This window comes from Semicossyphus pulcher, unplaced genomic scaffold (genome assembly GCF_022749685.1).
Source record: "Semicossyphus pulcher isolate SPU_LCO1_2020_fin unplaced genomic scaffold, fSemPul1.0.p SCAF_9, whole genome shotgun sequence".
Taxonomy (NCBI): Eukaryota; Metazoa; Chordata; class Actinopteri; order Labriformes; family Labridae; genus Semicossyphus; species Semicossyphus pulcher.
This window is the reverse complement of record NW_027211770.1, coordinates 10,311,210-10,383,298: the sequence shown is the minus strand read 5'-3', so window position 1 is coordinate 10,383,298 and position 72,089 is coordinate 10,311,210. Positions and strand designations below refer to the sequence as shown.

The following is a 72,089-nucleotide window of genomic DNA, read 5'->3' as shown; positions in this document are numbered from 1 at the left end:
GGTTATTTTGGGGAAAGCAATCTTGGATCCTGTCGGCTATAGTCTGAGACGATATAGCCTCTGGGGACACCGGTGAACGTGCCGGGCGGTAAGCTACAATCGACTTCCCGTCAGCTCCCTTTCCGCGTGCTGCATTGTTTCTGAAAGAGAAACAGTTTTCTCGTGATTTACAGGTCTTACCTTTGCCAAAATTTCAACATCATGATGCATATTAGTTAAAAGTCAACATTCAAGCTTTGTCAGGTCTGTCCTCAAGAGGAGAAGAAAACTTAAAATGCTCGTTTGTTGAACAGAGGTCGGATCGATCTGATGCATTCGAGGAACTTTTGAAATCTGAATGCTGAACGGCTTTCGTGACACAGCGTCATCTCAATTAAAATTTTCGATCTAGAACAGATTGTTCGCTGAACTTGCAGATGTCTGTTTATAGAGATTAATAAGAAGCTAAATCATCGTCAGATGATGCTGATGGGAGCCGGGGTGTCATTAAGGCATATTATGTTCCGCCTGCTTTTGCTCTCCTCATGGACTGTTTTTCCTGCATATGCTGCAGCCTGCTGATACGTGATTGGTCAATATTACTCAGATTACAAGCGTAGTTCAAACAGAAAATTTGCCTTAATGGAAATCCACGTCCCTGCGTGCAGATTCTACATTTCTATGTTGAATCTGTAAAAAGAGATTATGGGGAAAGTAACTCAAAAGTAGTGTAATAAGTAACACATTATTCTACACAGACAGTAACATTGTAAAGTAATGTATTACTTCACAATGAAAGAAACGTGTAATCTGTAACATATTATTTCTTGAAAGTAACTTGCCCAACACTGTTACATGTTCATCCCTTCATCCCTCAACCGATATTTTGATCCTGCCATTCATCTTATGAAATATATTTTTCAAATGCAGACCAGAGTGGTCTATATTAGTGAATAAGCTATTTAAAATAAATCTATCTGCAGCAGAGCAAAGGTTTTAAACATTGTTTAATAAAGAGCGCATAAGCAAGCTATTTGAAGATTAATGACGCTCCTTTCCAACGATGGCATCATATGGATGAGCAGCCGATTAAGTCATTCATTTTCATAATTTGCACAGCAATTAATCATCAACTAAAATGTCATGACTGTAATGGCCATTCTGATTTCCAGTAGACGTTTGCTTTTGTTCACATTAAGTCGAGATCTGCTGAGTCATCTGCAGCTCCTGCACACAGGAGTGTCGTGTTCTTCCCCCAGTAGAGTCAGAGTTATCTGTCTCTCTTTAGGGGTCCAGTTGTGGTGATGACACATGGTCACACTGTCAGAACTCACAGTAAGAGGCAGTCCTCAAACCTCAGCACTCTGTACAATACTTCTGTGTTTACAGTGTGTTATGTGTTTGTGCCTTAAACATTTTCTTTCGGTCGTATGTTTTCCCTTTTTCTTTTACATACTCACAATGTGGACCAAGTACACAACTTTAAAGTGCAATATTTCTTAACTTAATTAACTAACGTCATTCAGAAACACGTGCAGTACATCATCTCTGATTCTTAAAACAACTGCTCTGCTGCTTGTATGAATCAGCTCCAATCATAAGCACAACCTCTCAGTGTTAAACTGCTGCTCCTGATGAACAATTATCCTCTCACTCAATTTCTCCTCCCCACCTGCACGCTGCAGATTTAACTCCCTCAGTCTCCCCAGCCACCTCTTGTGTGAGATGTTTATAAATGATGAGTTGTTTCCCCCGTGCATGCTCATCATATTGCGCCTGCATAAAACATGCTTCATATGAGATGAGCCGTGCACTCTGACATGTATGTTGTCGGAATTAATGTGTATAACTTTAATTTGCATGTCCTGATTCAACTATAAATCAATAAAAGAGAAATATGATTCTTGTTGGAGCATAAAGGGAATTAAAGGCTTACAGTTACATTTCTAACAAGTGCAGTAATAACGTCGCTCTGATTGTTCTCCAGGCTCTTTGTAATATGACATGCATCTCTTTCTCTCTCCCCTCGGCTGCTCTCTCGTGTGTCGCTTCTTCATTTCCCCTTTTCAGTCCAATCTCTGAATGGTGTGTCTCTGTCACCTCTTTATTGTTGCCATGCTGCCTCGAGGAACACACACACACACACACACACACGGATATCCAGACAGAGCCACACACAGTGACTCCTCACACACCTCGTGGGAGGTGAACAATACAGACGGTCCATGCTGGTTGCTGACAGGACGGGGGGGTGGTCCTCCTGAGTCTCCCTCCGCTGCAGCTCTTGGTGGGTGTTGGGACTCGTATTGATTTCAGCAGTGAGGACAGATGCACGCTGTGAGAAACAGAGCGTGTGTGTGAGTCAGTGATCTTTCCTGGCTGTTATTTCATTACCCATGTGATGATGGATCACATACAGACCGGCCTACAGAGACCAATCCATTCTGAAGTGCTGAAACCAGGAGCCCCCTGAAGTAATGATTTTACCAAACCAAGTAACCTTTTTACTGTTTGCTAACAGTGCAGACAGACACTACAACAAATACAGCATGTTTGATATGAACCTATTTGACTACACACGCAGGCTTATGACAGGAGTACAGAGAATTGGGCTCTCTGACAAACACTCTCTTCATGCTGATTAGCAGAATTATTCAGGCATTGCTGGAGAATGTTATTATATTTGTACAGACCCTGAACGATTCAGAATCTGCTTTACGGGAAAGCAAGTAAACGTCACAAATGTCCTGTGGCTCAATGGCAGAGAAGGTCGTCTCTCACTCACTGGTTGGGGGTTCGAAGTGTCGAAGTGTCCTTGGGAAAGACACTGAACCCAAAATTGTTCCTGGTGGCAGAGCCATCAGGTATGAACGCATAGATCCTGATTGGAAATTGTCACTTCGGTCATTGCCATGTAGTGTGTAGTGATCGGAAGACTAGAAAATCGCTATATAAGTACCATTTACCATTTAAATAAAGTCAGCATAAATATATATAACACAAAGATGATGTGGTAATGAATCATAGTCAGAAGTCTTTGGCGCTTGGACTCTACAGGGAGAGGGTGTGCAGGGTGCACTTAGGCCCAATCCCAATCTCCACCCTAAAGCCTGAGCACTGAACACTCAGAGACTTTCATGGCGTCAGGCGTGCAGTGCTTGAGTCTGTGAGGGTTTGAGAACTGCATTAAAATGTGGAATGGGACGCACGATCATGGCATCACACGTTGCCTGGAAACCATGTGGGCCATTAAATCTAATAAGTAAAAAAGCTGACCTGCAGCATGTATTTGTGTGTCTTACAGTGTTTACATATTTTAAAATAAGATAAGCTTCATTTAACAAACTATCCCGTCACCGTCCATGCTCACATTGTTTACATTTTTTTTCCGTCAAATTATATTCAATACGACTTCAATTTACGAATATTTGTTTACATTTAGTGGGGGGCTGGACGATCACGTTTGTATACGTCACCAAGTTCGCTGTGAACCCTGGGTAGGTCCCACAGGAAAGTCTGCGGGAAGTCTGCAGACATGTGGGCTCACAGAAAGTCCATAATTTGGCGTTGTAAAGTCCGCATCATAGCCCTCACATACTGATCTGACAGTGGGACAGCGCCAAGCACTCACGCACTTATCGGGAACACGCCTCAAAGTCTGTGAATCCGTGAGCGTGGAGATTGAGACTGGGCCCTGGAGGTACAACCTGGTGCAGACGTTGGCCGATGATGTCATCTGAGGCTCATGAGATGAAGAAGACTGGGCGGTGATGGGGAGGAGAAGGTTCGCACATAAGGACGTCGTGAAGGAGCTGGAACTTAAAAAGACAACAACAATCTGATGGGCTAACAATGAGGGTGTGCTGCGGTGCTATTGGACAGGTGTGAACAGGTGACCAAGTATGAGTGAGCATGCATGAGAGGAGTGAGAACAGAATGGTATGACAAATAGACACAGTTACAAGATAGAATTAAAGTAACACAGGGAAAGACCTACGCATAGACAAAAGGACAATAATGTTAAACGATATGTAAACATTAAATTAGAGCTTTTATTATTATTAGAAGTGAGTGAAAAAAGATGAAAAACAAGTATCAATATTATACACACATGGTTGTTTGGGGGATATTGAGGTCAGTATTACCTTTTATAACCTTCATAGCCCTCTGCTCTAGGACCACAATCTATCTAACCATACCTGCAGTGGAGCGAGAACTGATTGTTGGTTCACACGACATAGGGTTGGAGACATGTGATTATGGTTAAAATTAATATAAATCCTTTAAAACACAAAAAAGATTTTACGTCAATTGGTGAGATTTTATGGTGATTTGCATATTTTTCTACAGTCACATAAGAGGAACTCTTGATGTAAAAGGGCATGGGTGGGGGTTATGTTTTATTTAAAGGGCAGTCAGTAAAGAATCAAAAAGTACCTAAAACATAAACGTGAGTTACAATTTTGAATAAGTTAATTTTCTGGAGGTGTAAACGTGCTGGGGTCAGATTGACCCCATGGATAAACACTGTAAGTCAATTTGAGGATTACAGGAGAGATAAACGTATAAATGGTTAAAGCTCCTGTGAGGAGGTGTTAGCTTGTTATGAAACAGACTGAAATTAATTCTGATGACTCTATATGACCTCCAAAAGGCTGACTGTGCTGTAAGCTGTTAAAAAACATGATTTTAATGCTGTTTGATAAATGACTGCCTCATTGAGCTGTCTAATACCACAGAGAGGCTGAAGCACGGTGATCTCCCAGCAAAGACCACCACTGCAGTTCTGCTATACCAGATGGAAAATCTTGTGAGGGGAAGAACATTTGAATCACCTAATCAGCTCACCATCACCAATAACTTTCTGTTATTTATATTTTTAATTGAGAAAGCTGATGAAAATGAATGTGGATGTTCTGTCATTGATTTTCATTCAATCCAGTGACTTCAAACACCTGTCACTCAAGCGCTTCATTCCAGGCAGGTCACCAGTCTTTCACTGCACAGCTGACCTTTTGTAGTTAATTTCATGCCTTTTTCCCAAAGCATGCTGGGATATGACCCAGCCCACCTACTATATGACCCTGAAAAACAATAAGGAGGTATAGAAAAAGGATCTATGCCATGAAGGTGCAGAAGATTGTCTGGCCGAGGAAAATGTCAACGCGGCGTGATTGTTTTTCCGACTTCCATCAAACTCACCATCAGCAGCTAAAGAACATGTTTCACAGGTGTAATAGACATGTACATGTTTACTATGTCTGTGCATTATAAAGTATTTTCTATCCTTACTGTTTGTCGTGTTCTGAGTCTTTTGTCTCTCAGTGTGTAATTAGTTGTGTGTGTGTGTGTGTGTGTGTGTGTGTGTGTGTGTGTGTGTGCAGCCTCACAAAACTGTTTCCAACACATTCTCTTCAATACACCCGCAGAACTCCTCTATTTCCAGCCGGTGACAGACCGCCTCAGGCCGGCAATATAACTGTCCAAACTAACCATCAACTAAAGCAGAAAATTGGGGGGAGGGGCGGCGAGGAGAGTCTCCTCTCTCTATCTCAATCTCTGGTATCTCTACGATTGTGAGATACAGAAAACATATTCACTCTATTTGCTTAGTCAGGATAAACACAGTAACAGAAAGAGAAGTAAGTCATAAACGGTGAACTAGATCCACTGGCATCGATCACCATTATGCTCAGAATGGTTTGAGGTTGACTTCCCCTTGGTGACTTAATTTAACATGTTGGATTAACTCACTGCACCCAGGTGCCTATAAAAGGTTTATTTGCTTATATTATCTTTACATTGAGGTCAGTAACATATCCAAAATCAAATCCCTTAATTAGGGTCCATTTACCTTTGATGACTTAATCACTAAATCACAGCATCATCTGCATCGTGCTGAAGAATCTGAAATGTGTTTTGTGAGCCTGTCTGAGGGTCTCTCTGCGATCAGAAACACCTGTGTTACCAAGGCCGGAGCAGTTACAGGCAACCCCCGAGCCTTCGTCCCTCCTAAGTGCAGACTGATCGAAGGATCAGGGGTTTGATTCCTGGCGTTTGACGTCCACATGTGGAAATGTTTTTGGGCAAGACTCTATAAGGGCAGGCAATTTACTATTTAACATTATTTAAAATTTGTGTTTTGGAGGGATTGTGTAGTGTTTTCTTATTTGTTGTCGTGTTTTCACCTTTGGATACTGAAACAGAGAGAGTACTAAGTGTAATTTAGGAACAGTGCTAAACTCTGGCAAAAGTGTCTTAAACCAAGGTGACTTCCAGTGGTGCCAATGGCCAGGGCTGCCTCCCTGTCCTCATTAATACGGGCATATTTCCATTCATTGAGTAGACACATAAGGTTATACGTATGTCTCCTCATGTAGTTCAACTGAAAATAATAGGTCTTTTCGGTCCATGGTTAGCCAGTTTATTCAGTCAGGTTTGGGTTTTATTCACAAAGGGAAACATCCACTCAAGGAGCAATGGTTGACGGTTTGATGAAAAATGCACATAAACGGGAAGATGGTACCTTTGTCCCAATCTTCGGGGGCTGCATCCTTGGGAGGACCTATTTCAAGGTCGCGTCACAGCGCTGCGTCGATGCTGTTCCATTCTGAAGGCTCCTTCAGATGCGTCCTCTTTATCCCAGGCCACAGAGGATCCATTGGGTGCTTCCTTCGTGGCCCAAAGTATCCCAAGATTCATTGCATGCCAATTCAACTCAATCGGATAGCTAGAGACACATGTTACAAAAATGAAAGGGCCCTCGAAAACTTTGGAACAATAGGTTAAGTTACGTGATATTAGTTATGATAGCTAGTTAGCCAGCTAGCTACCTGTTGTTATGTGACAGGAGCAGCGCTTGTGATACGATGGTAAGGGTTACCAGAAGATCAAGGGTTTGATCCCTGCCTGCTGAAGTCCACAAGTGGAAGTGTGACGACCCCTCCACCTCCCAGATCTGTCTCTCTCTCTTTCTCTCTTTCGCAGGATGACAATGTGTTTCGTCTGCTGGAGTTCTGTTTCTTCTGTTTTGCTTATCTACATTGACACGCATCCACACACGCTCTACATTACTGATGCCATGTTATGTTGAGTTTCCTTATATTTTTGTAAATAAATCTACTTTTCATACTTGCCAGATCGTGTTGTCTCCATACATTTTTGCAGTCTCTGAGCTGTGACAAAGTGTTTTTGGACAAGGGTAGGAAAAGTATCATGTAACATTATTTAAGATTTGTGTTTTGTTAAATGTTGTCGTGTTTTGACCGTTGGACACTGAAACAGAGAGAGTACTAAGTGTTGTTTAGTTACAGAGCGTTAAAGTTCACAACGCAAAAAGATCCCAATTCTAACTGCGTTCACACCGAACGCGAAGCGAATATTTGCCTCGTATTACTCTCGCGAGTTTGACCGCCAGATCAAAATTCGCGTTTAAATAACAGGCGAATATTCGCCTTCGCTTCCGGAATGGAGGAGAGCAAGCAGGGCTTATCGCCATATTTACCAACGGCATCGGGAGAAACTCAATGTTGATAGGCTTCTGTTACACCACGTGTTTGTTTTTCATCTCACGCAAATTTGCGTCATTCGCGCTGCCTGATGTGAATTCCTGTCTACTCTCTACATTACATTGACTTTATATGGAATCTCGCCGCAGATTCGTGTCTATTTCGCGATCGGTGTGAACACACAGTAACTCCTCTGGTAGAGAAAGAACACTTACATGCAGAGAGCGATAAAGTGAAACCAATAAATCTATTGATCTATCTGTCAGCATATGTAAATCTACTGACTGCACAGACTGCGTCCTTTGAAGGATGCAGCCCCTGAATTGAGACACAGCTGAAGACTAGATACACTGGGGAGGTGAGGGTAATCAGGCACAGGTGTGACCAATCAAGGCACAGGTGAGAACAATAAGGACGGAGCTCATAATCAAACAAGCGGGAAAAGACAGGAAAGAAATCAATGACAGGTTTCAGGTGAAGATGAATTGTTTTAGATGTAAGGTGTACTGAGTGAAGTTTTAACTCAGAGTCAGCCATAGTCTTAATGATTAATGTCGTACATGCACTTCATGCGCTTCAAGTCTTGATGTGTTGCTTTTTCCCGTTTAATTGAACGTTACGCAAGACAAATCAGTGGACCCCGACAGCGTTTAGCAGTTCCCGTCTAAAAATTGAGAACAGTCGATGATATTTAGACAATCAGTAACATTTAATAACATTTCAGACTGAATATTTTATTACAGCTCAGTCCTCCCCTGGCTCAACAATCGTCTCTCACACACACACACGGACAAAGACGCAGATGCATCTGATACAACGGAGGTTTTTATGGCCCACAGAGAAGCATAAGTGCTGATATGAGAGGATCTATTACAGGAAGCAGTTGAATGTAGTTTTGCTTTATTTCCCCCGAGAAACTCAAGCATGCTTCAATCAGGGCTCGCTGTTCTGCACAGCAAACTCACAGATTGTTTAATTCATGTAGCCTAAAGGTTTTTTAATCTACTCAAAAGAATGTACAAGCTGTCAAGTTGTTTTGCAGATAATTGTCACATGACGTGTAAGATTTAGTGGTTGGTGTCGACATATCATTGAAAACTATAAAGTCAGAGAGCAGCAAAGTTCATAAACATTATTTCCTCGGAGAAAGGCGACGTCAAGTGATATTGCACTGCAACTCCTGTGGACAATAACTGTGAGCAAGACGTCATGTCACGGGGAACAGATGTGGTTAATTTACTATTTTTAATTGTCTAATTTATTTGTAGCTTCTTTTTATAGACAGACATACATTTCTGAAAAAATGGATGAAACAATCACTTGGTTTTATTAGAAACGTTAGATCATCCTAATAACAAACAAAACAATCATCTGCTCCAGTTAAGTGGAAATTCCACAGCATGCTAACGTCTTCGCTGCAAATCATAAATGAATTACTCACTCATTGGATTCTTCTTCTTCATGTGATTCAGGGAGCTTTCCTTTCCTGTAGGCAGAAGAACATGGAGTGTGCAGTTAATGTAAATGAATGATTTCCAAGCTGTATTATTAGGTTAATATTTTTACTTTGATTAAATATTCTCAATTGGTTCTGTCTCCCTTCAAAGAGATTCACTTACAAAGGTGTAATCATGCTTGTATGTCTCTGTGGAAGCAGTCTGTCTATTACTCTGGTGCACACTGAAACACCTGTAGTCCATTCGTATTGTAAATTATCTGCTGATTATTTTAATGAAACAATTAAACATTTGGTCCTTTAAATGTAGAAGCAAAGATACTATGACGACCTGTCTGTGTCCAAGATAACATCAAATGTCTTGTAATTAAAAAGTCATTTTTGACTTAAAGTAATAATCCGAAGATATTCAGGTAAATAAATGTCTGTTATGTCACTATCTATCGCTGAATGAGGTAACACAATGGTGATTGAGCCTACGGCCCACTGATGAAAGCCTTTGCATTTGCAGTATATAGTATTATTACAGACTGGGTGTCTGTGGCGACATCACAAGGGTTGCCCAGTTATTGACGCGTTTTCCATCAGCCAGCAGTGGTTGGTCTGTCAGAGAGGGTAGGTGGAGCTAAGTGGCTGCTTTTCCGGTCTCTGCAAGTGTTGTGAGTAAACAGTAATCTACTATGGCTGAACAAACAAAGAAAAGATCGATGACTACAGATACAACTTCAAAAACAAGTGAAAATCCCAAAAAACAAATTCCACGCTCCCGTGAAGGGTCAGGTGCCGCCAAAGAGAATGAAAACTCGGATCTTACAGATTATAACTTTAAAGGGCAAGAGTTCCAATTTATGACGTCTATGCCGGGCTGCATGGTGGTACAGTGGTTAGCACTGTCGCCTCACAGCTAGAAGGTTCCTGGTCTCTGGCCATGGGGGCCTTTCTGTGTGGAGTTTGCATGTTCTCTCCGTGCATGCGTGGGTTCCCTCCGGGTACTCCGGCTTCCTTCCACAGTCCAAAGACATGCTGGTTAGGTTACCTGGTGACTCTAAATTGCCTGTAGGTGTGAATGTGAGTGTGAAAGGTTGTCTGTGTCAGCCCTGTGATTGACAGGCAATCAGTCTAGGGCATACCCCGCCTCTTGCCCAATGAGAGCTGGGATAGCCTCAAGCCCCCGTGACCCTAAACAGGATAAGAGGTTTCTGACAGGGCTGACTCAGCACAACACTTTCATTTATCCGTCCTCTCTGTGGAGTGGCTCCACCACGAACAGAAATTAAATACTACAAGACATAAACGTTAAAAAAAGTCAGACGCAATGAAAAAAGTAGATTATGTTATCACATTGTTGTAAACACGTTTCCCATAAATGTGGAAGAAAGAAGCTTGTTGACCACAAAAGTAAACATGTCACTCAACATGTGTTGAATTTTGTGAATGAAATGTCCTTTGTCCACATCGTGTCCACATCGTGTCCGGTCTAATGGTTTCACTTTACTGTCAGGGACTCGCCTCGAATCCTAGAGAGAATGATTCATGATGCACACACACACACACACACACACACACACACACACACACACACACACACACACAGTCCTAGAGAGTAGGGCTGCGTGGCACACCGATTATATAAACATTATGTGGGAATGCAAACAAACTCCCCGGCGAGGACCCTCTCTCTCTTTCAGCAGACCTCTCCTCAGAAGGTCGTTTTCTCGGAGCTCATTTCTTAAAGTTCTCCATTTCAAAGTTACCAGACTGAACAAAAACATCTTAGCCAGTCAGCACTCCTCTCAAACAAGCAAACTACTGATGAATTAGATTATAATTAAAATCATTTATGATGAAGAATTAAAACTGTCAGCCCTCTGGGTACAAACGCAGACTGTGGCTTTAACAAAGCTTGAAATGAGCCATGGAGCTTTTATGCACGCCTGCAGCAGGTCTGTGAGGGCGCTGTGTTTCACTTCTTAGTTCATATAAATGTCATATGTTTTGCACTTTATTATTGGATCTTTATTTGTGGTATTTTTAACCTTTTTATACGATGAACATCAACACATTTCCATCAGTGTTACTGTACAGGACACCGTGCAGGAACTACTTCCTGTCAAAAGTTGTCTTGTCTTTAGAAACTCAGAGTTCAACTGTGATCATTTCCAACACATTAAATAATAACTGACTGCATTTTATAATGATAGATTTGAGCATTTTAAAACACAACAATCGTATGTAATTATAAAAGATGATTTATTTATAACATCCTTCACAAAAAACTTGTCACTTATTGTGCTGTGATCTCAGAATGAACATAACAGTAACCTCCTCAAGTGTCTACTTGTCTGTTGTTTACATCCCGCACATGCGGTAGTTGCATACGGCCTGAGCTCTCTGGTCTGCCCTCTAGAGGTATCCTCCAGTAACACACATAGTTCAAAGAGTATGTAGTATGTGAACAATTATGTTGATGATGCAGCCGGTTGTGTACACGAAAAGCAAGTACTGTATATGTATCTCTGGCTTTACAGTAAATGTTGGCAGCAAAATAATTTTACTGTTTGTTTGAACCCCAAATTGCTCCCGGTGGCATAGCCATCGGGTATGAATGCATAGATCTGACTGGAGATTGGCACTTGGCCTTTGCCATCAGTGTAAGAATGAGTGTGTGAATGTGTGAAGCACTTTGAGTGGTCGGAGGACTAGAGGAGTGCTATTTCAGTAGGCTACAGTCCGTTTACCATTTACACATACACGGAGTGAACACGCAAACTGCACACAGAAAGGCCCCCAGAGACCAGGAACCTTCTAGCTGTGAGGCTAACCACTGCACCACCGTGCAGCACTACCACTTTCTTTCACACAGAGATAGTAGAGTACAATTTTAACATTTTTAGGACCAAAAATACTCACTATAATATTTCAGTCCTCAGAAATGACACACATATGTGCTCTTTTCATAATAACAAATGTTTTCATTCATAACTTGATCATAACAGTGCAAGAAATATCAAGATAAGTGAGTGCACCTTAATGTGACTATATGTGTCCTGGTATCTGTGTTGCTACATTAACATAACTAACAGCCGTCTCCTTCCTGTCATACTGTGATACATGTTATCTGATAGATAAGAAAGCTGAAGAGGTCATCTTTTACTCTACACAAACTAAATCTTTAAAAGCCTAACGACAAAACCAGCGCAAAAAACGCCCTCGGCATCAGCTGTTTTTTATCGCTGTGCTCGCAGCACTCTCATTTCAAAATAGTTTAACACCGCCACACTCGCCAATGTCACTCCTCCCTCGCCGATCAATCAGAATCAAGAAGGGGTGGGACTTCAGATATCAACTTTGTCAACAACAATCGCAGAGGAGAAGCTAATCTTTTGTTTTTTTGGGAGGTAAAATTTCCCGGCGTAGAGCTGCGGCTAACGCCAGGACACGATTCCTTATCATGTTTTTTGTTTTCATCGTAACATTTCCTTGAATGAAGGCAAATATTAAACACGCAGTAACCTAGCAACAGTAAGCGCCAGTAAGGCCCGCTCTGAAATTAAGGTCGTGGTCAGATTACTCACATTCCTGGGCACAGGCCCTTACACATTAACTTCATCATTGTGAGCATGTTAGCATGTTGGTAGTGGTAATTAGCCCAAAGCACTGCTGTGAGAGCCTCACAGAGCAGCTGGCATAGCCACAGCTTATTTATACCTGAAGAGATAGATGGTGCAGAAAAATCGTATTAAACTACACAAAGGGTGTTTAGGATTATTCACAGATAAAAAGTCCTCGTGAGTGCAAATCTTGTTGTCTTTTAAAGCATAGAAAAACTTATTTTAAACTTTTATGTTGAATAATGTATTTTTTCACTGTTAGCCTTGAACCAAAGTCCTCGTTGCAATTTTTTATAAAACACAGCAGTGAGGCAGGTTCCTCTTGAGGCTTTAGTTAATCAGATTCTCGACACGCTGAGAGCCATTAAACTGCAAACAATACATCAAGAGCATGATATTAAGAACTATGCTTAAAGGTATTATGTAATTGCAAGCTAAATACATTTACCGTGTGCTTTGAAGTGTGACCTTATGGTCAATAAACAAGGCTGCTTAAATTTCTCTTCAATAATTTAAAATCCTCTTTCCTTCCTCAAGTTCCCAATTTTTGGTCTCCACTAGCAGATATTGAAGAGTGAAAAACATGTCTTTAGAATTATAAGATGGATGTTTTTATCATGCACATTATTTCTGCCCCTGCCCACCTTCCCCCCCTCTCATCTTCATCTCTGCCCTCGACCTTCCCTTCATGTCTAACAAAACAGAGCGAGGCAGCTGATTAGAGCCGAAGAGAGGGTCCATCTACTGAAGAGGTTTGTGACCCACACAGCGCAACGCTGCAATTAACTCAAGTACCATGAGTCACCACGGGGGGACGGGGGGACAAATGGAATAAACATGAACACATTCCTTAATGTGTGTTTGCATGCATGATGAACAGCGACGTCGTTATGTAACACGCCTGTGGGTAATATGTTTTGTTGTTGTTTGGATGTATTCCAATAAAAAGACTGATCGGTCAGTCCAGGAGGAGATCTGCTTTATGTTGTCAGTTAAAGTGTTAACCTATTAAAGAGCCACATATGCAGGTCTGAAGGATTGCACTCACCTGTTCCCTTGTTGTTCGACTTTGATGAAAAGAGGTGGTTAGCCTGGGTGTGAATATTTTCTGTTGATAAATTGTCCAAAGTATATCTTTGAAAAGGAAGTGCGTTATTCGAAACAACGTCAGAGCGTATTTCTCCCATGTTTAGTCCCTTAGGCCAGTTCTGACAGTCTATACAGACAGACTCTATAACATATTCAATTCTTAACTTACATAACCATGAGATGGACGACATGACAGCTCCTTAAAAGTGAAGCCAAAACCTCTCTATCGCCCCTTGCTGACTGGCTGCAGTATAGGTCATAAAGCCCGCCTCCTCCATGTTATCAGATGGGACATGAGTCAAACTATAAAATCAAAATACACGACAATTTTCTCAAACATGGTTTCTGTCATTATAGTCAGTTCTTTTCATGCTGATTTATGTCCATGTGTTCATTTTGTGAGAAGTTTAGTTTTAATTTGTTATGATTGATGGATGTTATAAAAAGAGGGTCCAACGTAATGATTGACAGCTCTGTTGACGAATACGGCTCCTGCAGCCGATCTGTTTCCGAGTGGAGGAGTGGAGGAGGAACGACGAGAGGAAACTACACTAAAACAATCACTACTGTCGTTTAAGTTTCCTTATCAGTTAATATCTGCTTCAGACCAACACAAGAAGCTGCCCTGCTGTTAAATGTGGGGGTATTTTGACTTCATTTTCACACAGCCAGAAGAGGTAGAGACGCGTCGAATATACAGTCATTGCTTGTAACCAGTCTCTTTCTTTAAAATGGAAAGCACATTGATTTTGAACCAGTGGTGATCATACATTGCAATAGTTATTTGCGTTATTTTTTGTCTTTGAAAAGCACTTCACATCATTGGGTCAAACTTCCCACACTGAACGGATTATTTCAGAATGCAGAACGTGTACAGACATTAGTATTGGCGTCTGGATTTTGCCCTTGTCTTCCCCTTAACCACACAAAGACTCCAAACTGCATTAAACTTGTACGAAGGGCTAACTGTCAGGTTTGCAGCAGAATCATTTAAAGATTAAGATCACACATTTGCGTATTCTCCAGCTATGAACTTATAAATAGAGTCATGAACAGACAGCCAAAACAAGCATAGACTGAAAATGAACGAGTGTACTATGCATAAACCAGATTAAACTGTGATAAGAAGTGTCAAGCCATGCAAACAAAGAGTGAAGCAGTGTCTAATCCAAAAGGCTCTAATATTTGCACGAGGTGTATATGGAAAGTGTTAATATGACTATGTATCTTTGTGTGACAACGCCACACAGAGCTCCAAAGAAGCCAACATAATGGTCCAATCATCCTCCATCAGAAGACAGCAAACTACTCAGGGGAAATATGTAAAGCATTTCAGCCCCAACACGCCATCATGAGAGTTCATATTTCAACACCACATAAGGCTACATAAAAGTACGATATGTCAACCCTGTCTCCAACAACTGATGTTTGTACAAAACTAAACTGTGGTTTGGGAAAGAGGTTATTTAGTTAATAAAAAGCCTCAAGTCTCAAATAATTGCTTACTTTTTCTGTAGTATGAAAAAATGTAAAAAATGCTGTAGTAACCACAATCAGAGAGTGAACACAAAATTTCATGTTCTGGTGGAAAACAAAATAATTCAGTCATCGATCTCTGTGTATCTTTTTGAATGTGGCTGAAACCTAAATTACATCGTTCAGTATGAGAAGAGAGAAGGCTTACTGGAGGAGCTATAAGCAAGGATGTAAAGGTGTCTTGTGTGACACACAGTTGAAATACTGTGGATGAACCATTGTTTCCAGCTTTCCGAGCCCAAACTGTATTTTGGAGCTCACTGACTCCTTTAGATTTGGCTCATTTCTGTAGCTCCAGATCATTGGTGATCATCAGCAGCTAACATAAACCTTGGCCCTCTTAACGACTCGATCCCACAGGATCCGTGTCCGGCACGTTCCGTCTCTGCCGCCGTTCTGGTACATCAGACGGCGCGAGCCCTTGCCCGCAGGAGGCGTGTCTGATTCGCAGCACAGCGGAGCGCTGGCCCAAGCGACTGGATTTGCGAGATCACAAGACCGTGGGAGAACTACATTATTGCGCGAGAATTGCTAAATCACGCAATAACATCAATGTTAAACAGAGCAACACACAAACTACAGTTCAGTTTGCACCTCCGAGGTTGATTATCTGCTCATTTGGAGATCATTCCGTGATTTTTGTGCTTCTAACATGGCTGAGTACACTACTTAATTAAAAGCTGTCTTTTTTCAAGATTTCAGTGTGTTGTTTTGAAAATGGAAAAAAAAAACGGGAGTCTGTACCGGTCTGTACATGGCATTTTCATTTTGAACTGACTGGATACTGTATGCTGTTTTTGTGTGTGACTTCCTGTTTGGAACGATCTGCTCCGTCAAAAATGGACCCGGGCGTATCTTTAGCGGAGCAGAGCAGAGAGATGCTTCTGGGAGGCGCCGGAGACGGGCCGCGGCATTTGCTGTGGTATCACGAGCATTGACTTGAATGAGCGCGAGGTTGGACTTGGTAACAAAGAGGCGCACGCTCAACTGTCGTTTAACTGCTTCACGCTGCAGCCATCTCCCACCTGTCCCTAGCCTAGCCATAGAGGACAACTAATAGGTGGATAGTGTTCCTTGAAACTTGACTGCAGTTAACCCCATTTTACAATTTTACAATTTAATAAACCCACCTAAAGTCAGAGGACAATACCCCCAAAGGTTTGTTCTATTCTTTTAGACCTTAACCATGAGTCAGTTACTCAACTCTTCTCATTCTGACTCTTACGCCACTCTCCTCTACCTGTACCTGTATATGAAATAAGCCACAACATTATTCTTGCCTTCAATAGTCTTGATCTCAAAGTTATAGGGCAGCAGAACCAGGCTCCAACAAAACACAGGTAACCACATCATCAATATAGGTGACTGTTTCTCAACCCCTTTGGTGATGGAATTCATTAAGTGCTGATATGTGGCTTGCACATTGTTCATACAAAAAGGTAACACCTTAAACCTGTATCCACCTAGGTTACATACTTGGCCTGACCAACCTGATCAACACAGTCTTCAAGACGAGGAATAGGGACAGCATCTGCTCTGGTCATACTGTCGTGGTTTCACGACACCTGTCTGCCTTTCCTTCCTGGGCCGCTAACACCACCGGTGAACTCAAAGCACTTTCATTTGGCTCAATAAGTGCAGCATATGGTCCATCTCCTCATGGACTTTTATCTTTTTATGAGGTGGGTACTGATAAGGTTGCAGTTTTATTGGGATTGCATTGTCATGATCAGCACGGAGCTATGGTGTTACAAAACCTGGCACTAACAATGTCTGGTGAGGAGAGGGCATCTCTAGATGACAAGAACCTTTTCAACAAACCCTGGCATTGCACAGCAAACTGCTACCTCCTGGCCTGCAATGCATTGATATGGCATAATCTGGTTTTAGACCTCCTGTCAGGAGTGCCAATTATATAATTCATATCCCCATCCCGTCTCAACACTGCTTAATGCTGCAAAACCTGGTCCCAACTGGTCACACATTCCTTGGACCAACACTAATAACAGTTTACCTGTTTCAAAAGCGCACCTTACTCCCTTCTTGTCATACTGGACCTCATACGGCCCCAACCAGGTTCTTCCCTGCAACCTCACAGGCTGAGAGCAGCCTGGCTCTAAAAAAGAAACATACTGTAAGACATCTCCCAGGGATGTTTGTTCAACTACCTGTTCTTTGTATAGTTGCAACGGGCCCCTCACCTCATGACAACCTTGTTCGATGAGTTCGAACGGACTTCATTCTAGAGATTCAGTTGGAGCATCAGGAACAGCAATCAACAAAAACCGAAATGGCCCCAATCTGCATCTGCATGGTGCGTAGCAGACCTGCCCAGCAGAAGAACAAGATGATCTATTGTCTTCGCCCTAATGCTTCCCAGGGGTATAGCTTGTGGATACCTTGTGGCTAAATCCAACAGGTAAGTAGGTATTCATTACCTCACTTGGATTTAGGCCAACACAGTCAATCAAGATGTCAGCAAAAGATTCCTGTTCAACAGGCAATGGCTGCAGTGGCACAATAGGTGGGGCGCCTCCAGGTTATCCCACCACTTGAAATGCATGCACCACCAAAAGATGAATCGTGGGCAAATGGCGTATCCTCTTGACTGCAACCCTGGGGCAGTAACGACTGTTTATAGTCGAATCATCACAGGCAAGCCACACAGCAGGCCTCCACTACCAAAAGGCAAAAGAGACTATTGTAAAACAGTCTGTGGGCAAATCCTAGGGCTTTGAAACACAGGTTGCCATTTTCACAGGGTAGTACAGTGAGAGATCTGTCTGCTGCTCTTCCATCAAGCTCTGACAGTTAGGAGGTAGTGACCTGGGTCCCCGGGGAGAAGCTGTCATAGAACGGTTTCAGCTCCTCCAACCTGTTCTTGGTCAGCTCCAGTATTTTAACCACAACAACCATGTTCTCCTTGGGTTCTACCACTGGCTTGACTAGCGAGCTAAATGCCACAAAAAAAATGCAAAACTGTCATTAATGTGTTCACAACCACTATATGTCATGGCAAATATAACCCAGGGAAAATATATACCAGTGCTCGTCTAGGGCTTCCAGGGCTCTGTCGCCCCTGCATACGAATCCTTGGTGTTAAGAGTTCGGCTGCCAGGTTAAAGGTTAGATGAATGGGCCTTCCTGTTGTTGAGTCCCTGCCCGGCACCTCTCCACTGCTGGTCACCCTCGCTGTCTGTGCTTATACATTTTTGCCAGGGCTTAAAGTTTGACATTTGAAACATGAAACATGCAGACAATAACTTTGAACCAAACTTTGTAGCAAAGTGGGGGAAACTCTTCAATCCATTTAACATTTCTTCATGCTGTTAGCTTCGCACATCTGTTTCAAAGTCTTCCTAATCACTTCGGCAACCCATCATTTAATCAAACACTGGCTGTGCGACTAGTAAGGCCCACTGAGTTATGCACTGAGATATACATTATTTAATCACTGTCTCTGGTACACTGGTAGCTTTGCCTTAAAGGGCCAGTGCGCCGATTTTCAACCTCAGTCCTATCATGCTATTACGGGGAGCTAATGTCATTATGGTAGAAAAAAATGCAATTTGGCTCTGTGCCTTTTGAGGACGCTATCCGCTTCTCCAGTGGGCCCCGGAAAACCTCCGCCAGATGACGCATTTTACGTAGTCTGGCAGAGGTTTTCCACGCCAGGGAGCTTGCTAAACCAGACTTCCTCAATCTAGGACACCCGCCTCCGATGTCATGTCTTGTTCAAAATCATCATGTTTGAAATGTAGACTGCAGACAGCAAGATTTTTTTGACGATCCACCGGAATATTCTCGTTGTTTTTCTGATTCTGTACCGCTCTGAGCCATTGTCTGCAGCGAAACGGTAGCATTTCACTCCAGCGTCTCTCGCTGGGCCGTTCCTTTGAGAGGGAGGGGCGCAATGCATGCTGGGTGTTGTAGGAATGTAGAATGGGCGAAACCACGAGCTGTTTGTACAACTTTCTCCGCAGTTATGGCGCCAATTTCAAATATTATTGCTTCTATCGATTACAGAGAACACCAGCTTTGACTGACAGTGGCTTTTCCAGGAGCGAATTACTCATTCAACTGTTTCTCAGTTTGTAGGTTTGGCCACCCTGACCATGAATGGAAGTGCTGGACAGGTATGGGAACAAAAGTTTGTACAAAGGCATGTCAATATATGTGCAATGTGAAGAAATAATGAAGTTGGTGGAGGCTGAGGAGGAATGGAGTTAGAAAATAGGTAATGAGAAAAGTATGTTAAACCTGAAATGTAGCTTCATCACACCTGTTCCCCCCCCAAACAGCAGACAGAAGCTGTCTGATGATGAAGTTCACAGCTGCTCGACTGTAATGAAATCCTGTGGGGATGAGTGTCATTTGTTCAGATGTCTATTTGTCCAAAAGCACTCTCAATATCTCAGACAGCACGGATTAGATTTTGAAACATGGTGAACCAGGTTAAAGGGATAGTTCAGTTTGTTTGAAGGTGGGTTGTATGAGATACTTATCAGTAGTAAGTGTGCTGTATACAGTGGATGCCGGTCAGCACGGCCCCGGTGTTTAGGAACCGGCCAGAGTGCCCGCAGGGACGCCAGGCTACATGCCGCTGCAGATAGGGTCAATTTGTCCACTCATAAGGACGTCTCACCGAAAAATCAATAGTGATATCAACTGTATGCTATATTTGAATAATTCACTGTGTTTCACTTTTCAGTAAGAACGCCTCTTTATCAGGCACTACTTTGTGTGGACCGCAACACATATGTGTTACTACGCCTGCACCGTACGGTGTCGGATCAGCTGTTTGTGTCAGCAGTTTGAAGAAGAGACAACAAATAAAAGGTAATACAATATTATGGAAACAACAAAGTGGCATTCACAGTGGGGACCAGAGGACATTGTTGTCCTAAATGCTGTATATCCTATCGTGTCCTCTAGACACCGTGAAGAGCGAGCAACAGCCCATCTGGATCACTCCACGTTGGGTTTGTATAAATCCTCTTCAGAAAAATGAACGTTGCAGGCGTATAACTGTCTCAGTGTTGCACCTGGAGTGTTGGTGTCCAACAGTATGAAACACTTAACGACATGAAGGACAACAATGTCTTCTGGTCCCCACCGTAAATGGCACTTTGTCATTTCCACAATATTGTATTTTCTTTTGTTTGTCGTCTCTTCTACAAACTGCTGACACAAACAGCTGAACCGACACTGTACGCTGCAGGCGTAGTAACACGTATGTGTTGCGGTCCACACAAAGTAGTGCCACATAAAGAGGCGTTCTTACTGAAAAGTGAAACACAGTGAATTATTCAAATATAGCATACAGTTGATATCACTACTGATTTTTCGGTGAGACGTCCTTGTAAGTTGACCCTATCAGCAGCAGCATGTAGCCTAGCATCCGTGCCGCACCGCGTCAGTTTCTTAACACAGGGGCCGTGCTGACCGGCATCCACTGTATGTAGCAAACTTACTATTGATAAGTATCTCATACAACCCACCTTCAACCAATCCGCTATCCCTTTAACAGTAGGTGTTTTCCACAAGAGTTGGAGTGAGAAGTTTAGCATCAAACAGGGAACGCTTTACTTTATATTTAATCGTGCAAAACAGGGACAAGCAGGCGTCAATCAGCTGAAACTATTCATGAATTAATGACAATAAAATGTTGCAGTGCACCTCAGTGGCCAATCAGAGTGTTGGAGATGGTGAACAATTTCAAAATGCTGTTTGTGCACGTGTTCACTGGAAGTTAGACAGGTGCCAATGACAATAAACGGCTGCTAATGACAGGAAACAAGATAATGTTAGCCTCATTTACATACTGGAGTGGAGCTAAGAATACACCAGGGACTCATTCTCACACACACACACACACACACACACACAGGCACTGTAACAGGGGACACATCTCATCAGAACTTGTGGTTAATTCTTGAGTTAATACCAATAAGTGTTCACGGTTCTCAGTGTAATTGGCGGACAGAAACCCTTTCAAAGTAAACACTCAGACTGCCACATCTGAGGCTACAAACAGTCTCCTTTTATGTTCATTTTTTTAATATCAACGCCAGAACAGACTTGTTAGCTGCATCCATTCAGAATAAATATTTGGCAGCATGTAGCTCAAGTAATAAACAGTTTAATGTCCTCCTTGGGTCAGTTATTACCACATTTCTGAGATGCATTATTCCGTTAGCTTTGTGACACCAGTATTGTTTATTACGGGCTGCTGACGCACTTTCAGTTCCATACTCTCTAAACTCACTTTGCTGTTTGTTTTCTACATCAAGGACATCAGTCAATAATGACGAATCGACCCACGTAATAGAACTTTATTCTTTTAAGTCCCGGCCTCAGTAAGGATCCCCAGGGAAGTCAAAGTTTCAGGTCCTGAGCTACACAAAACTGAAAAGTGAAAATATTTTTCAGAAATGCTTTAGTGTCATCTTGTGACCTCGCTCGCAGCTCAATAAGTGGAAATTTTGAACGATCACAAAAGCACTGTGAGCGAATCAGCATTTGAAAAAGCATAAAAGACATGATAACTGAATCAAGTGAAGGCAGCACCATTATCTCTCTCCACCCGACAAGATCGCTGCAATCCTTAAAGCTCTTTCATATTTATTTTCTCTGTAAAGACTCGACAGAAGTCGTGCTTAATGTCAAGAATAAAGAAGTCATTCACAGATCACTCGATGCTTTACCTTGAACAATGTGTGAAGAACAGCGGCAAGGTTCATTACAGCGGCTGCAACGAAACTACAAAACAATGATATCACGGCAGTGTGAAGCTTATACAATGTCACGTGTGAATGTTATTCTGCCTCCACAAAGCACTTCTTTCCCCCGACACCACTTGTCCTTTCTGAGTGAGAGACATCTTTTATCTGTTTTCAGATTTCTTGAAGCTTACTTTGTCCTTGAAGCTCACGGTGCATTTCAACATTTGATTCAGTTTGTTGAAATGAGAAGAAGACGATGCACTTTATTAATCCTTGAGGGGAAATTCTATTTTTTCCCTCTAATAATAATAATAATACATTTTATTTATAGGTGCCTTTTAAAGCAATCAAGGTCACCTTACACAGCAGAGTTATTAAACTAAAAACAATAAAACAACAAAATTAACAAGACAAATTTACAGTGAATAAAATCATGTGCAGAGGTTTAGTGTGAGAGATCAGGCTGAATAAGCTGAAAAAGTTATGTTTTGAGCTGGGATTTGAAAACTGAGAGAGAGTCAGTGTTACGGATGTCGGGTGGGAGGGAGCTCCAGAGGTGGGGGGCAGAGCAACTGAAGGCTCTCGACCCCATGGTGGTCAGGCGGGCGAGTGGTGCAGTGAGGTGAGTGGAAGAAGGAGACCTGAGAGCCAGTGGGTGTGTTGATGTGCAGGAGTTCAGAGAGATACAGAGGAGCCAGGTTATGGATGGCCTTAAAAGTGAGGAGCAGAATCTTGAAATTGATGCGATGTTCGACCGGGAGCCAGTGAAGCTGCTGAAGGACAGGAGTGATGTGATTAACGGAGGGGGTTCTGGTGATGACGCGAGCGGCAGAGTTCATGGAGGGACTTGAGAGGGAGTCTGAAGAGAAGGGAATCGCAGTAATCAATGCGGGACGTAACCAGGGTGTGAACGAGAATGGAGGTGCTGTTGGGTGTGAGGGATGAGCGGAGGAGATTATTGTTACATAGATGGAAGTATGCGGACCAAACATGCTACACAAACAAAGGCCCGCCACCGCGACCCGGCCCCGGATGGACATCAGAGTGAGGGGGCTGCACATGGGCATGCGCCCCGAGCAGTTGGGGGACTTGACAGTGCCCATAGGGTACTGGCACCTCTCCAGCTACCAGCCCTAATTTACATGCGAGGTCCAAACAGGACTTGAATCAGTCACCCTCTGGTTTCCTAGCCACGTCCTTACAGACTGAGCTGCCGCCGCATTCCGTGTGCCCTGCAACCTCCAGAGTTAATCGCGCCCTCTCTATTCAATGCTAGTGTTTCCACAACACGCACCGCTTACCATCTCCGACGCCTCCCAGAAGCATATAAAAATATGCTTCTATTTTGACGGAGGGCGCTTCAAGCATGCGTCAAGCTCAATCGAGCAGATCGTTCCAAACAGGACACAAAAACAGCATTGAGCATCGGCCATTTCAATATAGAACAGCATGTACAGACCTACGATTTTAAGTAGTTATTAATAGTAGAGTACTCACCAATGGTAGAAGCCCGAAAATCACAGAATGATATCCAAATAATCAACCTCGGAGGTGCAAACTGAACTGTTGTTTGTGTTGCTCTGTTTTAACATTGATGTTATCGCATGATCACGCAATTCTCCCGCGATCTTGTGATCTCGCGAACCAGCTGCGTGGGCCAGCGCTCCGCTGTGCTGCGGTCCAGAAACGCCTCCTGTGGGGCAGGGCACTCGCCGTCTCACGGACCAGAAGGCAGCACGCTCAGCAAGTGGTGGACACAGATCCTGTGGGGTCAGCAGGTTAGTCTTCATACGATGTTGCTTACATTTAGTCACGTTAGTGACATTTTAGTCATGTTTACCTTTTATAGTTCTTGATTTAGTCGACAATAACTCTTTTAGTCAGTAAAAAGTCAACTTTTAGTCAAAACGTTTTCTCTCTTGAGGAAATAAGATTACCAACTATCTATTTGTATCTCGTCAACGTCCCTTCTTTGTCAAAGATAAAAGATTGTTGACGAACATTTTTCACCATTAGTTTTGTTTACAAAATGAACTCTGGGTCACTGTGTTACAGACCAGGACATGCTGCCATTGCCCACAAGTTAAGCCTGTTTCTATGATCGTTTTGTGCTTTTGCAACTCTGGGGAGTTACGATCATCTGACGGCAGGATTGGGAGCGTTACTTTAAACATGTATTCTGATACAGTTACTAATTACCTGTTAAAAAAATGTAATCATAAACCTAATCCAAATATCACAATTTTAAAGTAACGTAACTGATTACTCTCAGTGACTTTTGTTACTAAATCTGCAAATAAAGACAAGAGAAAAGACATTTCAACACCTTTGTGACGCGCGATTAATAGCGGTAATTATGCTCATTTAAATGTACTTTGCTCAGTCTGCTATTCACATGTAAACTGAGGCTTGTGTTTTTACCCACACCATCCCGGCCGCGGCATCACAAGAGTCACAAACTATTTTTCAGTAGTAGTGGTAGAAGACGACAGGTTAGCTAACATTTTTAACTGGAATTCTGTGCGTTAGCGGTAGGTCTTACCTGTAAATGACAGGCGGAAGGCAGAACTTGCACTGTACTGCGATGTTGTAACGCCGTTACTCCCCAAGCCTGTCTGATGTCATGGTGGTCGAGATCTCTTGAAACCAAATGGAAATGACTCAAAACAGAGTGAATGACATGTATGGATTCATGTCCCCTTAAGGCTTCCGTACATTTCAGTCATGAATGCACTTAATATCAGACATTATTACCGATGATATTTTTAATGAAACAAACATTCATATAGATCATGAAGAGCATTTTCTCTTCAAACACTTTCAGCAGCATTTTTCCTTGTTACCCGCTGTCAGCTGCTCCATCAGACGCAACAAAGGTTTACTTAAAGCTTCAGCATAACATTGTGACCCACTTCAGCCTCACTTTGTCAGAACTCATCAGCGATCATTGGTGGTATTAGTGAAAGAAAGCAGCAGAGAGAAACGTATTTCCCTCAGTGACCTGTCAGAGCTGAACAATGCCCGAGTCGCTTTGCCCTCGCTGGAAATGGACGGACTCTGAACCGCATGTTGCTCCTGCTCTGTTAGAAAGACTCAATCACAGAGAGATGTGTTGTCAGCCTCCAGCGGCACAGCGGGACTTATTCTGTTGTTCTTTTCATATTCTACAGTCTGTTCCCATCTACATACATGAATACATGAATACACAACACAGACTCACTGCAGATAGTCGGTCTCTTTACGTTTTTACCCTTTGCACCTCAACACCCTGTCTCTGTTTATACCAGTCCATCTATCTGTTTCTGTGTGTGTGTGTGTGTGTGTGTGTGTGTGTGTGCCACTTAAACACTCAGACACACAGCAGTGTATTGTAGTTCACTTTAAAGAGCCTTTCAGCTTCTCTTTACTGATTCAAACTGTGTGTGTGTGTGTGTGTGTGTGTGTGTGTGTGTGTGTGTGTGTGTGTGTGTGTGTGTGTGTGTGTGTGTGTGTTAAGATGTGTGGGCACGTGTTTCTCCCCTTGTTTCTCACACAGGTGAGTGCGGCACAATTAAAGCTATCACCTTTGTCTCCATGTCTCGACCCTCTCTTCGTTTGGCTCGGTGTGAGAGCGTGTTTGCGCCCGTGTGCGTGTGCGAACGAGTTTGTGCGTTGGCAGTATGCGTCCACAGTTGCGTCAGCGCTGTCAGTTTCTGTGCCACCAGTAGGCCCCTCCCACCTGCCCTGGCCCCCCTCCCACTTCCTGTGTGTGAGTATAAGACATGGTCCCCCCCTCTGTCACACACTCTCTCACAGCCTGAACGCTGAAGGAGCAAAAGCTTAACGTCTTCAGACTCGTCATCTCCTGGTCCACAACAACTGCAGGTAGGACTGACACTTTGTGGGTTTTCTTTGTCACTCTGTTGCAGAAGGGCGATTTAAAATGTATCACAATGAGTGTTTAGAGAAAGTTGTTGGTCAAATCTATAGAATCAAACTATAGTGCAATTTTTTTTTTACTTTAATAATTTTTTAATATTTGTTTTTTTAAAGATTTTTTTGAGTTGTTGCTTTAAGGGATGAAACGCTCTTGAACATGAAATGTCAAATATAAGAGACACAACTGACAGATGTCAAAGTGTGTAAAGTACTGTATTTATAAAATATGAAATAGGCCTAAGGAGTGATTGATTAATGAAAGTTGGCTGATTCACGACTGTTACAGGATGAATGAAAGTGCTTTAAGGACATCGACAGTCTGAGTGTGAAAATAATTCAGTCTCAACGGGGGGACTTTTTTTGTTCCTTCGCTAATTTTTTCGTGGAGAGAAAAGAAAATGTGTGTACATTATTTATCTGCATATTGTATTTAAAGTAGTTTTTATTGCAGGCAGGTTTGTGCTCATGAATACTGAGAGGAAAAAATGCAAATGAGTTTGTAAAAAAAGCCATAATATGTATCTTAATGCAAATATACGAGCATCAAGGTTTATGACTGACACAAATCTCCCTGTAAGTTCTTCATACTTTGTTTTCTGCAGAGAGGAGACCAGAGGAGGAGTGGTTATAGAAAACAAGCAAGGAATAGATAGGAACGGAGAAAGGAGAGAAGGAGAGAAGGAGAGGAAAGGTTTGGTTTTATCAAAAGAGGAGAAACCAGATGACTCTCATCATCACTTTAGAGAAAAACAAAAATTTGAAATTCCTCAAAGGCAAACAAAAACTGTTGACAACAAAGACACATTCAGCTCTCTGTCCCCTCCTACAGAGCACGTAAGAGAAGAGAGGGTACGAGGTTAGAGGAGAGGAGAGGAGAGAAGGAAAGAAGAGAGAGGAGAGAAGAGAAATGAAGGTAGGAGAAAAGGAAAAGAGAATAGGAGAGGAGAAAATAGCAGGGAGGAGAGGAGGAAAAGAGAGAGGACAGGATAGCAGGGAGGAGAGGATTAAATAGCGGGAGGAGCTGAGAAAATAGTGGGGAGGAGAGGAGAGAAGGAAAGGAGAGGAGAGAAAAGAATGCAGGAGAGGAGAAAATAGCAGAGAGGAGAGGAGAGGGCTTTCACACATATTTCAGTACCACATCATTACCAGCCCGTTGAATAATGAATTAGAGACAATGACCAGCTGCTAACAGGAATTATATTAGCATGAAGAGAATGACTGTTTATACCAGCAGCGCGTCAAATTAAACAGGATTATTCACATTCACTGTAATGAGTCACAGGGATGAAATTACACTGAAATATAATATTAATAATTCAGACATGATTTAGTGTAAATCAGAGTTTTATCTGAGGATGCTTCACTGTACTGTATGAGCACGTTGATGAAGAGTCCATCATGTGATCTGTGACAATATTTTCCACCATGTTGCCTGGAGTTTACTTGTGGAAGTATTTACTTCAACAGAAAAGTCTCTTAAAGGAAGTTATGGCATGTAACAGTCGATGCTCTGACCTTCACGTGTTTGAGGTTTCCTTTATACCCTCCTGTGTTTGTATCGTGCAGAAGAAGGACCGCTGATGGACTTTTCAGAGCAATTAAAAAGAAGATGACAAAAAGAAACGGATGCTCTCGAGTAAAGAGACTTACAGCAACAAATGCGTCCTCGGCATCCTCCGTACATTCAGAGAGTCAGAGAGAGAGAGAGCTGGTGTTGAATGAGCGCAGACTGAGAGCCTCGGAGCGTCTCGTGTTGCTGGTTTGATTGGGTGATTTGCTCTGGCACAAAGCGTCATTCATCACAACTAATAAGCTGCTTTGTCAGCCCCCAAGGTAAACAGTTACGGTGTTAGCAATTCAGTCTGACAAATTTAATATTATATTTAGTTTTTTTCCCTTTGCACAGCATATACTTTATCACTGCTGAATTCTGTAGTAGAAGATTTAGCAGAAAATCTACATTTTATTTTGAAAGTCAGACGATGAGAGGTGCAAAACAAGACTTAGATTAAGTTTCCTCTTTATTTAATTCTTCAGGATATTTATGTTGTAATCCTGCTTGAGCTCGAGACAATAAAAAAGGTTTATAACCATGTAATTATTCTCTCTGTGCTATCATGTTAGTGTTAGAAAACAGCACAAAGAGCAAAGAGCAGATTTAGAGATAATTGGAATGCGTCCTTTGGGATTGAGACGCTGACAGAGTGCATTCATCACACCAACTCTCTCTGCAAATGTGTGTGCGTGTGAGTTTAAATATTGTCCTCCACCCTGTGACAAAGCGAGGCAGACAAAATGATGCTCGCCTCGGGGTCCAGCTGAATCATCACAGGTTCATCTCCTTAGCGCTCGGCCTCGACAAAGTGGAATGATTTATGGCTGCGTTCTGCAAAACCGTCACTGTGTGTGATTATTTCTTCTCACAGAGACACACTGTGTTTAACGAGGAGGGTGGCAATAAAGGGAGAGTGGAGGTGGCAGTAAACAGCGAGGGGCCTAATAAGAAAGTTATCGCTTTAGGTGTGGTGGATATTTTTTCTTTCAACTTTATTTTATATTTATGTCCCTCTTTCTTTCTCTCCACAGCCATGAATGTAGGAATCTGTGTGTGTTTCCTTCTGGCTGCTCTGTCCAGCGGCTCCCTGAGTCTGCCCTCACACTTAATGGTAAGACACACACACACACACACACACACACACACAAAAGTTATATTCTTTAAATATTTTCTTTAACCCTTGTCAAGCTAAAGCAGACTGTGAGCTTTTATTTTGAAATCCTTTTAAATTTACAGTAAGCTGTTTAAATTCCATGTTTTGATTTGAGATCTGTTTGTGTTTTCTAGCCACAGAGAGGTGAGGGTGAAGCTCTCGCGTCAGACAGCCCGCCTCCCCCCTCACCCATCCACACACGCCACACCCGCTCGGCTCCAGCGCCCCCGTCAGGCCTGCTCACCAACTACAACCAACCCCAGGAGGAGGCAGACATTCGGAGCGGCCTGAGCCAGCTCCTGGCCAAGCTCATCTCCAGGAAAGGTGAGCGGAGCGAGGACAGACAGTCACTTCACTGGAGCGAGAGCCCCTTCCCGTCATTCCCCTCGTCCGTGTCGCTCCTGGTCTTGTTATTTCTCCCCTCCTGAGATCCATCCTGCTGTAAATGTGCCGTCAGTCATGCTGCGTCTTCGTGCCACCATCTGGCATTTCCCGCCTCCCTCTGTCTTCCTCTTTCTCTTCCCTCCATGTTTCCGTACCTCCTCATGGTTCCCTCCCTCTGACTTTTCCATTTCTGCTTCTACCAGCCTGTGCCTTCTATCCTTACCTCCTTCACTTGTCTCCTTTACCTCCTGACCTGGTTCTCTCTGTCACCGTGTATCTCTATTCCCCTTCAAGTCAACACTGTGTGACTGAGGAGCTGCTGAGCTCACAGGGACGGGAATAGAAACAAAGCAATCAGAGTTATAGGTTTAATTTTCCACTCATTAAAAGTAGGAAAACGTGATTATGTTTTGACTAATCAGAAGTCTCTGTCTCCAGCCTCCCCCTACCACAGCAGGACCTCCGTCACCAGCAGAGCCAGCGGCCTGGCCCCCGGCCACAGGATAAAGGACAGAGATTACCTCGGATGGATGGACTTTGGACGACGCAGCGCAGAGGAGTACGAGTACTCCTCCTAAAGGCACGGCTCGCTTTCACTGAAAGTTACATCCCCTAACAACGCCAATAAAAGCCCCCCCCCCCCCCCCCAAGAATAATGAGCCCTTTTCACACTGCACTTACTGGATCCAAGGGCTGAATTGACTGAATCCTAGAAAGAGTTTAGCATCATGAGAAATGAGCAGAGCGATCTGCGGTCCCTGAATCTCCACGCCGATGTTAAGAGCACTTTCCACAGAATGTCTGAAATATATTAAAGCACAAAATGTTCGGACAAGGCTGAAAAGAGATTGTTCTTATTCCCATTGAAGACATAACTCTTTCAAAACACCTCACAGTTATACAAGTCTCATTTGTTAAGTTGCAGCCGGGCACTGCGGTAAGAAAATGCTACAGGAGGAAATACGGTTGTGCATTTGTTGGGAACTATTTTCAGCAGCGTATTAATACACATTGGTGGGTTTACAGAAGCAGGATGGAGGGATGAGCCCTTCTTGATTTTGGGTGTTTTTATGGGACTTGTTGACACAGTATCACCAGACCTATACCATAAGACCATAAGGTAAAGTTAGCTTTAAGTGCTGTTTACAGCAAAACAACAAAAGATCCACCAATATCATGTTTTTTTAATGGATATAATTTCAATTGACTAAAAGCATTTGCAACAGAAAATAAACATTAAACTATCTGCTCTTTTGAGAAATACATTTTAGCCACTTTCCAGTGAGAAACACGTCTGTTGGCAATCAAATTTATTCCACTCAGCGTATCGTTAAAGTGTCTGATTTTACTGATGATTCAGAAAATATCAAAGGCCTTCTACTGAACCTTAATGAGCCTCTTAGGGGTCTTCAGAAAATTGGACCAAAAGAAGGATTAAGGTCTTTGAGTGGCTCCTTAACGCACTCGGGAAGCTGCAGCCCAGATACACACGTCACTTTCATTTGACAGAACAAAGCCTCTGCAAGTAAAAGACAACAGAATAATGCAACGTTAATACGTCCGTAGGAGGGGAGGGACTCTAACAGCACCAACTTCTCACCTCCAACACAGCAGGCATGCAGGTGGAAAGCCTGGGCTAAAAATGAGCAGTGTGAAAAGCATGTGATGTGTTTAAGGAAGCACATGGTGTTCACTTCTTTAAGTGAGATGCCTGGGAGTCTCTCTATCACTGCAAAATGGGCCTGGGTGGCAGATGCTTTAAAATCAGACTAAAGATATTTTAAAAAAGAGATCATTATTATAAACAGGTTTGCAATCATGAAGGCTCTCTGCAATACATATTATGTTTTTAAATACTTTGAGATTACTAAATTTAAAGTAAAGCTCAATTATCCTCTGATGTCAGCAAAAAAAAGCAGATTAACTTGTTTGGGATGTTATTTTGCTTAAAGAGGAGCAGGTGGTGGTCCGATCCTGAACATTTCATGTCCAGAGAAAAACTACAAGTCTGTCCTTCCACATGGACATTTGGTGGATTGAGCAGAGTTTCCTAGATTACATAAGAGCCAGGACTTTATCATCAGTGTCTATCAGGCTTTCCCCGGATTACAAGATGAGAAAATGAGCCAGTTTACTGAATTAACTAGATTTGACTAATTCAAATCCCGTTTCAGACGCGGCTCTGAGACACATCTTAACTTCAGAGCCATCTGTGTTGGTCCTCATTAGTGAGAGTTGGTGCTGCTGCAAGAACGTTAATCTGTCCTCCTGTGAAGTGAAACTGAACTCTGATACACAACAGGAAGTGAGGGAGTACATGCCATACAGTCGACTCATATATAGATGGAATGCCTCCAAGTGAATCAAATCAAACCCTAATGAGGAGCAGCGACAGAAAGCATGGATATAACTGAAAGATTATCTGCCACAAAAAGCTAAACATTAACCATTACTCACTTTGATGATAAAATGTCCTAAAATCAAGCTTTTACTTGGAAAGACAACTTACTGAGTTGATCATGTTTCCAAAGTAAATGTGTAAAAGAGATATGAAGCAATATACATGTGTGTAAATGATTTTTGATGAGGAGAAAGTGTTTCCTAAAATACGACTGTGACTTATGAATAAAGCTCAGCTGCCTTTACACACACATCCTGCTGCATACCGTCCACACTGCACACACACAGACACACCTTTAAGCTTCATAGTCCTTACATCCACAGAGTGTACAATCGGACAGATGCTGTGTTCTCGCAAGGTCTATAACACAAAGTGAGCAAGAGAGACTGATTGCTGCACAAATACACAGAAACTCAAGCGCACACATTTATCTCAACAAAACCCCCGAGAGCCACAAGAAGAATGTAGAAAGGCAGCATGAAACATGCAAACCAAGGTCACCTCTGTCACTCAGGCAAACAAACCTGAGCATAATAGTCGTGTTTACGGTCCGTCTGTAAGTGAAGCTCTTGTACAGGAGCTCCATTTCGCAGCTCGTATGCACTCTGCTGCTTCTCAAACAAAGAGGGTGAGATGAGTCAGGCCATGCTCTTATTTCACTGGTCGATGATAAATTAAAACAAAGATAATTGTACGTCAAACAAAGCAGCTGATCTGTGGTAACCTGTAGACACAGAGTGCAGGAGGATGTTTGGGTTGCTAGGCAACAAAAGTCAAGTTTCAGTTGAGTTGGTGGAGCAAAAAGTAATCGGTTGTTGATTATTACTGTTACTACTATTTTCCGCTTGTGTAACTGTTGCATAAAAGCAATATCACACTCTATGTTGTGATGTTGTTCTGAATATCATCACTGCTTTAATTATCAGCAGCCTCGTGCCTACGACCGAATCACAGTGATGATATTCAGTACAACATCACTCCCCCTCATGTGATACCACTTAAGTTTACATTTCTAACCCGTACATCAACTAGTTCACTGTTTTTATTTTCATGTGTGTTGTGGTTGCTGGTACATGAACACGCTCCAGGAGGTTTTAGACCAGGGGTCCCCAACAGGTAGCTCCCGGCCTGGATTTTAGTAGCCTGCCAAGAGGTTCACAGACACTGTACATAAAATCTGACTACAATAAGTGCACCTTGAAAGCCTCTTCCGCTGCCAACCACAGCAATGTTGCAGCAACCTCCATCGACAGGTCGGGTCAGTTAGCTGTACGCTAGTTGAGCTAAAGTGAGGAGTTCGGTGCTATTAGCCTGTTTATCCAGATTTATGATGGACGATGAAGGTGGCCACGCCAAGAAAAAGCAGAAAACATACTATTTCCACGGTGAGTGGGAAAGCAAGTTTTTATTCACTAATGTGAAGGACAAGTGTGTGTGTGTGTGTCTCATCTGTGGTACAGATGTTTCAGTCAATAAAAGAATCAACACCGGGCGCCACCAGCAATTACAGCGATGTAATACAAGTAGCTCTTTGCCACTTTCATTTTTTCAAAGTAGCTCTCAGATGAGAAAAGGTTGAAGACCTCTGTTTTCGACACATGTATGACATGGGTTAAAGAGTGTTGTAGTCGTACCTATAAACATGGCCGCCCCTGCTCGGACCTCATACCAGTTGCTCTTGAAGAACTGGATGACTGAGATGGGATAGAAGTTCAGCATGCCTGGAAAGTCCTGAATCTATAAACCACAAAGCAACACTGATCATCAAACAAGAGACCATTACAAAACTGCAGATAGCCATACCGCTTATCCTGTTTAGGGTTGCGAGGGGGCTGGAGCCTGTCCCAGCAGTCATTGTGCAAGAGGTGGGGTACACTCTGGACTGATCGACAGTCAATCCAAGGGCTGACACAGAGACAGACAATCATTTACACTCACATTAACGCCTACGGGCAATTTTAGACTCACCAACTAACCTGACAAGCATATTTTTTGGACTGTGGGAGGAAGCCAGAGTACCCAGAGGGAAACCACGTTCGCATCGGGATTTGAACTAGGAACCTTCTAGAACCTAGCTAACCACTGCACCACTGTGCAGCCCTGCAGACAGACAACTCCATGAATATGATCAAGGACGGAAGTATGTTGCAATCAGGCTAAACTGCATGTGAGGTATAACACTCTTCTTGGTCGGACAACATCAAGAGGTTGAATCTGCATGATCACAGTATATTGCACTTTGCTGCCCCCATGTGGACACAGAGAGAACTACACCCAATTCTACACATACAATATTAAACACAAAGAAATACAACTCACCAGTCTTGATTTGATGGATCTTTATTTCTTTATTTTAAATACATTGATTGCCATCATCCTCTCTCTTCTGGTCCAGTTACACATAAAAAGTGACATGCAAACATTCACATATGGAGACTTCATGTGTCGTTCACACAGAGACATTCATAAGAAAAATTCAACATGTTAAAAAACAAGAGGATGACAAATCATATCAGTGGTATAAAGTTCATAACTAAAAACGGAGACGAAGGACTATTAATGATTCACCCGAAACCAAGCCGCAGTGTCAGAAAGTGCAGGAAGCCCCTGATGCAACTAACACAGATCCAGGAGCGGCCTTAAGATGTATGGTCTGAATGTTTGATTATTTTATACCAACAAAGAATTGATCACATCAGGGAAACATTTGCCTCCTGTTTCCTGAAATAACCAAAAAACAACGTGTGAGTGATCTCAGCTCCTTCAGCTCCTAGCTTGTTTACTTGTTACATCAGGGACTGCATGACAGAGCTTAAAAGTGCAACAGCAACATAAAATCATTTACTCTACAACAATCTATTGCTTTCTTTCACCTGACTCTCTATTGGACGTTTTGTCACCGAATGAAGACACATAACTGATCATTGAGTTTCCCTCCTTGTGGAAACATTTCAGTGACTTCCTCTGGAAACATAAGCTAATGTGCATTCATCCTTACATAAAACACCACTCATACACATATTTACATAGGCCTGTGACCTCACAGCCGTACCCTAAAACTGTACAACCACATAACGGAATAATTACATGGAGACAACATTAAGTGCATTCGAAGTGAGAGAGAGATAATCGTTAAGAGCGTCTTATACAGCGACTATTAGATAATGAAGATTTGGCACTGACTGTTTTCAGCACGGCTACACCGCCTGTTCTGTCTAAACACACTGGAAAGGAATGATTATGAACTGGTCATGTGACTGGCGTGGTGTGTTTATCACGGCTGCCACAGGATGGACGGCATTTTTCAGGCTGGCTCTAGTGGTCTGTAATGTGAAATTGAATCATAAACTATGTGCAGATGAAACAGACAGCAGTCAAAGCTGCAGTCTGAGGTGGACCAAAGAAGATATGGTTACACCAGGAAGCGTCCTGAGTGGCCATGTAGTTGTGGGGACGGCAGTTATTTAGAAACAGGGCTGTGGTGGCTGAGAAATGGAGGTAGAGCGGATATGTCTGAACTCAGCTCTGAACAGCTGACATAAGTAACTGGTCATTACAGTATGTAATGAGGAAGTAAGCTAGCTGATCTGGGCTACTGGACACCGCAATGAGACTGTAACAATCAAGTAATTACTTCCTTCACACACCGCAAACCCTAAAGCAACATTAAGTCTGCTGTAGTTTCTATGCATTCAATAGGTTATATATTATAAGACTTCACTTGTATTTAAGACTTAATCATTGTGCCGCATATTTAACAGGCCGATACTGTTTCATTGGATCTTCATGGAGGGCTAAAGTTAGAGCTAGCTGAAAAAATACCATGTTATTCAGAGGGAAGGTACTGCACTGTATTTAAACTCTCTGTAAAACAGATGGTGTGAAAATTAAAAAAGACCATCAGAAAAATGCTGGTATGACTCGACACACACACACACACACACACACACACACACACACACACACACACACGTCATGTACTTTGAATGTGCATCATTATTATTATTATTACTGTTATATTTAAAGAAACTATATTTATTCTAAAAAACCTTTAACTTGCATTCAATCCGTTTTTTACATGTTGCATCATCAACCGTATATCTCTTTTGTACAACACAGTTTATCGCAGGTACTGTAACACTGAAAGGACGCTAAGTGCTACAGACGATGTCTCTCTTTATAGAACAAGACAGTCTTTGGTCACTAAAATATAGCTAACACTACCTTCAAGTACCATAGTTAAAAGAAGCTACACAAAACTGTAATGGCTGAATATATGTGCGTTTCTGTGTGTGAATGTGTTATAGTGTTTATTTTGTATGAGCTCATATAGTGATTCTGTAGGTTTGGCTTCAGGCTCGACGTTGGTTCTGTTTCAGGTCTGGTTTTGGTTTTTAAAATGACTGCTCGTTAAATGTTTTTTTTATAAATGCCAAAATCACCTTTTCTTGCATGTAGTGGCGATCTACTTCCTGTGACTAAAGGAAATACACAGGTGTGTTTGTAGGTCTGTGTGTGTCAGTGGAAATGTCCCATGGCCTCAGCAGCCTTCGCTCTCACCACAGGGTCGGGATCCTGGAGCAGCATCACTAAACCTGAGGATGAACACACACAGGTACACAAACACACACAAAAAAATCAGTCAATACCAGATGACAAACTGATCTAATTTAAAACGTTTAAGGAAATAAGGTTATGCAGGGCGTTACCTTTAGTGATGGTCCCCATGTTGAGGTGGGAGAGATGCTCCTCTGGAAGATTCCCCAGCAGAAACCCTGATAACACACGCACAGGTACACACACCTTATGGCTATGTTGCATCATATCGTACATCATACAACAGTTAGTTCCCACCAAGTAATCTGATTGGACAATAAAGAGCACAACATCACTGGGACTTTTCACTGGGACTGTCTACATTAATAGTAAATGGACCGTACTTATGTAGCACTTTTCTAGTCTTTGTGACCCCTCAAAGCTAGTTTTACACTACATGTAGAGTGATATTGCTCATGTGATAGTGTTTAAGTTTACATTTCTAACCCGTACATCAACTAGTTCACTGGTTTTATTTTCATGTGTGTTGTAGTTGTTGATACATTCATACGCTCCAGGAAGTTTTAGACATGAATGTTTTTATGAGATGGGTTAAAGAGCGTTGTAGTCGTACCTATAAACATGGCCGCCCCAGCTCGGACCTCCTGCCAGTTGCTCTTGAAGAACTGGATGACTGAGATGTGATAGAAGTTCAGCATGCCTGGAAAGTCCTGAATCTATGAACCAAAAAAACACAGTGAACATCAAACAAGAGAAATGATCTCTAACGTAGTTTAACAGTATCCTCTATTAAAAGAATCTGTGAGGTTGATCCTGAAATACACCTAAAGACACATGTTCAAGTAGTTGGAATGTTTTGTCTGGATTGTTTCTCAATTTGTAGGAGAAAAAAACAACAACAAATAATGTTGCATAATTCCCCGTTATTCAGCCATGCTTCTCTGTGACTCTGAGTGTCTCACCAGGTACTTTGTGAGGTCATTGATGAACTCTCCGTAGTGCAGGCTCTTGTCTTCGTGGAGGTGGTTCTGAAACATGGTTGTGATCTGCTCTGATCCCACCACAGGAGCACACACTCGCATTGCATACTTGCACGCCTGCACAGTTAAAAGAAACACAATCCATGTTGCAAGACTGTCAAAGATGTATCCACAAAAAGGCTGTTTTGATAGTCTGTGTGTGTTTCCTTCTGTACCTTGACCACCTCTGGGTTTGGGTCGACCAGGTGTAGCAGCAGGCTGACCAGAACATTGTGGATCTGGTCTTTGAACACGGGCTCTCCTGAGCCAAACTTGGACAGGTTCCCCATCAGGTGGATGGAAGCACAGCGGATCTCGTCATTTTCCTGGATGAGCACGGAGGCAGAAGGTTCTGTTAGAGTAATGTGTGTCTCTCTGTGTGTGGGGAAACGACTTCACCTTGTTACAACTAGTCAACAATAAAATAACAGTAGGCACTACAAAGGTAAAACACACTTGTGATTATTCCTTACACCTTGAAACATGTAGAGGAAACTCACACTCTCCAAGAATGGTTTGATCTTCATGAAGATATAAACCACCAGTAAGTGGACGTTCTTCTTGTCCAGGTAGAGGAGGACTTTAGAAAGACCTGACATGGCTTCAAGTGTAATCAGCTTACCTGCAGGAAGAGCAACGACAAAGCATCCAGGATGAGCAGCAGAACATGTTTCATAAACATGATTGATGAAAATGGAACCAGAAGACTGTAAGCTTTATTTAAAGATTAGTGCAGGAAATCAGGAGAGCCAGACAACAGATTAACTGTAACTTTACTTTTTCCAGCACAGAAAATGACTTTGCTTTTAACTTACCGGGATCATCTTTCTCCTCCATCCCTGAACTCATGGCTGCCAGCAGCTCCTTTGCATATTTATTCACCTGGTAAGAGAAGGAAGTGAGCGTGTGAAGAGGAAGAAATTAGATGTCCAAAGTAGGGCTGCACGAATCATTCAACAATTGGGTATGTGCAATAGTCACATCGCAGGACATGCAATTGTGAGGCAAACTAAGTGACCCACGTCAAGCTGCTACTTTAAAGTACTTGCCAGTTTCTCGTTTTAAATGACTAATCTACAACAAAAGTCTGTCTGATATCACATTAGTGCAGCTCTTCAGCAGAGCACAGAGTCTGTGTGTCACCTGCCTGTAAACTGTAAACAAACACGCAACACTGCTGCCGTCACAGATCATGTAGGCGGGATGATTGAGGCTCTGTTACGCGATGTGGCTTTTCAGTGAGACTATCCCCGTTATCAACATCACCTCGTCCTGGTGCTGGTTAATGCTATGGCTACACAAACGGACCAGACACGGAGTGGAGGCGCCACGTAGTGTATTTATTTTATAAAGAAAAATGTCGCTCCACCTGAACTCTCTTTTTCTCGTCTTAAAAGTAGGAGGGGGGTTTGTTTTGTTTGAAGAAAATAGACTTGAAAGTCACAAATAATTAAAAGTATGACTGTTAACTGTTTATAAGGACATGAAAACACACTACATTTACCTGGTATAATTTACCGTTATTATTTATCGTGCAGCCCCAGTCCAAAGTATCCCATAAATATCAGTGATCTAACAGCTGGTTTGCATCTTGCAGCACAGTGTTTGTTAACGTATGTATATGAGCGGTTTACCTTTTCAGGTGATCCCACAGCTATGTTTCCCAGACCTCGCACAGCCAACATGCGGACTGTGCAACAGGGATCTGATATCCTCTCCATCATGTTGTTCATTAACACGTCTATCAGCATCAACTCCGTCACCACGTGGTGGTTTAAGAGCTGCAGAGAGAGAATCATTTCATTTAGCTCTGTAAAAACACTGGTCCCCTGCTCACACAGAAAAACTGACATACATTTTGATGCAATCTTTCATGGTGTCTCACCTCAGAGAAGAAAGCTGTGACAGTGATTCTTTGGCATTCATAGATGTTGTTCAATGATGGACACAGACACTCCACGATGGAGGGCAACCTGGGACCAGCGTGCTTAGACATCGCCCTGCAGACAAGACAGATGTTATTTATTGAATGGATAAACTATCAGGAACACAGATTTAATAGTAATGGGAGAGAGAAACAGGAGAGGATTCACATTAGGCTCCTGATATCTTCCTCTATAAAAGCTTAGCAGACATTATCCTGCACAGCAGCAGCTTTTATCTGGACTGAATTCCTGAGCTCTCAAACTGAACCTCACCCAGCTGCCTGTAAGGATACGTACCTTGCCAGTAGTGTAATTCCTGTAATGTGTGTATTTTGTTCCTTCATTGCTTCCCAGGCGTTATCTTCATCCAGTCTCTTCATCACTTCATCTAACTGGGCTCGTGCTAACAAGATTCGCAGCGCATCAGCTGCTACCCTGAAACACAAAATTTACACCTAATTGTTAGCCCCCACAGTGCACCTGAAAAAAGTTTATGCAACTTATCTACGTAGAGACATTGTCTAAATGTTAAAAGCTCTAAAGAGAGAAAAGACGCCCACCCTGCTACATGGACAGAGGCAGCGTGTTTAGTGTTGTTGTCCTTCGGTGCTGAGACCCCGACACTTGCTCCCAGTCTGACAGCGAGACAGGCGAAGAGCTGAGGAAACATGTTGACCGCTGGCTCCTGGCATTGACCGTTTAATAACAGTTCTTTGAGCCCACACGTCATCTGGAAACAAAGAAAACACAGATACAAGCACACGTGAACTCAGGAGAGTCAATTCTTCTGCAGCTATGTTTCTATTTTAATCATGACAGCTGCATCTCTACACAGGCCGTGTAAATGCTCACCTTATATTTGTGTAATCCTAACTGTATTGTTATTACCAGAACATTTTCTTCAGTACTTGTGTAACTAAATTGCTTGTGTATTTGGCTGCGGATTACCTACTTTCATTACTGTCCCTGAACACATCATACGTAGACCACAGATATTGGACTAAATCTGCACATACAAGCCATGTCTGTGAGAGTTTGTGACTTACAGCCAGGGGCTGATTGGTGGCAATCTTTGTTGTCCCTCCTCTCATCATTGACTCCTTCTTGTCTACGTACGGCGCCATGATGAGGAGCTTCTCCATCACCATCTCAATGATCTGACTGGCCACGATGGGGTCCGCTCCCAAGGCCATCCACATCTCGCTGATCCAGCTGGACGAAAAGAAAGAAAAACTTTAAGGATCTTTTGTCGAATAAACCAACTCTGGGCTGTAAGAGAGGTGAGAAAATCTTCTTGTTTATGAAAACAAACTTGATGAAGTACAATAGTTTATGTAATTATTAGTTCTGGATAAATAGCTGTCTCTTTAATCATCTCAATGTACGGCTAGGGTCATGTTTCAATGTATCATTCTATGTTGTATGTCTAAATGCAAAACTATCGCGCCCTTAAAAACTGTATGGGAAGAAGAGCTTTTAATAACATTTACAGATAAAGAGTGGGTTGATATCTTGCATCATTTAAAATACATATCGAGGGATATTTGTACCTGGCTAATCTCATTCAAGATTATTAATAGAATATACTGGACACCCTCTAGTTTATACAGCGTGAAAGCTTAAAGGGGACCCCGGGTGCTGGAAGTGTCCAGAAACAGGCACCTGTACTCATGTTCTCTGGCATTGCCCCAAAGCACAGGACTTCTGGAGAGGAGTTCACGACTGCATCCAGAGAATCATTGTTAAGGCAGTCCCCTTCTGCATTCGACTGTTCTTGCTGGGGGACCCGTCCATTCGGAAAGGCAGCTTCTTCTATCTTTACTGAATGGATCCAGACCGCTGTCATGCTAGATAGAAGGCTGCTCGTCCAACAATGGAAGTCAGCTCACACCCCATCAGTCACTGATTGGCATAATCTACTTGCCAGGGTGGGCGCATATGAACGGGTCTCCTACTCACTGCTGGGTAGGATAGATCAGTACCCTTAATTAGCCCTAATTAATTCTGTATGTTATCTTTCTTGTGTGTGTGTGTGTGTGTGTGTGTGTGTACTAGGACTTCCAATTATGTTTTTTATTATTTATTTATTTATTTCTATTTAGACTCGACTTTTCTTGCTTTATATTTATAATTTTCTCTTGTAGGTGATGTATTTATGTATTTTCCGTTGTTCGCTGTGTCTTTATACCTGCATGTCTGTTAAAACTCAATAAAATTTCAATCACAAAACAAAGTAAATACCTGTCGTAAGGGAGAGGTTGGTTAACTAGTGAGGTGATCACAGTCTGTAGATGCTGAGAGGCCAGGATGAGGACCGTCTGTCCTGCTGCCACTCTCACCTGAACACAATGAAACAGTTCTTTCACTTTGACCTCATTATAGGTTCAGCAGGTAAAGATTGTAGATACATGGATAATCATTGAGTTATTATGAAAATCAAATAATGAAAAATATAACTGCACAGTGGGCTGATCTGTTCTCATACAATAAACCTAAATAGGGTGAATCAAGTTTGTTTTCTAACGAACAATAAATATCGATGCTGCATGTTGTAACAGTGATGTCTGCACCAACCTGCTCCTCTGTGATGCTCTGCAGACGTGCATGCAGCACCTCCAGCATCTCTGGGACCTAAAACACACACACACACATCAAGCTCTGTATTTGGTAATCCAGTACTGCTGTTTAATCATGAGTGTTTATATAATGATGGACATCAGCAGAGAGTAAGAGTGTGTGTGTGTGTGTGTGTGTGTGTGTGTGTGTGTGTGTGTGTGTGTGTTACCTGGTCCTGTAGCCCCCCTCCTCTGTTCTTCAGCAGAGTATTCAGGATGACAGAAGAAGCTCTGCAGCAGTTTGTCTGACTGTCGTTGAGCCCATCAAACAGCAAAAAGACCAACGTGGACAGCTGCTCCTGAGGCAGACGCTTACTCATCACCTGACACACACACACACACACACACACAAGAAAAGTCTAGATGTTACAACTTTGTTTGCTGACTTTAACACTGACGCAAAAAGGAAACATTGACTTCAATAAGAGCAAGAATAAGAGCAAGTGCTAAAGTTAAACTCTAGACATTAATTCAACAGAGCCGTGCTGCTTGGCACAAAGTGTACCTTGGTGAGGTCAGAGCAGGTCTTATATAGAACGGAGTGGTCGGGGTTTTCTAGCTGGTCTTTCATCGGCAACAGACTGTCCACAGCTTCATCCTTATAGTCCAGGGAGAAACCTGCACACAGAGAAAAAGTGCAAGAAAATGTACAAAACTACAATCAAGTCAAAACGAGCAGCATTAAAAAATGAGTCCTTGTTTTTCTATAATACAGCATGTCTATATTTTTCTAAAGAAACTGCAAATCAATTAAATACAATAACAGGTAAAATGTCAGAGCTCTGTGTGTCTGTATACCTTCGTAGCGTAGCTGTATATAAAGCAGTGTGTATATGCAATCGACCGCAGCAGTGCGAACAGGAGGATGAGGGTCAGAACAACGAGGAGACAGTCGACCCAGCAGAGCTCCGAGGTTGTGGAAGGACACCATGTTCTGGACAAAGAGACACAGATATTAAAGAGTGAGAAGGCATGAGATGGCCGTCATGCAAAATGTGATTTTAACATCAAGCAAAGACAAAAAAAATTATTATTGAGTGACCTTAAATTGCATTAAACATTTATTACGTTTGAAAAAGAAAAAGAAGAACACACTGGAACCATTTTTTAAAATACCGTCTGTTGGGATTTCAAAGATAGTAAATGTTTCAGAAATCAAACCCACAAGACAAACAGTCAGGTGTGTGTGTGCGTGTGCGTGTGCGTGTGCGTGCGTGCGTGCGTGCGTGCGTGCGTGTGTACCTTGACAGTCAGGTTATCCAGGAAGTTAGCCAGGATGTGAGCGGTGGCTGTGACAGCTCTCTCTCTCTCATAGTAGTGTCCGGAGCTCAACCAGGATTCAAGGTGCTGCACAGGAGAGTAACACACATCATGTCAGACAACACTGTGATCGAGTACAGCAGAGAAAGCCTTTATAGATCTGTGGTTATTTACTCACAGCTGAAAAACAAGTCAAGGGGATAAAGGAGAAGAGACACAGGAGAGGAAGTGGTGAGATTTGATCATAGAGAGCAGGACGAGCTTCTTTTATACAAAAACTTCATTTACTGCTTACTTTATGCTTACTTGGCGATTGCTTGGGTGGCACAAGTGTTAGAGAGAGGGATGCTACATAGCTGTCATTTACAGAGAAAAAGTTTCAAGAAATCTGTATCCACAGTTTTAACTACTTTAAGAAAGGTACAAGTAGAATACAACAGACAAAACCAGTGAGACAAAACATTTTGGGTTGGGGCGACTTGACGACGTAATTGACGTCATCGACTACAGAAATACGTCGATTTGTATAACGTGCGTCGATGTGTCGCAAAAACAAAAGGGCTGAGTTCAGAGTACAGTGAAGTTATGTGCGTGCAGAAATGGATCTTGTCTCTCATCGCTGGTGGTCTCTCTTTGGGCGCCACATTCTGAAGACTGCTGTCTTGAGCCTCAAATGTTTTGAATGAAGCACCGGTACGATGTCCGATATAAGCCTAACTGTCTCTCTGCTCTGCTCGTATTTACCGTCACTCTGCCGCTCTCTCTCTCGTACTTGCTCGACCACTCACTCAATGCGCACTCCACAACACAAGTTACAGTGAGGAGAGGAGAGATGCGTTCAGGTCCAGTTGGGAAAAACTCAAACTTGATCTTTTAATAGAGGGGAGGGTAAGAAGTAGGTCTCTTTAGTACCTTCTGAAAAATAGTTGATTTATGTTTTGAAGTAGAACACTCTTGTTTAATTTTCTCACCCTGCTTTTTTTAAGTACTTCTGTAAAAACACTGACTCTCCAGTTCAGAGAAAGGTTTGCTATGACATACAGTGATTAGATTAATCTGTGTCATAGCAATCCTTTTGAATTTGAGGTCCAGTATTTTTCTGATCAGGCATCTGACAAATAGTCTATTATTATTATTATTATTATTTATTATCTATCATCACAGAGACGTGGACATTGGAGACTAAAAAGTAAGACAAGAACAATCTTTAGAATAATCAATAAATTAGTTGTAAGATAAATCGACTAATCGAAATAATAATTGTTAGATTAATCGATAAAAAAAATAATCATTAGGTGCAGTCCTACAAATATTACTGGGATATAGGATTATGTTTTTCGTTTTTGGATTTTAAGATCATGTTTTTGGCCTTTTGCCTTCATTAGACAGGACAGTGGACAGAGTAGGACACATGGGAAAACAGAGTGGGGATGACATGCAGCAAAGGGCCGAGAGTCGGAGTCGAGCCTGGTCCCGCCAAGGCGAGGACTGAGCCTCTGGACATGGGTCACACAATTAACAAGCTGAGGTAAACCGGCATGTCTTTGTAAGACTATGTGAAGCTAAAGATCTAAAGATAGATTAGTGTGTAACAGCATGTTTTACCTTGAAGACGCTCTGCAGGCCATCAGGATTGGGATCTTTGGCCAGGACACTTTTCAGCAGCTCCTGCAGTGCAGCAAACGTGTCTCTGTACAAATCCTGAACACATTTACCAGAACATGTTAGTCTGACAACAAAAGAGCGTTTGTAAAATGTTGAACAAATGTTTTATAAAGTTACCATTTTTTAAAGGTTTGCGTCTCTTTAGACAGGAACACCAGTGAATAGTGAGCAAATATAGGCTAATAAAGGTTTGGTATCTGGGGAGTGAAAATCTGACTATTATAGAGCTGATTGTAGAAAAGAAGTAACAATACAGTCTGTGTGTGCACACTTCTCTGCTTCACTCTTCACCTTTCTCTGCTTGGGGTCCTGTACATCATCCTCTTTAGTTTTCTCTGGAGTGCTGGTCTCAGGTGGGAGAGACATCACACTGTTCACACACACCTTTAACAAGTCAAAGTTCTCATTCTCACTCAGAGCCGGATCCAGAGGCCTGAAGCACGACAGGTTAAAGATACAACACTGGGAAGTGATGGAAGCTCCACTTTTCTATTGTAGTTTTGGCTTGTATGTGTTTTCTGCTCTGTGCCTTTAAGTTGCAACTCTGTGATTTTGATATTTAACTTATTATCAAGAGAAAACTAACATCAATATCAAACTAATATAATGATCAGCATCATAAAACGTAACTGGGTTCACAAAAAGTCAACAATTTGTACATAAAGAGACAAAACGTGGGCTGCTGGTATCATTCTTTGAATCTGTAAATCTAATAAAAAGGGGGTGCACTTGTTCCCTATCAGCTGAAGGATACATCAGGTTGGAGCAGGTGGTCATCACAAGATGGCGCACAGGAGTCCTCAGTGAATCAGCCGGCTCTGCCTTGATAAAATCCTGCAGAGGGGAAAAATATCAGCAGGAATAAAAGTAAAAAAAGACTGATTTATTATCAGCAGCAAAACAAGATCAAGTTGTTTGAACCGACTGAAATCACCGAGTACTGACCAGCATGACGTTAATGAGCTCCTGTTTGCGGGAGAACACGTAGCCTTGTTTCTTCACACACTCTCTGATGGCTCTCGCTATGAGCCCGACGCTCTGCACCAAACTGAGCTTCATTGTCAGGTCCTGAAACAGGGACAGACACAAACACATGTGGACGCACAAGACATAGAACAGAATAAATAAAACGACACAAACACGGATAAATAGTTTTAGATCAAGAGGAGAAGAAAGCCACATCTGAAGAAAAGTTTTCAGGAAGGCAAACGACAAGCAGAAACTGCAGCCCCTCTTCAGCAGGTGAAGCTCTACAAGTAAGAGCACAAGCAAAAACAATGCAAATCATTCCAGCATTATACAAATCAATCAATTAACCAATGCAATCAGTTCATTAAAGCAATCAAATCAATCCAGAAGTAATATTATAGATTGATCCTCCATGCCTACAGATGGAGAGAAGTTTGAAATCAGAGTGATTAGAGGAGATCGATCAACAGAAACCACCTGCAGGCTTTAAGAAGTGACAGAGGAGCTCAGGACCAAAAATACAAAAGCCCCTTTAAAACCAGGTGTAAGGATTTAAAGAAAAAAATCACCAACAAGCAAAACAAAAGAAAGGATGAGACAACCTAGTGTGTCTTTGAAAAAAATATGAAGAAAAGTGTTAAGAAAACACTACCACACTATCTGTTTCACACAAAAACTGTTAAGAGCTTTAACTACACAAAGAATGCAGCTTCATTGTAAACCTTTATATAAGGAGCCAAATACAAAAAGGAATAAATGTATTTAGTAAGAAGCCCCTCAAACCTTTTTAAACACACAACCTATAATAATTTGGGCACTTTGGTTCTTTATCATCTGCTGACATCAGGTGATAAAGGTGTGAGCAACGTAATTTACCAATCCAAGACATTAAGAAGATTTTCTCTTCATAGTAAAGATACATTATAAGGTTTTCATCTAAATAAATGTCTGTTAAGTCTCTATCTATCATCGAAGGAGGTAACACAATGGTGATTGAGTCTATGGCCCACTGATGAAAGCCTTTTGCTTTTCCAGTACTACAGACTGGGTGTCTGGTGCGACTTTCGCTTAAAAAAATCACAAGCGGTGCCCAGTTAGTGGCGCATTTTTCCGCCCTCTGCAAGTGTTGCGAGTAAACAGTAATCTACTATGGCTGAACAAACAAAGAAAAGATGGATGACTACAGATACAACTTCAAAAATAAGTGAAAATCCAAAGAAAAAGAAACAAACTCGACGCTCAGATGAAGGCAAACAGTCTAAAAAGGAAAGCGACCGTCAGCGAGGAAAATCAAGAGTTACAACCGGAGCCAACCGTGGACGTCACACATGCAACACTGTCTGGATATCTGTGAAGTGTACTCCCTCAATTATTATTTATCACCATAAGGTGTCGTCTAAGAGAACGAAACAGAGCTCTTCCACTTCCATTATAACTTAAAGGTTCATCTATTGTCATAAAAATCAGCTGCAAGCACTTTAGACACCAGGAAGTAACCATGTGATTGGTTTTACATTAGTCCGTTACGAGTTATAAACCACAGCAAATCGAGCTCAGAGTATCAAACACTCACTTTATATAGAGGGGACTGTAAAGAGGTTCTAATTTGATGGTGATGATGAAATGTTGTTTTAGGGAAAATAAACGACTCAATTCAAACTAATTACAGACATTTTTTTCTACGTGAGTGTGGAAATTACAAACTGTTCAACACCTCAAGCCCTCGTGTGCTGAGTGTTTGATACTCAAGAGGTGAATCACTTCATTTCACTGAGGTCGAGCAGCTTTTCTTTTGTTACAACGACTCACTCTGAATTATCAATTTCTGCACAACATAATGACCTTACTTGTTCTAGGTTGTATTAACTGTGCATGTCTGACAAGACAATTACAGTTATCAAACAAATCAACTCGTGCTCCAAGAGCACAACAGATGAATTTTAGTAAAAGGTCACTGATGAATGGCTTCAACATGGTCACTAAAGTCTGCTGCTCTTCCTCTGTGAAATGAAACAGATACAGCAACAAGCTTAAAGAAACACTCGTTGCTTTATTGTATCAAGCTTGGTTTTCTTGATTTGAAGACTTTAAGTAAATTTTAAGTGAGAAGACCACACCCAAGTGTGCAGATCAGAGGGGAAAACACAGAGGAAGAAGGAGAGCAAGATGACAGGGCGCAGTATTCCCGTGACGATACCTTTGTCTCTACTTTGATTCCAAGAACCTGCATGAATAGAGGCGATAAAGTCATGAGTGGAAACACACGAACACAGCACTCTTACCTGCAAGGTTAAGTAAATGGGTCCTGTTTAAATCGTGCAAGCTGAATGACAAACAACATGGTAGGTCTGTGTGTTGGATCATGTAGGTGCAGTACAGGGCAGGGTTAATGTGAATATAAAGTGCTACAACAACAAAGAATCAGCTTCTTCAGGAAGTCATGTTGTTGTTTGGATGGTGAAGAGCAGCACTTTGTGGTCACACAGCACCACAAACAGTCCGCTAGTACAATGATGATGGGTCACATAATTAAAAAATGGTTCTGGGTATGACTGCATCAGTCTGTCACAATCTCAAGTCATGTTCAAAGAGCTGTAATTCAGCCATGTTAATCCAACTTCTCCTTCATAGGCAGGCGGCTTAACTGTCTGTCCTGATGTGCACAGAGTTGTATGTGGTAAATAAGAGTCTGCTGATTTATCAACATCATCATCATGTGTCCAGCTGTCCTAAGGTAGCTGCAGGAACTTTTCATACATAATAAAGCAGCTAATTGAATCAGCTATTTTACTTTGATGTTTTACATCCATGCAGACTGTTTTACACAGTATTCCTGCCATAAATAACACTTATAACACTTTATGCAAACTTAAACCATCTACAGGTTGGGGAGAGTTTAATTACAACGGTTTACTCAATTTAAGCATTAGTCAATTATTGTTGCACATTTGCTTCAAGTATTGAGTTTTTGCTGTTGCTAAAACCTTGAAAGGGGAAGCAGGTTGTTGTTGTGAGATGTCAATTCTGATTGCAAAGTCTTTTTCAAAGTAACCCAATTTCCTCCAAATTACCAACAACTCTCTTTTTACCCATAAACCTCCTAGCTGCTGGCACCTCTCGTCTTAACTGTGCACCGTGCACTCTGTGCTCATTACCACAATACTACACAACTGGCTTCAGCTGATTTCGAGGTGAGGAAAACAAAAAAGACAGGGAGAGCTGCTCACACTGGTTCTTGCACTGCTATAAAAATACGACCATCGTACACAATTGTTTAAAACACTGCTGAATCTAAGAAGACAACATGTTTTAAAAACAACAGACAACAGTGGGTCCATTTCAATCTGAGCTGATGATAACAACATGTATTAAAAATCATCAGGCCACTAAATGTGCTTCAATAAAACAGGGATTAATACAGTGGATTTAGCAAGATTTAGTTTCACTAAAGAAAAGTAGTGCAACATGCAAAACTAATCCAGTCAATCAGTCCTGTTCGTCCTATGACACAGTGTTTAATATCTACTGTAATGCCTGTTTACCCTTATCAGAGTTATCATTAGTCTCCTCCTAAGTTAAGAAATCACATGACCTCAGTGCTCACATTACCTTGGTATTGAAGTGTTTACTGATGCAGCGCAGGATGTCCTGATCGATGCGGTTCAGTATCTTTTCTGGAGGAGCGTTCAGAGCCACTTGACCGTAACACAAGATTAAAGTGCTTTTCACTTTCTCTATCTCCACGTCATTACGCTCCTGAGGGAAGGAAAGAAGGAAGAGACGATCAACAGAAGCTTTTTTAACATTATTAGTAAGACAAGCAGAATCGTCTGCTGAAATCATCTATCATAGCATATTAACTTGGGATACATCACAGAAGCTCTTCATACTTTCAGCAGGTTGAAGATGCTCGGTGACTTCTTGAAGGCGTCTGACTTTCCGAACTCGTCCAGTTTGGCCAGAGTTCCCTCTAAGTGGCTGTTTGCACACAGACCGACGCCCATCGCAACTCCCTGATGGACACACATGACAGAATTAATAAGGTAGACTATAAACCTGTCCAGGTGTGAAACACATGATGCCGATATCTGACAGAACTTAAATGATATTTATAAATCCCTAGATAATGGTTATGAGACATAAATTAAATTGTAACATTGTAATTATTAGAAACCAGAGTTTCGGGTACCTCTCTTTCGATGGCGTCACTGTGTCGCGCTGTGAGGAGGATTTCCTGCAGCTGCTTTTTAACGAGCTCCTTGTTGAAACACTGTTGAAGAGTCACTCCTATACATCGATACAGGAAACTCTACAGAGTGAGAAAGCATATTATGTTATTATCAGATATATACTTTACTGTGTTAAGCGTTATGAGCCAGACCGATACATATTGATTGGTGAATATTATCAGCCTGTCACAGATATTTTGGTATCAGCTTTTAGGTTTTCCAATATATGCCAATATTATGTTTTATGAGCATATGCTGCAGAAACAAAGCCTGGAGTGATATGTGTTTGGTTTTATCACAAAGTTTGTCCAGCAGAGTGCGCTCCACCTCCATAGTTTACAATACAGTCAGTACTGTCAGCAGCACATGTAGCAGAGCGCCACAGCTGAGTCAAAGTGGTCAACACGAAAGGTAGCTGATAATGTTCATCTATCCATCCGTCCATTTTCTATACCGCTTATCCTGTTCAGGTTTGCGGGGGGCTGGAGTCTATCCCAGCTGACATTGGGCGAGAGGCAGGGTACACCCTGAACTGATCACCAGTCAATCACAAGGCTGACACACAGAGACAGACAACCATTCACACTCACAGGCAGTTTTAGAGTCACCAATGAACTTAACAAGCACGTCTTTGAACTATGGGAGGAAGCCGGAGTACCCAGAGGGAACCCACACATGCACAGGGAGGACATGTAAACTCCACACAGAAACATGAACATTGTCTTACATTAAATGAACCCACTACACTTCAGAGATTTGGTTTATTTTTTTTACTGTTCACCTCTGTGTACAAACTCTGGTCATCTGCCCTTAAGAATGAGGACCACTGTCAGTAAGCTGCACAAGTTTTATAATGACTTACATGAAGGTCTACATTAGGCTTATTGCGGGAGTTTAGAAACTCGACAAACTCCAAACTGTCTGTTAGTCTTAAGTCACTGTACAAACAATTATGTAACAGTATTCAAACAATATCTGCCACTCAGCTCGTTCTTGTTTTGTGAGTGAGAAAGCTTTTAAAAGCACCTACCTTCTCCTCTAAGGTGTTGTTGTACGTGGGGAGATATCTTGTTGCCTCAGCTGCCAACTGACACACCCACTTGTCATCATTAATAGTATCCAGAGTTTTAGACAACAGCTGAAGACAAACAAAGCAGAAAATAAGCCTCTCTGACAGTCTAAATCTATTAATACATCCTTGTACAGGTAATGAGCATCATTCAGTCTTTTTCCAATGATTATAAACCAGCAACAACAAATATTTTGGTTGATTATTTTGGGCTACTTTGGTTTAATTCTTATGCAACACAGTGACAGATTAAAATGTTAATAAGGTAATGTTGTGAAACTCAGCAGTCAAGCACACCTTCAGCAACTTCTCATCCCACTGCTTCTTATCCAGGCTCTCTGAAGTCGACTCTGCAAACAACAACACAGTCAGACGACTCTTTAGAGGAAAGCTGCTGAGCATGACATCTCTGATACAGGAAAGAGAGTCTTATCCAAAGCTGTTGAAAAGATGATGTCCATACCCTCTATGACTGAGAGCAGAGGCGGTATCTCTTTCTCCCAGAGTATCTCTGTTTTGGGGTGAATGTTGACACTGAGGATTTGAAGGAGAGAGAGGGACGGAGCGCCATGACCTCTGTCATGGAATGGGAACGCTGCATTCACCTGAGATGGCCCGAGCCAAGGAAAAATACATGCAGGCAAACAGATACCAGTCAGGACAATGTTCTTAATTACAAATTAGTTTCTACATATTTAAACAAAACAGCAGAAGAACTCCTTTTATTCCTGTTCCACCTTGAATATAATAGCTCAGGATGATGATACATAATGTGTCTAAATCATGGGCAGTGATTCATTAAATAATCCTGTTTGATTTCAGACTTTTTCTCCAGATAGTTTTCAGACTACATGTTTTGTGAGCCTTTGTTCTACACTCTCAACACAAAATGCTTTCACCACAGCCTGTTTGGCTTTTGCTCCATATAAAGTATAAAAAACATGTTGAATTTACTCACCAGCATTCTGATCATTAGTGTTTGAGGAGAGGGCAGATTGACTGGAACAGAGAGATAAAACACATTTAGCTTGGAGCTGATCATAAAAAACAGAAAGCACTTTACTTTCAAATTGTTTTTTCTGTTTTTCACACCTTATTTTTAGAGCTGACCACATCGGCTACTAGAGTTGTCACTTGTCACAGTACCAGAATTTCACATTTCTATACGATACTAGTATAAAAAAACAACAATATTTGATACCTGTTTCGATACCACGGCAAAAATAAAGCTGTACCAAAAATGGGGTAATCTTGTTTAGAATTTATATTTAATAATTTAACAAAAACAAAATCCTGTACCTTCCTGCGGGGTTGTAGGCCTGTTAGTTTCCTGTTTAGAGCGCAAACGCTGATGATTCACCGCTTTGTTTTTATAAATGGTGCTCACCCTCTTCCCTTCCTGTCGATGTCACTCAACTATTGCGCTCTCTTCTCCCTCGCAGCAGATCTGAGTTGTAATCTCATCGTAGATCTATGTTTTTTTTTTTTTACAAAGCTTCGGTTCCTTTCGGTACTATCAAACGTAAAAATAGCACATGGTATCGAAAAGTAACCAATATTTGGACACCCTTATAGGCTACAACACAAATTTAAAAAGAAAAGTTGGGACGCTGTGTAAAAATGCACACATTCTGAATGGGTGCATGTATTCAAAAAACAAGCATGTATACCAGTAAGAACGATCAACATCTGGTCTTTGTTGTGTTTTTATACCACCAGTAAGAGTACATATCAAAAATTATTAGCAAATCATCACACTTTGTTTCATTTATGTTTGACGCAGCATCCTAAATTTTAGGAAGGGGAGGTTTTAAGATGTAACACACACAAAGCCAATTAGAGAAGCCCCCGGTCAGTAAACATGCCTCCTACCTTCTTGTGTGAAGTCGATGTTGAAGCTGGGCTCCTGGCTGTTCTTCTTCTTGGTGCCCAGCACTATCAGACTCTTACACAGAGGAGTGGTGGCGTTGCTGTACTGGGCAGGGGTCAGGTAGAACAGCAGCTTCGGCCACAGCACCTAAACGCACCACAATACATTTGTTAAGTTCCTACACAAAAACAACAGCTGGTATTAATGACTTCAATCTAACTCGTTTGTTATAAAGTTTAAGCTAAATAAAAATGAAACTGTAGTGAAACAAACATCAGCAGTAAAAAAAAACAACAGATCAGGCAGATGGTAAAGAAGAAGACGGGTAACGTACGTCAGCCAGTCGTCCTACAGTGGTGGTCAGGAGATGAAGGGTGTTGTCACACATGGTCCTCAGTGCCTCGTTAGTCACCTCCTCTGGATCTGTGGGCTTCTGGCCTCGCTGCAGACACACAGACACAATCACAACCAGATTTTTATTCTGTCCCTTCATATTATCTCCTGTAACTCCTGTTACTTGATTTTTACATACTATTGATGACTTATCTGTTGGTGTGCATCTTTCATAATGTCCATTGAGCTCAAGTATGTGCTGTTGATTGCTTATTTGTTTTCTTTATCTCTTTGTAATTGATCATGCTTTTTAAACATAACCAACAAATCTTAAAATAACTCAGCAGTAACTTTTTTTAAGTAACAAAATCTGAGTTCATCAACTATAAAAAACAAACACATTTAGAATAATAAACATTTTAGACACAACTCCCCCTAACATCCCTGTAGAAAGATGAAACACAGCAGAGTTTGTACCTGATATGTATCATGTAAGGCACAGTGTTGAACTATGAATCGAACCAGTAACTCCCCTCCCTCCAACTCCAGGTAGCCGTGATGAGCCATCGCACTGATCACCTGGACCACTCGCTTCTTCACCTGAGACACAGAAAGAGACACAGATGCTTAATTAATAATGTTCAATGTTTTCGTTAATAATCAAAGTAGTCACATTGAAACTACGTGTGTGTACGTGTGTTACCTTGTTGCTGTGGTCAGCCATGGGTTGTCTGATGCTGGCCAGAATAAGCAGCTTCTTACTCTCCATTGTGGAAGCTGTAACACACAAACAGACACACACACACAAATACAGAGATGAGGAAAGAGTACCAGATATACAAAGGGTGATTTTACATGACTGTGCTCACATATAAATCAATACTAGAACATATTTCAGGGCACACTGAAAGGTCACGCATTGATGGGTTAGGGTTATGTGTATGAGTTTGGGATGTGTGTGTGTGTTTTCTCACTGCTGGAGTTGATGAGGTGACGGAGGACAGCCAGGGAGCCCACCCTGCTGCGCTCGTTACTGTTCTCCAACTTCTGCAGAACAAACATCACCAGCCGGTCGGGGAAGGCGTTAGCTGGAAGGGAAGGATTGACAGTGGACAGAGCGGACAGGAGAGAAAATTAGGAAAATAGATAAAGTCTCAAAGATATATCTTTAGATAGAAGCACTTTTAATACATTTAGAAAGTTGTCTGTGTCCTATATACCAGTGCTACCAATATACCAGTACCAGAGACAGGTATTTTATTGTGTTACAGTATTTTATCCAGATGATGGCGCTATAATCTAGCTAAAGCTTCATCACACACATGCGCCGTCATGATCACCAGTGCAGCCGCCACCCTCATAACAATTACCGCCACCATAGGCTGAGCTCAACTACCGCACCGGTAGCTAGCAGGATTGCAAACTTTACATGATTAAAACAGACGGTAAGCAGGGACTTGTACATAAAGGTATGTGCAACATGGATCAGATGTACATGTTGTTGATACTTTAATTGATTGTCAAGAAAATGGTGACTCTGAACTGGAAGGACACAAAACCACCAACAATAGCTCGATGGATGCAGAGACTAAAACAGGACTACAAAAAGAAACAGATGACTGCTAGTCTACAAATGAAGACGGACATCTTTACTCAAAGGTGGAAGTGTGTTTAAGTATATGTAGGTGTCTAACTAAATGATATGGGTTGTTGGAACAAACTGTGTTATAGCGAAGTGCCACAGAAAATACTTCAATATGATTGACCCTGCTTTGCTGGAAATGCCTCTCCCTTGGTAAAATGTCTTTATTTTTATTTCTATTTGTATTATTCATTTTTAGTCTTTTTTTAATGATGTACTTACAAACACATTTTTGATCAAATGTTTTGTCACAGAAGTTTTGAGAAAAATGAAAAATAAAGAGTTAAAAAAACAGATGGTAGGATATAATTTGTGTGTTTTGAATGTTGAAGATAAACTGAAATACTGTTAACTTGTATAAACGTTTTAATTAATAAATAACTGTAGAAAACCTTTGTTCCCTCTGGGACAGCCCCAAAAACAGACTGCGTCTTAAACTCTGGTGCGACATATATTCTGGATTTCACGGTACAAAAAACAAGAGCAAAACACAGGAAGGATAAGCCCGGCAAGAGAGAGGGGTAGGGAAGTAGGCAGATGGTTTCAGGTAATATGATTATCTTGTGGTGGACGCTGAGTCCGGGACACTAATGGATGATCTTATTACTGTTCTTGTGACTCCATAGAACTGCAACAGATTGAAAAGCCTGAAGCTGTTGGACTACATTCAGCTGCTACCGCACACTAGATCACCAGAGAGTTAATTCTATAACTGCCTTATTAAAAAAAGCCTAATGTCAAACAAACATACACACTGTACACACTGAGCAGCTTAAGTACCTAGTAAGCTGAAGCAGCGCAGGACCTCATTGTGGTTCTTGACAGTAGGAGGGTTACTGTAATCAACAGGTGCGGACACCTGGGGGAGACAAAGGAAAGGTTACTGTGACAGCCATGTGTAAACCTGTGCACTTAAAGCTCCTGTGGGGAGTTTTTATCTGGTTATGAAACAGGCTGAAATTAATTCTGATGACTCTATATGAGCTACAAAAGCAAACCAGACCATCAGCGACAAGATTGATTATTTCTATGAAGTTATTTTAAATGCCTGAAACCGCTGGAGGGGGGGTAGGTGTCAGACAAAGTAGTTAACTGCACGCTGCCTTTGTTTACATTTTCCAGGGAAAACACTTAAAGTGAGTGATACATATGACTGTTAAACTGTTAGAAAACACAACTTAAGCATGTACAGGACAAAATCAGAAAAGAGATGAGAGGTGCCGTGACTTTAATTTGTTTGTCCAAGGAAGTGGGTGATCGCATACGTTACTTTCATATCACCAGGTCACACATGAGAAGTGACATTTACATTTTTCAATAACAACTTGCAACTTACTGAAACTAAAAATAAGAACTGAGAATGTGTTAAGGACCTCATAATTCAAAGCCACCTTCTGTCAACTTGAGTTACACAACACTAATGTATATAAATAGAGATTAAGAGATTTTGTGTAACATTACTATAACTGTAACATTCTTGTGAAATACTCTCTGTCACAACCACACAATCCAGATCATACACACACATCTTAGGCAAAGTCATTGTGGTCGAATGTTGCAACGTTCAAGGCATCGAGCCAAGCGTCAGCTGAGTCACAAGATTATGAAAGCATCTGACTCCCTGACAAACACTTGACACATTTTAAAGACAGCAGCACAAGTTAATATGAGTCCTGTCAATAAGCAGGAAGCCAGAGGAACTGCATTACAGTTGGTATGACATCATTCATGTCATGTGATAGAAAGTGCTACACAGACTGCCAGCAGTCAAAGCACACAGATTGTACAGCTAACAGTGCAGGAGTGTTGTTCAGTCTTCTAGGCCTGTGTTTGCTCAAGGTCTGTTTCTGGACACGCCCACTTTCTCACTTTGCAACTCAGCACATCAAATAAAGGTTACAGTGTATAATCAGCTTACCCACATCACACATTTTAATAATGCAGAAATATTAGTTCATCAAGGAATAATCAAAGACTAAGCTACAAAGTTACAACACTCTCCCTCCTCCTACTCCCTCAATAGCTGGTCTGGATCTATACTATTTTGGCCTGGTTCCACCAGTATCTGTGTCATGCATCAGTCACATGGCTCACTCAATCTTGGAGCTGTGTAGGTGTGCTTTATGTGTACCTGTTGGTGCAGTGCAAAGAGTAGACTGTCCAGTTGTGTCTCCAGTACTCTGCTGCCCATGTTGAGAGACGCATCAAGCACTTGGCACAGACTCTGAGTGGAGACGTAAAGACATCAAATGTAATCACCCTCTGAAGAAGCGTAATGAATCGTGTGATGTCGAGGTTATTTAAAGACAAAAGGCTTGTGTGAATAAACAGTCAGCTGCATCAGGCTCTCCGTGCCCACCTTGCTGATGACGTAGTGCTCGTTGTTTTTCTTGTACAGGGACAAGATGGCAGGAATCAGTTTAGGAATCTGCTCCTCCAGTTTGTCGCTGGCCATCAGATGGCTCATAGAGCCGACTGCCTCGGCTACGGTCAGCCTCAACTGAAACACACAGAGACAGAGAGACAGGATGTCAGGAGACAGACGTGATGGTTATACAGATGGTTTAGAGAGGGAAGAAACAAGCCGTAAAAAAACACCATATTACAGAAAAGTTAGTTAATACTGCTTTTGGACAGACTGCAGGGGCCGTGTCACAGTTCTTTACTTTACTCTCAAGGCGTCAGAATGGACAAAGGAACCAAAATATGGTATGTGATTAAAGTAGAGGGATCTTCAAACCAGGACAGAACATCTAAGGTTGTTTGCTTTCCAGATTTTCTGTTTGTTTGTTCTCAAATCTGCACAACTCTGACCCGAGCTGTAAATAGCAAACCATAACTAGCTCTAATAGGTTTCCTGCCTTCTTTAATTCCGCACAAAAGGCACAGAGGTTACATTGTTGGACTCGGTGAACACGGCCAAGTTTAGTTTAGTTCTTTAAATAATAGAACTTGTATTGTTACTATACTATTAATATACCATAAACAATGTGATTTATTGTGCTCTAACAGATTAACACTATGACCAATGTGTTAGTGGTTACCATGTTGTTTCTCTAATTTGGGACCAGAGAAGTACAACAACATGAAGTGTTCTCACAGGGTATTTCATGAGATGACAAACACAACTTTCTCACTCAGAAATGGGATCCGAGTGTTTCCAATAAGTCTTATAGAAACTAATTGTACTAAAAATGTTGCTTTTGTAATGTCCTCCTGCCTCTCAGGTGCTGTTTGACCACAGCTTACCTTAGCCTCTCTGCTTTGTAGCCATGTATTGAAGAGGATTTCGAAAGCAGCAAATATTTCACTTGAAAAGGTGTCTTTTCTGACTGTGGGGTCCGGAGCCTTGTCCAGGTTGGCGAGGTACTCTAAGATACTGTCGCTGAAATGACACAGAGCTGGAGGGAGAGAAACCAAAAGGATAATAAGGAAGAGAGAGACATCATGTCATGACAACAGAAAGGGTGAGTGGGTTAAGTTTTGGAGGTTGTACTCTGTATAACACAGTTGGTTGGTCTTCTCTAACACAGAGGCGTGATTAAAAACGTATCTTTTGATCTATACATCCCTTATTGGACATTCACCACCCTACATATCATCCATGCTGAACTGGACCACTGGAACCTACATAACTCGCTCTGCTGGCTGTCTTATCCTTCAAGTCCCCCATGTTTACTCTGAACATGGAAAATCCGCCCTTAGTTTTTGTGCTCTAAACGTGGAATTAATCACAACACACTCTCAGGATCGACACTCTAATTTCTCTCAGACCAATCTCGGATCCCATCGGCTATAGTCTGAGACGATATAGCCTCTAGGGACACCGGCGAACGTGCCAGACTGTAAGTGATAAGCAACTTCCCGTCAAGACTTCCTTTTCCGCATGCTGCATTGTCACAGAAAGATGCATTTGAGAAAGCCGGGAAATTTGACTGCTGTAAGGCTTTCGTGACACAGCGTCAAGTTGAATTTTAGATCTAGAGCAGATTGTTAGCTGTTAGCATGCAGATGTCTGTTTATAGAGATTAAACTCAGACAAATGAAGGCGGTGGGATCAAACCACTTCAGCTCAGCTTGCAATTGTTTTATTGAGTATTGTATTTTTGGTTGTTTTTATTGTGTCATTATGTATCTTGACATGATTGCAAAAGAGGGAAACATCAATGATTTTCGAGGCTTAAATAAAGGTTTGAAATGAAAATGAAAACACAGAGGAAGTGTATGTTTGTAAAAACCATTAGGAGGTGCTTACCAGAAGAGAAGACCCACTTCATGTTATCCTGTTTGGCCATGCCCAGCATGGGCAACATGGTGCCGAGAATAGCATTCAGGAAGGGGACCATGCCATAAACTAGAGAATAAAGAGAAGAGAGCATCAATGTTACGTTATAACTCACCACTATCTCTATAAGGTAGGGGCTTGGACAGCTGTTCCCAGTGAAAAGTGTCTTTGCACAATTCACAATGTCTATCAAATAAATATAAATTCAATAAAATTCTGTACTGGTGTATTATTTACAGTAACATAAAATAGCATGTACATACTTCTTCTACAGATTATATGCTTGGCAACAGAAATCCACGAGCAAATGCAGGTTTTGTGGACACAATGGAAGCTGGCACCATGACCAGGGTGCTGCTGCAGATTTATGAGCCCCTGATCCAGATCAGAGTCATTCAATCTGATCCATGCATTTAGTAACTGCTAATATTGAGTCCTTTTTATTGAAATATCATAAAGATAGAAATGCACACTTATTATCAGTGTTCATTTTGGAAGCTATTTTAGATTTAGTCTTTGTCGTAAGACAAAAATGTTCATTAGGCTTTAGTCACATTTTAGTCACTTTTTACCCTAATTTTAAACCCTTTAATCTATTTTTAGTCGACAAAAACTCAAAACATTTTAGTCCAGTTTTAGTCAATTAAAGTCACATTTTAGTCATTACTTAAAGTCAAAACGTTTTCTCTTTTAAAAACATTTAATCAGTCTAATACAGGTTCAATCTGCTGTAAAGTCCTTTCATCCGTCCTCACATTAATTGTTTCCTGAAGATGTTCTGCACGAGCAATATAGATCCTCAGCTGAGGTTATGTATACGGAAACTTTTTGGACGCAACGATACACATGTAAAGCCAGAGAACGAACCCGTGCAGTTAGAGTAGCACATACTGCACATTCCTCTCTTGCCTTGTTTGCAGCAGAAGTGTTAGTTTCTACAGTTAAAACTTTCTATACTCATCATCGCTTCTCATTTAAACAGTCTGACTGAAGCAGACAGCCGGCGGTCGCTCCTTTTTGTGCAGAAAAAGCATCAAATGGCTCGTAAAATGCCCCTTTTTCTGTGAGCATATTTTAGACCCGTCCCGTCCCGTATCAACGATCTGTTTTTAGCTCATCAATGTTAACACTGTTTAGTATACAAGTAGAGCTGTATTAAAATATATAAAGTTAGTCAAATGTAGAGGTGTTTTACAGCTTACTAACTCCTGGCTCATGTCTGTCTGGAGCTGTATTTGCAGAAAGGTTTGAACAACTTCTTCTTCCTCAGCATCAAACAGAGACTCAGGTTTAAATTTAGCTGCGATTAAATCAGCAGCACTTCAAAGGCTTAAGACGGACACCAAACAGAGCTAATTTTTGCTTCACTGTCAGTGTAGATATGATGAACTGAGGCTTGGTGGTATTTGTTAATTCATGCCATCCTCTCATTCCTTCATAATGCTTTAGTAAAAGTGGTCCAGGATAACATTGGCTGCAGGACAAAGGATTGAACATAAATAAGGCTTTGCATACCTAATTCTGATGGATTATAAATGTCTTGCTCAGTTCAAAGGATCTGGATATCCCTAACTGGGACTGGTGTGAGTGCTGGATCTCCAAATCAATGTAGACTTTGATTGTTTAACTAGAAAACTGTTTAAAATTTCCTAACCACAAAAGACTTCTCCAAAAACACTGCTGGTGTCGTTTTTTTTGACAGGTTTAACAGGTTTACGACTTTCCCAGCAACCTCTGAATGCCCGCTTTGTGAAGGTAACTATGATTTCCTGGTGTGTGTGTATGTGTGTGAGTGGTTTTATTGTGTTTGTGCGTGAATATTGTCCTACCATTGGAGTCAGAAAGGTTGGCTAGTGTCTGGACCACAAAGAAGTGAGGTATGAGCCCCGGCTGAAACTTGCTCAGTATCTCCTCCATGATGTCATTGATGTGCTTGTTACCCACAGCAACCAGGATGTTACTTGCTGCCTGCTGCCAATCCGGGACGACCTCCTGATGAAACCAGACGGAAGAAGAAAAAAGGAAAGGACGTTATTTATCATCTCTCCTCTGAGAGAAACACAAAGTGATTCACTGACGTCTCGGATGTTACTTTCGATCGTGTCATCTCCTCTGAGGCGAGCGAGATGATGCTCTTTATCCTGGGGTAACTGATCGCCTCGATCCTGCAGCCCACAATCAGCTCAATAGTCTGAAGAATCACAACTCTGTGGCTCACTGCCAACTAGAGGAGGAGGAGAAAAAAGAGATAAGAAAAAAGAGGATAAAATGGAATACTAATTTCTGGTACATCATTTAACAATGTGAATAAAACAGTGACAAATGCATTGTGAAATGTCTGAAAGTGGCTTTCACAAGGACAAAGTAAAACATGATACAGCACATTCAACACCATCTCATAAAAAAGACATTCCTTGTACTGTCACTGTTGCTTACAAAGATGTTTCCTCAGTTTACAGATGCCATCATCTGATAATCACAAAGTCAACGCTTGTGACGGTATGATAAGATGTTGCAACATCATACAGACAGAAGATGATTCACAGCTGTATGATTACATTTCTAAGTTGCAGATTAACTACAAGGTTTAAACACAGAACAGGCAAAGAACTGAATTCAAGGGACCTTTAACCTTGAAGTGACAGTGACAGTTTTTTAAGTTTGTTCATAGACTTATTCTGTTGGTAAAATGTAAGCAAAGTACTGTAGACGCAGCAAATTTGGGTTATAGTGACCGTGGTATGTGTCATTGTGTGTATATATATATATTACAGATATAACGGTACATTTTCTGAAATTAAAAGTTAACCGATTTGGAAACGAACAGGATTTTACATGGCCAATCCAGTAAAGTTGTAATCTTGAAGATCTCAGTTTCGTTCTCTTTGGCGGCACCTATGGCGATAAATGGTAATTGCAGGAGCACACTTCCCAGATATCCAGACAGTGTTGCATGTAACTACGGTTGTAACTCTTGATTGATTGAGCATCAAATTTGTTTTTTTCTTTGGATTTTCACTTATTTCTGTCGTCATCGATCTTTTCTTTGTTTGTTCAGCCATAGTAGATTACTGTTTACTCGCAACACTTGCAGAGACCGGAAAAGCAGCTGCTTAGCTCCGCCTACCCTCTCTGGCAGACCAACCACTGCTGGCTGATGGAAAACGCGTCACTAACTGGGCGCCGCTTGTGATTTTTTCTGCGAAAGTCACCACAGACACCCAGTCTGTAATACTGCAAATGCAAAGGCTTTCATCAGTGGGCCATAGGCTCAATCAATGTTTCCTCATTCGGTGATAGATAGTGACTTAACAGACATTTATTTAAATGAAAATCTTCAAGATTATTACTTTAATTTTTGGCAAATCAAAAGAAACTCATCACTAGAGCTGAAAGACAAGTTATTATTTTAACTTGTGTTTCAGCTCCAGTGATTTATTTCTTTTGATTTGCCAGACATTGAGTTTATCCACAGAAAAAATGGCAAATATTTAGCTGTTTTTTTAAATGGATTGTTTCATAAACTTTAAAAGAGAAACTGTAAGACACATTTTTCTGTCTTAAAACATTGAAACTGAATACTTTTGAACGATAATATGAGGATGTTATCAGCTTTGATATTTAGACTTTTTTACTTGTTTTTTACTACTTTCATTTTACAGACAAACTTTAAATCAATCATGATTCTTGATTCTTGATGATTGCATTAATTTTATCTGTGAACTCTGAAAACCTGTGACTGAAAGTGAGACCCTCTCGTACAGTACGGCTACTCATTTACATTTGTACAGGTCTGAAACTTCTAGAGGGAAGTTTTGACTTCATGCTGTAACAGTCGGGAAACCACATGTTTGGGGCTCTGAGAGGCTTTTAAATGTGACCTAGTTTAACAGATTAGCTGCAGCAGACTATTGTTAGCTGAGTTACTGGAGTCAAGGCAAATCTTTAATAAAACCACAGACGTCCCCACCATATTAGTATCACTTCTTGATTCTTGCGGCAGTTCAGTTTATTGTTTAACAGTTTTACAGGACAATATTTTCCCATCAGAAATCAAAGGCATGAGGGACTTCCCCTGCAGATTTCACTCCTAATGTGTGTTCACACAGTGCAGTCACAGCAGTGCAGCCCTGTGTAACTGAGAGGTGTTCATGGCTAGATTTGACACACGATACAATAACAGCACTGGCACTACATGCAGAGTTAAATCGTTGTATTAGCACACTCATGTGATAATGCTTATCTGGCTTTTTTAATATAAGACGATTAGAGTGCGTATGGTGGGAACATGTATAATAAGCACCAGGTTATGCTGGTTTGTTTTATTTATTTAATGTTTATTCGTATAGGGACAAGTATGAAGCAAGTAAACAGATGCCACACACTACAGCTTTTCTTTTCTTAGGTGGTCCCTAAGCTGATACTTTGAGACATGTTTGACAAAACAGAGGTGTATTCTTTACCTTTGGGTGTTTCAGAAGGTAGTCCTGACACATGGCTAACACTCTGTCCGGCTGCTGTTTTCCCAGGGTCAACATAGACTTTCTGACCTGTTCCTGCACCTCTGCATCTTTATCTGTGGCTGCATCCAGTAGAGCCAGGGTCACCTCTGGGGGGATAACAAAACACAACAGAGATGAATATGAGTAAAAGGATGTAAATATAGAAAGAGAGCAGAAATGGAGAAAACAAAAATGGCAGACACAGCTTGACAAATGAATGACCACAAACCACTGTATGTAAATAAAGTCAGATTTAAAAACAAATTGAGAGAAGAAGAAGAAGAAGAAGAAGAAGAAGAAGAAGAAGAAGGGCTCACGTTCAACATCTGTCTCATCCATGGTGGACAACAAGAGGGCTGGCTTTGTGGAGCCTTTGGTCAAGGATGTAGCTTCTCTCCTGATGGACAGAGGCTGCTTTGAGCTAAGGAACAGAACACAAAATGTGGATACAAACTGAATAATAATTTAATAAAACTTGGCAGTAACACAAGGCTCCACACACTGCAATGTTCGCATTTAAACTGACAGTATTTACCTAGAGTAACCTGCAGTAACATGAGCTTTCTGAGGACACACAAGACCAAGATTCATATTGATCTCTCATTCACATGGCTGACACGTTGAACAGCATTTGACAAACATGACAGTATACAAGCCAGGTGATGTTGAGTAACACAGACACTGTCCTTTCTAACAGGCTCAATAAAGCAGATAATCAGACAACAGTTTAGCCTTCAACCAAATGTTTCCGTTTTATAATCATCCTGCCACTTCCGCTCGCTACGAGTAAGATACCTACCTGTAAATCCACTTATTGAGCAACTAACACTACCTCATATTAATAAGTAGCTAATTCCTGCAGTAACTTTAGAGATTACGACGCTATTTGAAGATGACATTGAACACAATAACAGCGAATACTATTAGCTAAGTCACACAGTTAGCGCCACGTATTTTAAAGCTGCTATTATAATTTAAAGCCAGGCTCTCACCTGGTTGGGTGATGATGCTGCACCAACGAGCTAACCTACTGACTGACACACGTTAGCATGCTAAGCTAGCAGCTGCTGCTACGGAAGAGCCGACAGCGTCCTCACGTCACACAGTGAGAAAAAGCACACAGCCCTGCTAATAATGCTCACTTACCAAGTTTCAGTAAATGTCCGCTTAACAACAACCACTCACCACTCACCACTTACTTAAAAATGCGCCCCTGCCTTAGTGCTGTGTCTCTTTCTGTCACTGCAGGTGTAAACACGCCTGGTCATGTGCTTGTAGTCAGCAGGAACGTATCAGGCAAGGGGCGTGACCACAGTCAGCACTGAAACACATAGAGCTGCTACTCCATATGTACTGCCACTGTTACTCTTTGTGTAAAGTTTGCCACAAGACAGCTCTATGCAATACTCTGAATATAATCAAATTAACATGTCTCGTGGTGTGTGCGTCAAACGGCGTTTCAAGAATTGATTTCCTGCATGATAATGAAATTGTATTTCTGCTTTTCTGCATCAGTTCATGATGACAATGCCTTTATTTATGTAGGAAAAACATTTAATTCAACATGTAGCTTATTGAATCTTTCAGGCTCCCAGAAATTCTGCAGTGCTTTCAAATATTTATCAGTGATGCCTGTGTACTGCTCATCGGATTCCAGTTTGTAAATCCTGCAGGCAGAAATCTAATTTATTACAGTGGAGTCTGCAAATGAGAGAAGAAGCTATGTTTGCCTAAATAACTAGATGTCTCCTACCTGAACAGAGATTGTGTCTTCACTGCTGGGTCATAAAAAAGTCAGGAAGGACAAATACAGAAATACCGGCAATAAACAGAGTAAATCATATGAAATGTTCTTATTGCTTACACTCTACCTTAAAGCTTCAGTCCACTGACAAAGCTTCCACAGACCCTGTACATCACACATTTAGGGGGGTTGAAACAGTGTTAGTCTGGCCAAGACTAGCTTTCACCTTTTTTAGCTCCAACTACAGTTAAGTACCTGCTCACTTGTACTTCATTGTGTACACCCGCTGCAGCTTTATTGGTTAGCCGCCAGAGGGCGCTTTGTCGTATTGATTTGATGCACCTTACACAGGTGTTCCGAATGTAATGCTGTCCATGTAGAGAATTAACAGCACGTCAATCAATGCTTTTCATACAATTGTCTTAAATATATACTAAATAGAAAGCATATTGCACCTTTATAAATATAAAGTCCTCATTGTGCCTCTCTGCAACAGAGGGGTATGATGAGACAAACGCGGTGGTTGGTTAGGCCTACCTAATTCTTAATAAAGCCATGACATGTAGCTTATGCGTATAGTAAGGTTTGCAAAGTAGATGAATAGTCAAAATTTATTGAACAATCAAATGAGTCTGGTTCTGCTCGAGGTTTCTGCCTGTTAAAAGGTTAAAGTTTTTCCTTGCCAATGTGCCGAATGTTGCCAAGTGCTACTCATGATGATTCATGTTGGGCCTCTCTTTAAATAAAAAAACAAAGAGTCGGTCTAGACCTGCTCTTTCTGTAAAGTATCTCGAGATAACTTTGGTTATGATTTGGCGCTATACAAATAACATTTGATTGATTGATTGAAAATAACTGCAGAAAAAATATTACAGTTTATATACATTTTATTTTTTCATTTTCGTTTTTTATGTTTATGTCAAGACAATTAACAATTTATAGATACAGTAGTACAATAAATTAAGGTCAGTCCATACTATAACTCATGAAAGCCTTATGCATGCATTTTCATTTTATTTCAGATTATTTGGGGCCGTGTATGAAACAAGTTTACAGTAGAGGAACTTATAATATAGTTACATGTTTAAAAGTAGAAAGGCTGCATAGAGCAGAGGCGCCAGGATTAAGACTGACAGCAGACTTTACAGCAGACAGGTAGCAGCAGAAACCAGCATGTCTGAGTTCATCATACAGGCTTCATCTCTGGCCTTCTCTGTCCGGAGCTCGACATGTTCTTTAGACGGAACTTCTCCAGGGGAGACGTGACCGTTAGAGCAGGTATGTTTTAAACGGACCAGAACATTCTATGGTTGCTATGTTTTGTCTCCGTGTGCATCATTTCGACAAGTTGATCATTTGAGCAGAAACAAACCTTCTGATCGGTCAGAGATTTCACGGCTCACGGCAGTTTTCAAGGAGATTTTCTTCAGAAAAACAATCCACAAAAAGCGACTTTTTTTCAACAGGACCTCAACGAAAAGACTTCTTCACCTGACGAAAGGACTTCAACACCTGACGAAAGGACTTCTCCAGCTGACGACAGGACGTTTCACGGTAAATGTGACATTTGTGCACGTTTTATAAACATGTTGTTGACAGAGCATTTTGCTTACCCTCAGACAGATGTAAGGTACCGATATTAGCCAGAGCCCTTTATTCAATTTACAGCGTAAAATAATCACGTTAGACTGAATCATGAAACCAAAGGCTGCTTTCTAGATGTGTTTAAAAATGATGTATTTCAGAAATCCCCTTTAAATGTTGTACAATCAAGCACAATGAGAAATACGTTTTTAATTAAAATAGGCCTACATGTTCCGTATTTTTTAGCCTGATAACATAGGTCACACAGGCTTCTTGATGAAAGCAGTAGAAGATATCATTTGGGATATAACGTGATGCTCATTAACTATTTTTTGTATTTGAAATATTTTACAGAAAACGTGTTTAGAAAATTAGTTTTAAGTTGTTTCAAAGTTGCAAAAATGATGCTTCATACGCCCAAATATTATTTATCACAAATAATAATTTGTATCAGACTGTTTATTTTGTAAGGCACATGTCAAGTCATGAGAATTCTTTACAGTAAAATCTATTTCAAGTGTTTATAAATAATTTTGACATTTAAATTGTGACTGAAGTGAACATGTTTATTCTGTTTATTCTGAGCACTTCATCTTGATCAGTTCTGACTCTGTGCTCATTGTCTTGTTTTTGTGCTCACTGATAAATACAGAATAACAGTGTCCATGTGTGCTTTCACAAACATATGTTAACATAATTAAGGTTTCCTGCTAAAATATAAACGTGAAACAAATGCAAACAATTAGCATTTTATACTGCAAACTCTTAATTTTAGCGTGTGTATAATTAATTGCATGTCATTTGATTTGGATGGAGTATTACTGCATTAATACTGTATTGATACTTTAAGTCAATATGTGGAGCAGTGGTCTGAAGGTTGTTTTTGTTTCTACCTGTAGATGAAGCAGCGCTTCACATGGACCTCTGTCCTCGTCCCGGTGCCCGGACGGCCCACCAGTCCCCGGCTCTTCCTGCGGAGGACCCCGGCACCGACCTCCCCCAGCGGCTCCTCACCTGGCTGTCACCCCAGCTCTTCCAGGAGGTCACACACAGGATCTCCCTCCTGTTCCACAGGTGATGTTTTGAAAGAGCGCAGCTGCAAGACTCTTGCGGCTCTCAGTGAGGTTGTAAAAGCCCGCCCACCTAAAAGACTAAGGGCGTCCACTGAGGCTCTTGAAGCGTGCCCCAAGTCAACTTGTATTTCTCTTAAGTTATGGCAAACTGAAACAACTGGGGCACCGGGTGCAGCTCTTAAAGCGAGCCCTCCAAAATCACCTGTGGAGTCAAGGGAGAGTCTTAATGTGTGTCCTCCCAAGAAGATGGTGGCACCAGGTTTGGACAGGAAGGCGTGGCACCCGGAGGCATCTGCGGCTCCCCGCGTGGCTCAGAGACCCTGCCCTCCCACACCAGCCGTGGCTCCCACAGCGTGCCCTCCTCAGGCACCTGTGGCACCCACTGTTGATCTCACAGCGAGCCCTCCTCAGGCACCTGTGGCACCTACAGTGGCTGCCACAGCGTGCCCTCCTCCGGCACCTGTGGCACCCACCGTGGCTCCCACAGCGTGCCCTCCTCAGGCACCTGTGGCACCTACAGTGGCTGCCACAGCGTGCCCTCCTCAGGCACCTGTGGCACCCACTGTGGATCCCACAGCGAGCCCTCTTCAGGCACCTGTGGCACCCAGTGAGCCTCGGCCGTTGTGGGACGTCCCTGAGCCAGAGTGGGCAAGAGAGGTAAGGCTCGCCATGGAGGAGAGGGAGCGGTTGTTTGAGAGCTGGTGGAAGCACAAACAAACCATCTGAAGGTAAGTGCAGGTAGGTGATTTATACCTTCACATTTATTCTGTTTAACCGAAGTAAGTTTTTAAAATGTATTTAATGTGAGTTTGTTTGAGCTGTTTGAATGTGTAGTGTAGACACGGGGGGTGACAGTGGTTAAAGGTCTAAAGTAGTGGTTGGGATTAGTAAGAGGACAAGTTGCATTAAAGAGGGAAGATGAGAAGAACCAGGAGGCCTGAGGAGAAGAGGAGGTAAGAGAAGAGGAAGGAGACGGAGGAGGAAAGAAGAGGAGCACAAAGGTGAGGAGACAACATGAATGTTCTCATGTAAAAGGATGGATTCATTCATTCATTCATTTTACCTTTGTTCACCTGAAGTTTCCAACCACTGACATTCTTTTCTTACAGGGAGGCCAGGAGAGGAGAGAGGGGAGGAGAGGAGAGGAGGTGGGAGGAGAGGAGGTGGGAGGAGAGGAGAGAGCGGAGGAGAGGAGGTGGGAGGAGAGGAGTGGAGGTGGGAGGCAAGGAGAGGAGGTGGGAGGAGAGGAGAAAAGAGTGGACGAGAGGAGAAGAGGTGGGAGGAGAGGAGTGAGCAGAGGAGAGGAGAGGAGAGAAGGTGGAAGGCGAGGAGAGGAGGTGGGACGCAAGGAGAGGAGGTGGGGGGAGAGGAGAAGAGGTGGGAGGAGAGAAAAGAGTGAAGGAGAGGAGAAGAGGTGGGAGGAGAGGAGAGAGCAGAGGAGAGGAGGTGGGAGGGCGTTAGGTGTGCACTCTCTCATAAATAAGGTAAATATTAATGTTAATTTAAAAATATCACAATTGATGTAGTGATGCAGAAATATTCAGTTCACCTGGTTTCTGTTTTTTCTTTAACTAAAATCTTCCCTGTCTTCTATTTGTCTTGCAGAGAGAGGAGCAGAGGAAGGAGGAGAGGAGAGGAGAGGAGAGGAGAGGAGAGGAGGTGGTGGGCCAAATTAAGCTCCATCTCTCACACAAAAAGGTAATTATCAACTTCTCTAATGTCATCACCAGATTTCATGAACGTTATCAGTTTATTAACTTTATTTTCTTTGGTCTGACATCTGTCTTTTATAGGAGAGGAGACGAGACAGGAGGAGGTGAGGAGCTGGGAGGAGCTTGAGACTAGAGGAGCGGAGAGGAGGGCAGGTGGCGGGCAAAATTAAGCGACATCTCTCACAAAGAAAGGTAAATATGGATATTTTTATTATCACAATTTATGTAGTGATGCAGAAATAATCAGTTCTCTTGTTTGTTCTTTTTTCTTTTGTTTTTTAACTGAAACCTTCCCTGTGTTCCATTTGTCTTGCAGAGAGAGGAGCAGAGGAAGGAGGAGAGGAGAGGAGAGGAGGGGAGAGGAGGGGAGGTGGCGGGCCAAAATTAAGCTAGAACTCTCACATAAAAAGGTAAATATCAATTTGTCTAATAACCATCACCAAATTGAATAAAATTGTGTTATCTGTTCATTTGTTGATGAACCATCTCAAGTTTCTATGTTTTTTTTCTGCCATTTTTCTTGAATAGGAGAGAAAAGAGGAGAGGAGACAAGACAGGAGGAGGTGAGAGGAGAGGAGTGGAGGGGAGGTGGCGGGCCAAATTAAGCTACATCTCTCACACAGAAAGGTAAATATCACTATTATTATTATCACAATTTATGTAGTGATGCAGAAATATTCAGTTCACCTGGTTTCTGTTTTTTCTTTAACTAAAATCTTCCCTGTCTTCCATTTGTCTTGCAGAGAGAGGAGCAGAGGAAGGAGGAGAGGAGAGGAGAGGAGGTGGGATCAGAGGAGAGGAGGTGGCGGAGGAGAAGCTTGAACTCTCATGAAGAAAAGGTGAATATCAGTTATCTAATGTCAGAATGAATGCCAGATTTCATCAAGTTCAATTATCCGCCATATGTTTACAATGATTTAACTCAACCTTGTCCGTCTGCCGTGGACTGTTAGAGAGAGCAGAGGAGGTCCGAGGAGAGGAGGGAAGAAGAGAGGAGAGGAGAGGAGAGGAGGGAAGAAGAGAGGAGAGGAGAGGAGGGAAGAGAAGAGGAGAGGAGAGGAGGGAAGAAAAGAGGAGAGGAGAGGAGGGAAGAAGAGAGGAGAGGAGAGGAGGGAAGAGAAGAGGAGAGGAGAGGAGTTGGACGGCAGTTGGAACTCTCGAATCTTTGTGGTAATTATCAGTTAATTTGGCGTTATCATCATAATTCATGTATTGATGGATAAATATTAACATCCTTAAGTGACAGACACCCTGACCCGAGTCTTTAGCGTCATGGAGATGATCATTACAATACAATTAATTCAAATACAACAGTATTACAGTATATATAAGCCAGTTCAGAGTGCATTGACTGTTGATACCAACAAAGTATAGTAAATTAAGATAATAAATAATATATTTCATTATTTAAAGTACCCTTTGTCTGTCTGTTCAGCAGCTCTCTTGCACCCCGCGCTGCCTAACTGCCTCCTCATCGTCAGGGGTTGGTACCTGCAGATGTGCTCAGCAGGAGGAACACTTTACAAGCCTTACGGTGGCTACGAGGAGCTGGATCATCTACAACCAAACGAGTCCATGTTGATCAATGCTCAAAGTCCCTGACAAATATTTAATAAATGAAATTAGAAATACGGAAAATGAAAATTATCAACTCATTTGGGTTATTTTAATTCAGCACTTTATCTTTATATTCCTACTTTTAAAAAACCTGTATTTTTTAGAAGCTTTCACACTGATCAAAGAGGAGTTTTAGTATCACTAATAGGCCACTAGATGGTGCTGTTTTCCACCTTATTCCATGATGCGTAAACCATGTGGTAAAAAAGATCAGTACTAGTTTCCTTCAGCAATACTGTCCCGTCAAGATCTCTAAATGTATCTACATTACCTGCTCATTCTTTATTATCTCAAAAGGATTTATCAAAATAATAGACCTCTAGATGACAAATGCAATGACAAGTTCTACTTTGACCCTGATTGTATGACTACACGTTTCCATTAATGTGACCCCATTCTTCAGACAAAAAAAATATTTTCCTGCTATCTGAACTTAACCTGGCAAAATGCTGCAGACACTCTTTTCTTGGTGAGGAAAAACAACAGATAATTAGAAAAAATATGTAATATTTAATAACTTCTTATGAGGATGTCTGATCAGTGTTGTTTGTAAATGTAATCATTTGAAATTCTGAATGATTTCTTGTGCACAAGAGACGCAGAGGAAATCAGCAACTGCAGGATTTTTCACACTATAAACTCAACTTGGATAGTGAGTTTTAAAATCACCGAATAAAAAACAAACACAAATCACAAGTTAATACCAGGAGGAAATAGGGTTGCTGTGTGTGAACCAAGCAGAAACCGATGTGGAAGTGCATAAAACTGCAGTTCCTCCAGTGTCCACTTGAAGCTGGCTCCAGAAGCTAAGAAAACCTCATTCGGGCGGATATTAAAATGCTCAACTCTACAGCAGAATGAAACTTGTTTACAGTCTGGTACAGAAAATGGTTTTCTTTCATATAGCAAATTTCTGTATTCAAGATAACTGCACAGGGGTATTTTTATATAGCTCACTCATTTTAACTATATTAAGCCTTAAATCATGCGAGCGGGGTCACTCTAAATGACAGGTGGGTACTGCTTGCTGTCTGCTCGACATCAATACAGCCACACAGTCACTTAACTTCTCAGCTGTGTTCGGGATGTTAGAGTCTTTTGGGG

The 72,089-nt window shown here is 41.7% G+C and overlaps 2 protein-coding genes across 5 annotated transcripts; one reads left to right on the top strand and one right to left on the bottom strand.

Annotated features, from left to right (window-relative positions):
• Positions 1-25,708: 25,708 nt before the first annotated feature.
• ccka (cholecystokinin a) lies at positions 25,709-29,730 on the top strand. Of its 2 annotated transcripts, none has more exons than XM_069656666.1 (4): positions 25,709-25,768; positions 28,409-28,488; positions 28,665-28,854; positions 29,353-29,730. In XM_069656666.1, exons 2-4 carry the CDS (start codon positions 28,411-28,413, stop codon positions 29,490-29,492), a joined length of 408 nt encoding a protein of 135 aa, XP_069512767.1. In that variant the 5' UTR covers positions 25,709-25,768; positions 28,409-28,410; the 3' UTR covers positions 29,493-29,730. The 2 variants fall into 2 exon arrangements, with proteins under 2 accessions (XP_069512767.1, XP_069512768.1); XM_069656667.1 differs by lacking the exon at positions 25,709-25,768 and adding an exon at positions 26,706-26,735.
• Positions 29,731-34,349: 4,619 nt separating this feature from the next.
• On the bottom strand, positions 34,350-64,511 carry mroh1 (maestro heat-like repeat family member 1). 3 transcript variants are annotated; one of them, XM_069656578.1, is made up of 45 exons: positions 64,455-64,511; positions 63,573-63,676; positions 63,217-63,362; positions 60,846-60,977; positions 60,583-60,745; positions 58,724-58,822; positions 57,718-57,869; positions 56,828-56,968; positions 56,600-56,692; positions 55,249-55,327; positions 53,801-53,914; positions 53,530-53,603; positions 53,304-53,426; positions 52,828-52,935; positions 52,496-52,640; positions 51,582-51,622; positions 51,087-51,228; positions 50,921-50,973; positions 50,585-50,692; positions 49,515-49,634; positions 49,216-49,338; positions 48,935-49,081; positions 47,523-47,549; positions 45,302-45,424; positions 45,111-45,190; positions 44,648-44,789; positions 44,297-44,392; positions 42,674-42,778; positions 42,230-42,365; positions 41,937-42,049; positions 41,602-41,754; positions 41,391-41,447; positions 41,058-41,155; positions 39,863-40,028; positions 39,377-39,546; positions 39,114-39,251; positions 38,777-38,891; positions 38,526-38,672; positions 37,707-37,773; positions 37,392-37,513; positions 37,068-37,217; positions 36,835-36,969; positions 36,486-36,588; positions 36,025-36,090; positions 34,350-35,910 (listed from the first exon to the last, which is right to left on the bottom strand). In XM_069656578.1, the coding sequence occupies exons 2-45, from the start codon at positions 63,592-63,594 to the stop codon at positions 35,834-35,836; spliced, it is 4,911 nt and encodes a 1,636-aa protein (XP_069512679.1). In that variant the 5' UTR covers positions 63,595-63,676; positions 64,455-64,511; the 3' UTR covers positions 34,350-35,833. The 3 variants fall into 3 exon arrangements, with proteins under 3 accessions (XP_069512679.1, XP_069512678.1, XP_069512680.1); XM_069656577.1 differs by lacking the exon at positions 64,455-64,511 and adding an exon at positions 64,402-64,451; XM_069656579.1 differs by lacking the exon at positions 64,455-64,511 and adding an exon at positions 64,248-64,272.
• Positions 64,512-72,089: the final 7,578 nt, after the last annotated feature.

Excerpts from the sequence above, each read along its gene's own strand:
- ccka (XM_069656666.1), top strand. The coding sequence starts at position 28,411 with ATGAATGTAGGAATCTGTGTGTGTTTCCTTCTGGCTGCTCTGTCCAGC. Across the intron at positions 28,489-28,664 it reads GTCTGCCCTCACACTTAATG|CCACAGAGAGGTGAGGGTGA; the intron begins GTAAGACACACA and ends TGTGTTTTCTAG. Across the intron at positions 28,855-29,352 it reads CAAGCTCATCTCCAGGAAAG|CCTCCCCCTACCACAGCAGG; the intron begins GTGAGCGGAGCG and ends CTCTGTCTCCAG.
- mroh1 (XM_069656578.1), bottom strand. The coding sequence starts at position 63,594 with ATGGATGAGACAGATGTTGAAC. Across the intron at positions 49,635-50,584 it reads ACAACACCTTAGAGGAGAAG|AGTTTCCTGTATCGATGTAT; the intron begins GTAGGTGCTTTT and ends CTCACTCTGTAG. Across the intron at positions 41,448-41,601 it reads GAGGGGGGCTACAGGACCAG|GTCCCAGAGATGCTGGAGGT; the intron begins GTAACACACACA and ends TGTGTGTTTTAG.